The sequence below is a fragment of the Myotis daubentonii genome, chromosome 5, assembly GCF_963259705.1.
Source record: "Myotis daubentonii chromosome 5, mMyoDau2.1, whole genome shotgun sequence".
NCBI lineage: Eukaryota > Metazoa > Chordata > Mammalia > Chiroptera > Vespertilionidae > Myotis > Myotis daubentonii.
This window is the reverse complement of record NC_081844.1, coordinates 14,457,638-14,529,726: the sequence shown is the minus strand read 5'-3', so window position 1 is coordinate 14,529,726 and position 72,089 is coordinate 14,457,638. Positions and strand designations below refer to the sequence as shown.

Sequence of the window (72,089 nt, the reverse complement as noted above, 5' to 3'; positions counted from 1 at the left end):
CCTGTGAAAAGTAAAACTTCCTTTCATCTATCTAACAGGAGTTAAATCACTAAATATCAGTACTAGTAAGTTTTTTTCTAGCTCTAAACATTTATGATCTGGGATCTATCTATATTTGTATATCTGTATACCTGTATACCTGTATGCCTATATACCTATATGTCTATATACCTATATACCTATATACCTATTTATCTATGTATCTATGTATCTATATATCTATATATCTATATATCTATATACCTATATACCTATATACCTATTTACCTATATACCTATGTATCTATATATCTATATATCTATATACCTACATACCTATATATCAATATACCTATATACCTATATACCTATATACCTATGTATCTATGTATCTATATATCTATATATCTATATATCTATATAGATATATATCTATATATCTATATATCTATATATCTATATATCTATGTATCTATGTATCTATGTATCTATGTATCTATATACCTATGTATCTATATATCTATATACCTATATACCCATATACCTATGTATCTATATATCTATATATCTATATATCTATATATCTATATACCTATATACCTATATACCTATATACCTATATACCTATATACCTATATACCTATATACCTATGTATCTATGTATCTATATATCTATGTATCTATATATCTATATATCTATATATCTATATATCTATATACCTATATACCTATATACCTATATACCTATATACCTATATACCTATGTATCTATGTATCTATATATCTATGTATCTATATATCTATATATCTATATATCTATATATCTATATATCTATACTAGAGGCCCGGTGCATGACATTTCTGTGGGGGGGGGCGGGGAGAAAGGGGGTGTCCCTCAGCCCAGCATGTGTCCTCTCACAATCTCAGGTAGGATCCCTAGGCCTGGCTGGCAATCAGGGCCTATCGAGGCTTTCCTTCACCCAGCTGCTGGCAGCTGGCCCTGCCCCTGCCGTTGCTACTGCTTGCCATCTGTGCAGCACTGCCCCCACCCCTGCCACCGGCCACCTCTCTCTGTGCAACTGGAGTGGGGTGCAATCGCTTGGCTGGCCTGGGCCTCCCTCTGCAGGGAGATTGCTGGCCAGTCCCACACACCTGCCACAGCATCGCTGGACAGTGGCTTGGGCCTCCCTCTGTGGGGCAATCGATTGCGGGGCCCCCAAATCAATTGCCCTGCAGAGGGAGGCCCCACCCACCCACTGCAGCATGGCAGGCCGGGAGGCCCTGCCTACCTGGTTGGGGCTCCGCGATTGATCACTGCACAGAGGGTGACCTGGGCCTCCCTCTTTGGGGAGATCACAGAGCCTCCTCCCTCCCTGATCGATCACTCTGCCCGCCAGTGGCCTGGGCCTCCCTCTGAGGGGCAATCGTGGGGTGATGGTGGGGCCCCTAACCAATTGCATCACACCCACCTTGGCTAGCCTGGCACCAGTGTCACAGGTAGTCATCTGGAAGATCATCCAGATGGTCGTTCTGCTATTTGGTCATTCGGTCAATTTGCATGTTACACTTTTATTATTATAGATATCTACATATCTATATATATGTAAATGTTATGTTTGTATACAGAGTATACAGAGAGTGATATCTAGAACTCTTATTGATGTCTATTAGTTTCATATAAGTTTCATATGTAAAAGTTATGTAGATATATCTCTATATGTAAATATATATTTTGGAAAAATATCTATGGGAAGAGAGAGGATGATGTCATTTACATGACTTAAGAAACAGATTTTTGCCAACAACCTTGTCAATTGTCTGTACCCAGCCTGCCTGATGGAGACTGTTCATTTATTTTTTCATTTGACAATATGACTATCTACTACATTGTCACCACAGCACTAGGCTCTAGAATAAAAGGTTAAATAAAATATGACCATTATTGAAGTCTTGCAACTAAGAGGCACAAAAGGATTTTATGCTTTTTCATTTCTAGGTAAGATGGGCCTCCTTAATCTACATATAATTAAAGCATCTGCTGATGTTACCAATGTTGTCAGGTGACCAGCAGTCCTTGTTGCCTAATCTTGGACCAGTCCCTTCAATGAGCCCAATAGATGCTTATTCCAGATAAGATTCATGTTTGGTTTATTGGGATTGATGATCTTTTCCTGCGTGGGAGCAATCCTCCCTTCCTAGTAAATGTGTCCTGGTTTCACCTAAAACTAGTCCCAGCTTGTTCTCTCTTTGTGGCTGGAAGCTCCCAGCATGCCATGTGGTTTTAACAAAGCTGTATTAAGAGAAAAGTGATTAAATTTTATTTCTAGGATATAAAAAAGAGGACAAACATGTCATGTTATAATTAAATTCATGTTCATTTCTATACATGATTTTTCCCTTTCTTGGTATTTGATTATTATCTTCCTCCTTTTGGACTAAAGAGTAAGACATGATGTATTAGTTATGACTCATTCAGAGAAGCAGAACAATGAGTGATAAAGGGTAGGAGTTTTATGATAAGGTTTAGGTTTTATGCCATGGTGGGAACTGGAGGGGGAACCTCTGCAATGCTGATGTCTCTAACTCTGGGTCGATCTTGAAACCATTATGTGTCAACCAGATTGAGGGGTGGGAAAAGGAGTCAGACATGCATAGCGGTAAGAAACTGAAATGAGAAAGGATGAACCCATTAGATTTTTGGAACCTATGAATGTCTCCCATCACTTGGACATTTATCCATGGATGACCTGGAGTAGGAGCTAGCACCTGTCTCCATGTCTGTGCATGTTCTTATTGCAGGACTCAGAGCAATAGAAGGAGAAGATCTGGCAGGATCAAGAATTGCTGTGGGTTCAGGTGCTGCCTATACCAATAATGTGATCAATGACAATGTACATATATCATTGATAATATATATGAGCTATGGCAGCACCTGATCTCTCAATGACCTTCAGAGAGTAACAAAAGAACTGTCTCCACTTCCACTTGTTAAACCTCATGCAAATATTGGCCAAAGAGACATATAAGGAGAGAATAAGAAGGGAAATATTAGTCTAATTTAGCTAAATTGACAACAATGCAAGGCCATTGCAGTCTACTGCTTGTCAAATTGGTGCCTGTATGCACTTAACCATATTGAACTTTGAAATAAAGACAATACAAAATTATACTTTCAGCTAACATGATGCAGCTGTCTCATGTATAACTGAAAATATACTAACCCTGCCCCCAAGAGAGGACACAAAATTCTTTTATCCATCTTTGATATTCATTTATTTTCTGAGTTTTACTCCCCTTTTGAATATTCTATAGTTTTCATCCTGATATGTAAATTAATTAATATTTACACATCTTATGTTAGATGATAGGGAAATGGGGAAGAGGAAGAAAAATAAACACTTGACTGGAAGCTCCCAGTATGCCACACAGACATAAACATTTATATTAACGTCAAAATAAGAACACATGTCATAATTATTATAGTCCTCATGTCTGCAATGGGTCATGCACTGATAGCTGGTATTCATAACTTTCTTTTTCCACTAGCTATTTTGCCCTCAGCAGTCAACTCAGTTGATTATAGTTCCTTTCTAGTAGGGTGGCCCTAGCCTTTATTATTGAAGTGTTCTGTGATCAGTCTTGCTTCTGTTAGATTGTTATAGTTTCCATTGATTTTAATCATAACATATGAAAGTACTATCAAGTCACCCCTAGAGGATCTCCTGCTTAACAGACATACCTCTCAATATTTGTGTTATGTTATAGCAACTTAATTTTCTCTTGAGTTAAAATTAACAATCCCAGCCAAATACTAATCTCCTCCTCACTGGTTTACTCACTGGCATGATGAGCCCAATGTATGTGACCAGGCGGTAGCTTCAACTTTCTGATTAATAGAACTATTGCTGTGTATCCTGATGGAGGAAGAAAGAGGTTCTCCTTCTTCAGTAATGAAGACCTCTAGTCCAGAGAAACTGAAAGTCATCAGGATTGGAAGCAAATATTTCAGTCATTACTAGATCTTTAGAGGTAAATGTTTAAGAAGCCATGCTCTTTCTACCTTTTGATTTCCACATCCATGAATATTGGCGACAGGCGAAATAGCACCATATGTTGGCCACTGATTTAGAGCATAGATCACATTCTAGTGATATTATCCCAGCCCTACAAGGGCTGGCATCATGAACGAGTCTCCAAAAGGCCATTCTACTATTCTATCAGACTTTTAGGGTGACGGAAACATTGTAAGTCCAGTGAATTCTATGTCTATGTGCCCATTGCCACACTTCACTGACTATAAAATAATTTCTTTGGTCAGAAGCTATGCTATATAGATTATTGTGACTGTGAATAAAGTGTTTTATAAGTTCATGGATGGTGGTTTTGGCAGAAGTGTTACAGGCAAGAAGGCAAAATTATCTCCAGAATAAGTGTCTACTTTCTAGTGAGAACAAAGTGCTGCTCTTCTATGATGGCAGTGGTCCAATATAATCAGCCTGGCAGGTGGCTGCCAGGTAGTTGGGTAAACCTGTCCGGGAATGCAATACTGAAGGATATTGTTGGTCTCTGCTGTTGGCATGTTGGGCACTGTCACTAGGTCAGCCGTGGTGAGTGTATTAGAGTTCTCCAGAGAAACAGAACCAATAAGATATCTATTTAGGAAGATATTTCTTTTTAAGAAATTGGTCATGCAATTTTGGAGGCTAAGAAGTCCCACTATCTACCATCCGCAAGTTGGGGGTTAAGAAAAACAATTGTTTATCTTTATAAACTTAATTAAAATAAATTGCCAAGAGCAAAGAGGACAGGAGAAAATTGATGTCCCAGCTATTACAATTAGGCAAGAGGGTCTGAATTCTGCCTTCCTTTACTTCTTTGTTCTAATCATGCCTCAAAGAATTGAATAATGCCCACTCAAACTGGTTCACCAAATTAAATGCTAATTTAATTCAGAAAAATTCTCACAAACAAACCCAGAAATAATGTTTAGCCCAATATCTGGACACCTCGTGATTTAGTTAAGTTGACACATAAAATGAACCATCACAGTGAGTGGAAATCCGTGTTGCTAAGTACAAGCATAATCTACGTTATGCTGCCACAGTCACTTTAACAGTTCATTGGGAAAGGAACATGATGGTTAGGAAAAGAGGCTGATTGATGTCCATAAAAGGATAGTTTTAGACATCTGCCTAATAAGTCCTCTTCTGCTTGAGAGCATTTTTTGGCGAGCATTTATATGGAACACAAATATCTCTACATTCTGCCCATTTCGGGTGTTCTTTCCACATACCTCTTTCCAAGGTCTCCAAATGAAGAACTTTCTAACTGTGTTCCTTCAAAATGCCCAATGGTCCAGCCAAACCATTAGTCCCTGTCCATGAATCGGATACTTCTGGCTATCTCTCCTTATAATGTCAGGATCTGCTTAGATATATCACTTCCATTTGATTATGGAATGGTACTGTGCAGACCTTACTTTTTGGTTTTGTAGCTTAAACAATCCCAATAAATGATGGGCAGCTCAAGTCACAAGATAACTTAATGGCCCATGATTAAGCACTCTGTCTCTGCCAGGGCCCAGTATTGAGCCAGCATCTGTATCCTTAAAAAAACAAAATTGTCCTGGCTGGAAGTGTGGACCAATGCACAAAAGGGTCTCAGGTTTGATTCTCTGTCAAGGGCACTTACTATCCTGGCTGTGTGCAGGAGGCAATCAATCGATGTGTTTCTCTCACATCAATGTTTCTCCTCTCTTCCCCCCTCCCTTCCTCTCTTATACTCTCTCTAAAATCAATGGAAAAAATATCCTCAAGTGAGGATTAACAAAACAAAAACAAGTGTAATTTTGCTCTAAAATCAAAGACCTGCATTCTCCCAGAGATTCTTGCTGAAGCTCCTTGCAGTGTGCCTGTCTGCCTCTGATGTCTCAAGCACTATCATAAGTGGATCATACAGCCTGATGGACGGGGCAGCTGGCTGACAGCCTTGCACATGTTGCAGCCTCTTCTTAACTGTGCCCCACTCAGTATGCTGAAAAATAAAACGTTTTTCTGAGCTGAGGCTAATGGACAAAACTGGAGTTTTAAAAATTCAGCAAGTTATATAGAAACGTACGAAGCCTTTAGAAAAATAGCTAGTCAGCTTTTTCCTGGCCAATAACATGCTCACATTGCTTTTTCTGATCACTTTGAGAGTTATTTTATCTTTTTTCTTTCCTTTCCTTTCCTTTCCTTTCCTTTCCTTTCCTTTCCTTTCCTTTCCTTTCCTTTCCTTTCCTTTCCTTTCCTTTCCTTTCCTTTCCTTTCTTTTCCTTTCCTTTCCTTTCCTTTCCTTTCCTTTCCTTTCCTTTCCTTTCCTTTCCTTTTCTTTCTTTTCCTTTCCTTTTCTTTTTTTTTAGTTTTCTATCAACCAAAAACCTTAGGGCATTTTTAAAGATTTCAGATAAACTTTATTTTTAGAACAAATATTTATTTTTACAGAAAAGATGTTACGATAGTAATAGAGAGTTCCCATATACCCCACATGCAGTTTCCCTATTATTAATATGTTTTACTAGTATAGTCTATTTGTCACAATTAGTGAACCAATGTTGATATATTATTATTAACTAATGTCCTTTCTATAATTTTATAATATTTCCTTAGTTTTTAACCTAATGTCCTTTTTTGTTTGTTTGTAATCAAGATCCCATCCAGGAAACCACAGTACATTTAGTTGTCCTGTGCACTTGGGCTCCTCTTGTCCTAGAAATTTGTTTTTGATAACCTTGAAAGTCTTAAAGTTATTGCTCAGGTATTTGGTAGAATGTCCTTCAAAGGGAATTTGTCTGATATCTTTCTTAGGCATCAATTTGGGTTATGTGTTCTTGGGAGAAAGACCATAGAAGTAAAATGCCATTATCATCTCATCTTCTCAAGGGCACATATTATCAACATGACATCACTCTAAAGCTTAACCCTGATCACCTGGCTGAGGCAGTGCTTCTCAGGTTTCTCCACCATAGAGTTACTCTTTTACCCCCTTCCCAGTCTGTACCCCTGGGATGGAAGTCACCATGCAGAGCCCACACTTAAGGTGTGGAGAGTTTTACTTCCCACTCGGGTGGAGTGTCTACACGAATTATTTGGAATTCTTCTAAATGAGAAACGTATCTTTCCCCTAATTGTGATTTATTCAGTATTTTATTGAAAAAGTATGTGTTTATGATTATTTATTTTGTACTTTGTTATATGATACTACTAGAGGCCAGGTGCACGAAATTCGTACACGGGGAGGGGGGGTGGGTCCCTCAGCCCAGCCTGCACCATCTCCAATCTGGGACCCCTTGAGGGATGTCTGACTGCCGGTTTAGGCCCGATCCTGCAGGGATCGCACCTAACCACCATCTCCTGCCAACCTGATCACTCCTAACTGCCTCTGCCTTGTCCTCTACCACCTTGGCTTTGTCCGGAAGGAGGCCTGGACGACTGGAAGATGTCTGGTCGACCGGTCTAATTAGCATATTACCCTTTTATTAGTATAGATATTTTATTGTTTATAGTGTTCCATCTTTGACAATTTTAGTTGGCCTCTGGGTTCCTTTGGCATAGCACAATTATTGTGGGGTGTTTTTTTTTAAAGAGTATTTCCTTACTTTCTGTCACTACAAGAGATTCCAGGATCATCTTGTATATTCCATGAAACAAACAGTCCAAGTATTAGCTATTTCTCCAAAGGATCCTTGGTTCCTGTTATTAGAGAATAGTATTAGAAAGCAAGATCTGGGTGCTAGGTGTGCTCAATGCTTCTGTGGTGTCATTGTTTCTAGGCCTTCACAGCTGACAGAGAAAGAAAATATATTTCTGTAAACTAAACTGTATATGTACATATCAACACTAATAAAAGAGAAAAATGGTAATTGGCGTATGAGCTACCCTTTTCATTGGCTAATCAGGCCTATATGCAAATTAACTGCCAACAAGATGGTGGTTAATTTACATATGTAGGCACAATGCAGGGAGGCGAAAGGGAAAGCAGGAAGAAGCCCCCTGCCACTGACAGTGATTGGAAACCCAGGGGGGAGCTAAGAGCTGGGGGGCAGGGCAAAGGCAGCCCTGGGGCCGCCTTTGCCCTGCCCCCCAGCCATGATCGGAGAATCAGGTGCCTTTTCTGCCCTGGCCAGTGATAGCAGGAAGTAGGGGTGGAGCCAGCGATGGGAGCTGGGCACGGTCAAAGCTGGCAGTCCCGGGAGCTAGGGGTCCCTTGCTTGGGTCTAAAGCGAAGCCCACGATCGTGGGGCCGCTGCAGCTGTGGGTCCCCACTGCCCAGGCCGGACGCCTCAGCCAGAGGCATCCTGTAGGGGCAGGGGCAGAGCCCGCACAATCGCGGCACCCCCCGCTGCCACTGCAGGTCCCAGCTGCCCGGGCCGGACGCCTAGGCCAGAGGCGTCAGGCCTGGGCAAGGGGCCGATCCTGCAATTGGAGGGTGATGGGGGTCAACGCCTGAGGGCTCCCAGTATGTGAGAGGGGGAAGGCTGGGCTGAGGGACACTCCCCCCCACACACACACACACACCCAGTGCACGAATTTCGTGCACCGGGCCCCTAGTATCTATATAAGTAACCATCTACAGCTATATTAAGGTAAATATGAGTTTACACTAATGAACTCTAATCCATTACCACATGGATCATTACCCTTCTTCCCTTGCTTTTCTGCAAACTCCCACTCTAAATATGAGAAACCTGACTTCTATTATCTGTCATACATTTCCCTAATTTATTCTATTCTAGCCTATATGTGTTATGGACTGAATGATTTTGTCCCCTCAAAATTTATATGTGGGAACCCCAACCCCTAATGTGACTGTATTTGAGAATAAGGACCTTAAGGAGATAGTTAAGGTTAAATGAAATCATAAGGTTGGATCCTAATCCAAGGGTTGACTCTTTTTATAAGAAGAGGGAGAGATCCCCCCCCCCCCCGCATCTCTCTCGCTCTCTTTCTCTCTATGCACACACCCAGAGAAGAAGCCATGTGAGGACACAAGGAGATGGTGGCCAGACAGACCTCACCAGGAACCAGCCCTGAGGACATCTTGATCTTTGACTTCTAGTGTGAAAAAACAGCTTGCTGTTTTGTAAGCCACAAAGTCTGTGGTATTTTGTTACGGCAGCCTGAGCAGACTAATACACATATAGTGGTTTCAGAATTGTTCACCACACATGTATTTCCTCAGGACACTTTATCAACTAAAGTGCTGTGCTTAGGTATGCCAGACTTGTTTTAGTCTTCTAGTTACGTAGGTCAACACTTTTCCTCCCTACTCTCTTCAATGAAGTTGTTTTATACATTTATAATACACTTAGATTCTCTTGTCATAGCCCACATTCTATCCTAGGATTCCTCAACATCCAACACTTGTGCACGTATTAAGGTTTACTCTTTATGTTGTAAAATATAACAGATTTTGACACAGGCATAGTGTCAGATAGCCACCGTTATGGTATCAGACAGATAGTTTCATTGCCTTGAAAATCGCCCCGTGCTTTACCCAGGCATGAACTTCTGGCAGCCTTGGATCTGTTAACTGTCTATGGTTTGCCTCTTCCAGAATGTCATAAATCGAATCCTGCAGTTGTCAGTCTACTTTATTTCACTTAGCAACATGAATTTAAGAATCGTCTGTGACTTTGCAGGCTTCGTAGTGTGATAACCACATTTTCTAGTTTCTGTATTTGATGCTTTGACATCTTGAGGCCTTGCTGATTCTTGCCAGATTGTCTCTCCCAGGGTTAGGTAATTCCTGGCAGATCTGAGTTTGCTGAACTTATACCACACCTTTCATATGCAAAGTGACAAAGGCAGAATTGGTACTCCTAGCTGCCTACTGTGATGAACTCTTATATTTTAGGCCACTACCTCTTGCCCCAATCACTCAGGGTCAGGCACCAGATAAATAGAGACAGCCTGACACCCCAGAATGAGCTGAAATTATTCAAACTAGCTAACCCTACACCTAGATAGCCTGCTTACCTTGCCTTGCCATTCCTTCCTTCAATTCCTTCCTTTGAAAACCACAATAAAGGCTCTTGTCCACATTTTCTCCTCACTCTCTGCCTCCTGATGACCCTGGTGCTTCCCCATGTGCCACCTACCCCCATGCTGTGCCATGGCCCTCCCCATGGGATCTGTATAACAAGTTATCTAGCCAAAACAGGTTTGGCTCAGTGGATGGAGCGTCGGCCTGTGGACTGAAAGGTCCCAGGTTCGATTCCGGTCAAGGGCATGTACCTGGGTTGCGGGCATATCCCCAGTGGGAGATGTGCAGGAGGCAGCTGATCGATGTTTCTCTCTCATCGATGTTTCTAGCTCTCTATCTCTCTCCCTTCCTCTCTGTAAAAAATCAATAAAATATATTTTAAAAACACACACATACACACACACAAAAAAAACAAGTTATCTAGTCCATGGCAGTTGTCGTCTAATCTGTTGGTCTTGCCAAACCTGAATAATAATGAAACCTACCCTTTAAAACACATAGTTTATTGTTTTTTAACACACTGAATAGTATTCCATTATATGGGATTCCTACAGTTTGTTTATCCATTCACCTACCGAATTACCCATTAGTTGCTTTAGTTTGGGGCAATTATGAATAAAGCGGCTGTAGATATTCATGTGGAAGTTTTTGTGTGGAGGTTTTTTTGTTTTGTTTTGTTTTTAAATCTGTTGGGTAACTGTCTTTGAGTGCAGTTACTGAATTATATGGTAAGACTATGTTTTGCTTTGTAAAAAACTTCCAAATTGTCTGTACCATTTTGCATGCACACCAGCAGTGCTGAGAGTTCCTGTTGCTCCTCATTTTGCCAGAAATTGGTATTTTTATTATCTGACAACTTTAGCCATTCTAATAGGTGTGTTCATTTAATTTGCAGTTCCTAGTGAAAAATGAGTCACCATCTTTAATACATGTATTTGTCATCTGTATATTTTTTTTGATGAAATGACTGCTCAGATCTTTTGCCCATCTTTTAATAGTTTTTAAAATTTTCTTATGGTTGATTTTTTTGCATATTTTAGCTACAAGTACTTTATCAAATATATGTTTTGAAAATATTTTTCTCCCAGTTGTTGGTTTGTATTTTCATTCTGTTGGCATTGTATTTCATAGAGCAGATCATACTAATTTTAATAAAGTCCAACTTATTACTTTTTCTTTCATGGATCCTGCTTTCTTGTTTTGTGCCTTAAAAAATCACAAAACTTGGGGCCACTATGATTGTCTGCTGTGTTTCCTTCTAAAAGATTTATAGTTTTGAATTTCACATTTAGGTCTGTGACCCTTTTGAGTTAACTTATATAAAAAGTATGAAGTCTTTGTCAATATATTTTTAAAATTTTGCATATGGATGTCCAGTCATCCCAGCAGCCTTTGTTGAAAGGCCATGTTTCCTCTAATTGAAAAAAAGAAACTTTATGCACATAGTAGGCACTTAGGCATAGCATATTCAAAATACAGAAGATCAAAGACACAGGAAAAAATCTTGAAAGAAGCCAGCAGGGGAAAGAAGCCTTACTTATAGAGGGACAAGAAGAAGAATTACATTGGATTTCTGTTAAGAAGCCACACAGGCAAAAAGCTAGTGGAATGAAATATTTATTGGGTTGAAAGAAAAAACAACACACCAACCTAGAAAAATGTATTCTGCAAAATTACCTTTCAAAAAAGACATGGAAACAAATAGTTTCTCAGACAAACAAAATCTGAGAAAATTGCACATAAGGAGACTTGATTTTCAAGAATGTTTAAAAGTTTTCTTTAAAACTTTTAAATAAAGGAAGGACTATGATACAGGATAGAATCCTATATCTACATGAAAAAGGAAGAGTGTTAAAGAAGGAATAAGTGATGGTCAAATAAAATAATTTATTTTACTTATTCTTAATTGATCCAACAGATAATAATAATAGCAACAATGTATTGTGTGATTATAGCTTATGGATAAGTTATATGAGCGAGAGCAGTGTTCTAAGAGATGGAAAGGGTGAGTTGGGAGTACTAGGGGCCCAGTGCATGAATTCATGCACCTTGAAAGGAACTGTGGGCTGTGAGGCTGGTGGGCACGGGGGTAAGTCTCAGCCCATCCTCTGCACCCCCACCAGGCCCCTCCTGTCATGGCCCCTGGTCCCCATCTGCCAGCAGCCCTGCTCCCACCGCCGCTGCTCCCACGCGCTGATGACGCTGACCCCACTCACACCCTCTGATGGTGCAGAGTTATTAGGGTTGGCATCAGCAGCAGGTGCAAGCGGGGTGGCGCTGTCAAAAATTGCAAGCCGCAGCTGCTGCCCCAATTGCCCCTCAGGAGCAGGGGAAGGTGGAGAAGCCCTCAGGGTCAATCGGGCCCAGCAGCCACCACTCACACCCACTGATGGCGTTGTGAGATTGGGACCGGTGTCGGGTGCCAGCAGCAGGTGCAAGCAGCGGCTCTGATGCCAGCAGCCGGACAAGACCATGTAAAAAGCAAAGAATTTTCAGTAACCACCAGAGGCTCACCCTGAGGACAGCGACCAGCACCCCACCTTTGTCTGGCACCTCCGTTCACCTGCTCCACTATATTGCTGCGGCTGATGCCTGCTATGTATCGCGCTCTGCTGCCTGCTGCCCACACCCGCCATGTTCCATGCACACCCCCTAGTGGTCACCGACTTCATAGCAACCGGTTGTTCGGTCGTTCCGCCATTCGGTCTATTTGCATAGTAGCCTTTTATCATATAGGATTTGTACAACCCATTAAGTAATATGATGTAATTTGAAAGTAGACCTGAATCAGTTGTGAATATATATTGCAAGCTCAATGGTAACTTTTCAAAATTTTAAAAAGAAATATAACTGGTACACTAAGAGAGAAGACAAAATAGAACCATATAAAATGTTCAACTAAAGCCAGAGAATACAAAAGAGAAAGCCAAAAAAGAAAATAAAAGATAATGAAGAAAAAAACAATAACAAACAATATAAATATTACCAAATATATCAAAAATCACTTTAAATGTTAAAGGTCTAAATGCATAAATTAAAGGACAGAGATTGTCATAAGAAATAAAAAAATAACAACACTCAGTGTATGTTGTGTACAACAAACCTATTTTAAAGACATAATTATTTGACTATTGTAAATAACACTGGAATGAACATAGGGAGGCATATTTTCTTTTGAATTAGAGTTTCAAGTTTCTTTGGATCAATTCTGAGAAATGAAATTGCTGGGCATAGGCAGTACCATTTCTAATCTTTTGAGGTAACGTCATACTACTTTCCTCAGTGGTTGCACCAATCTGCATTCCCACCAACAGTGTACAAGGATTCCCTTTTCTCTACATCTTCACCAACACATTTTCGTTGATTTATTGATGATAACCATTCTGACAGATGTAAACTGATATCTCATTGTGATTTTAATTTTCATTTCTCTGATTATTAGTAACATTGAGCATCTTTACATATGTCTATTGGCCATCTGTATGTACTCTTTGGAGAAGTGTCTATTCAGGTCCTTTACCTACTTTTTAATTGGATTGGGGGGGGATTGGTGTTGAGTTTTATGTACAGATGATGTGTTGTAGTACCTGAAACCAGTGTCACATCAATAAATTCAATAGAAAGGGAAAAAATAAAAAGATTGTGTAGATAAAACAAAGAAACAAAAAACAAAAAGACATAATTATTTGAAAAGTAAAAGGATGAAGAAAGTTATACCCTGCTAACAATAGTCAAAAGACAGAAAGAATAATTATATTAATATCAGATAAAGCAGCCTTCAGAACAAGGAAAGCCATCAATGGTTTCCAGAGGTTTAAGAGGAAAGAGGGAGGGAATGAGTCGATGGGGCACAGGGGATTCTAGGGGTTGTAACACTATTCTGTATGACAATGTGATATGGATACATGACATTATGCATTTGTCAAAGCTCACAGAGCTATGAAACACAAAGGGTGAACCCGAATGTAGACTATGGGCTTTTGTTGATAATGATGTGACAATATTGGTTCATCAATTGTAACAAGTGCACCCTATTAATGCAAGGTATTAGTAGTAAGGGACACTTTATGGGCGAGTCAAAGGCGTATATGTGAACTCTGTACTCCAGACTGCAATCGGCCTCTCCACCTGCCCCAGTGCCTGTAGACATGAGGTCACTTTCTGTTTCAGAGCAGCTAAGGAAACTGTTTTCTAGAACCCTTGTCCTCCCCTCCCCCAGCCCAACTGGTCTTCCTGGGTTGCTGGGTATCTGTTTACCTTAGTGACAGAACACTTGGAGGGTTCTAAGTGGCCAATTGTGGCCCACAGGACACTGGCACTTGGAGGCAGAGCTGTGAGCCCGACCAGCCACGGAAACCTGCTGTCCACCACCACATCCACCTTCCAGCGGGTCCTGGAGCACCTATGCAATGCTGAGAGCTTGAGACACGTCCCAGGTCTCCGTGCCTTTCCCTGGGAGATCCTGGTCTGTGCTGTGTGTGGGTGTCTTTGATAGTAAGAAGATGGTACACTTTAGGGATGTGAGGGCACTAGGCTAAAGGTGTTCTGCCCCAATGAAGTCTGTGGGAGATGTCGTAAGAATATTGAACCAGTGACACGTGCCCAGGACTCCCTCAGGCTGCCTGTGGTGGAGGGCAGGCCTTGTGCTTGTTAGCACTGAACACAGACCTGAGCAGGTTGTCATTCAGGACAAGGTCGACCCTCTGCAAATGTATGGAGGAGCCAGTCTCCTAAACTTGCCCAGCTGACATGAAAACCCATCTTTAAAGTGTCTGAGATCCATGAACGCTTCAGAAGAAAATAATGAATGATTTAATGAAACACTCATTTTTCAGAAAGTACACAACTACTCCACCAATATGAGGTGGAGTTAGTGAGTCCAGGCAAAGGAGCAGAAGAAAGACAGGCTGGAGTGGCCGAACACACAAACGGAGCAGGTTCTGAAGGATAAAATCAACCAATTAATATCGGAGGCTGAAAAACTGCTACAGACCATCCCTTCTCCTCACTTCCTTAGAGGTCATTTAAGTCACATCAAGCAGAAAACTGTGATTACCCTGTCCTTCGGTCGCAATTTGACCTGAAGGGTGTCCCTGATAATGCCGTCTTCAATGTGTCCCCTCAAAGTCCCGAAGAAGAACATCATGAAATAGCCAGGCAATTGTGGGAAGAAAAGCAAGTGAAGGAAGAGCTCTCAGGACAGATAACCAATCTCCAATTTGAAGAAGCATCTTTGCAGCATGAAAGTTCAAACCTAGAAAGTGAGACTCAGCAGCAGAAGCTGAAGCTCCAAATTCTGCCCGAGTCATATGAAGATCACTTAACACAACTTCAGAAAAAAAAATGAGGAGGAAACGAGCTGCTTAGAGATGGAGAAGAAACTTCTCAACGTGTCTGTAGATACGTGCACTCCGTATATTAGATTTGCAACCTACAGGAAGATGGCGGAAGACCTGGGCAAGGAACTGGAGAGAAGCACTTCCTACCAAGGCAAAGGAGACTGTCTTCCATGCGAAAGGGCTTAAGAAAGCTGGAACACAGCCATTGGGTGGAGACAAAGCTCATGGGGGTGAGGAAAGAAAATGATGGCAACAGGTGAATGCTGGCCAAGGTCGAGTCCAAGGTCCAGCCTGTCCCAAGTAGCCCTGTTGCTCCACCCACAGCCCACAGAGACCCAGAGGAGTCAGGGGATCCCATGGGTCATTAGGCCCCGCAGGAAGGAGGAGGGAATTACGGTAAGAGCTCAAGAATCCAGGGTCACCTGAGGTTTGCCTCAGTTTCCACAGCAGCTGGGTCCTGGACATCCACAATAATGGCAGTGTATGTGCATTGTTTTCTCTTAAAATAATAGTAATTTTGATTACTCTCTTTTTAGTTTAGCTACAGTTATTTAATTGGTGCTACAGTTCCTCCTATTTAAGCAGATATAATATTATAATTTTAAGTTAGTATTTAAAAATAAATATTCATTAAAAAAAAGGCCACCTCTCCTCCATTGCACCTTTGTCAGACTACTTACCTCTATTTGTGTGAGCCTATATCTGCTCTCTTTATTCTGTTTTATTGATCTACTAGAGGCCCGATGCACAAAATTCATGCAAGAGTAGGCCTTCCTTCCCCTGGCTACCGGCACCGGCTTCCCTCTGGCACCAGGGACCCGGGCTTTGTCCAGAAGGCCATCTGGAAGGCTGTCCAGTCTAATTAGCATATTATGCTTTTATCATATAGGATGTGTCTAGTCTCTTGCCAATACCACACTGTCTTTATTATTTTAAAAAATACTTATTTTTTATTTTCCAATTATGGTTAATATATAATATTATATTAGTTTCTGGTGTATCATATTGTATTATTGTAGCTTCTTGGTAACTTTTGAAATAGGATAGTTTGTGTACTTAAACTTTATTCTTTTTCAGAATTGTGTTTTATTCTATGCATTTTGCTTTTCTACATGACTTTAAAATTAATGTTAATATCTATAGTATAGTTTGCTAGGTTTGAGATTGTGTTGAATCTATAGCTCAAGTTAAGAAGAATTGACATCTTACTACTGTCCAGCCTATCAGTCCACAAGCATGAAATAGCTCTCCGTTTAGTTAGATCTTTCTTCTTGGATATTCTAATTTTTTAAAAAATTCTTTACTTTTTTTTCCCTCACACTTCAGGTGAGGAAGTTTATGCTGACCTATCTTTAGCTCACTAATTCTTTCCTATCAGTGAGCCTGTCAGAGATGCTCTTCACTTAGGTGGAGGTTTGGTGATACTTAGTATTTCCTTTAGTTCTTTCTTACAGCTTCCATTTCTTTTGTTGCCTATCAGTTCCTGCATGTTGTCTATATTTATTACAATTACTTTAAATTCTCTTTCTGATAATTCCAGAAGCTGAGTCCTATCTGAATCTGATTATGATTATGATGCATGTACTTTCTCTTCAGCCTGTGTTTTTCCCTTACCTTTTACCATGGTTTCTAATTTTTTTTTATAAGCTAGACAATTTTTTTGAGTAATAGAAACTGAGGTAAATAGGCCTCTTGTGTGAACTTTTATGCTAATCTGGGTAGATGTGTTTAATATTTTCTCCAGCTATTGGTGCTGGGGGCTTCAAATTCCTATTGTGTCTCATGTCTCTCTGTTTTCTTTTGGTTTCCCTAAGAACACTATCCTACTTAATAAAAGGCTAATATGCAAATAGACTGAACAACAGAACAACCAGAACAATCGACACAACTGAAATAACGGGTCGCTATGACTTTCAATGACCACCGGGGAGGTGGGGGGAGGTGTGGAACATGATGGGCATTGGCCACGGCAGGATGGTGGAGCAGGTGAGTGGGGATGCCAGACCAAGGTAGGGCACCAGTTGCTGTCATCGGGACAAGCCTCTGGTGGTTACTGAAAATTCTTTGCTCCTACATGCCACGGTCCTGCCTGGCACTTGCACCTACTGCCGGCGCCAGCCCTGCTTGCACCCACTGCCAGTGCTGGAACTGCTGCTCACACCTACTGCCAACACTGGGCCTGCCTGCACTGGACTCGATCACTTGGTGCCATCACCTGTTCCCTGAGGGCTTCTCTACCTCCCCCTGCTCCTGAGGGCTGATCAGTGTAGCAGCCACCACTCGCACCTGCTGATGGTGCTAGCTTTGCTCTCACCCGCCACTGGCGCCTGCCCCAGTCACTCCATGCCATCAGTGAGTGCGAGCGGGGCTGGCACTGTCAGCATGTGGGAGTGGTGGCAGCGGAAGCAGGGCTGCCAGCAGGCAGGGGACCTGAGGCTGTGGCAGTAGGGGCCAGGCAGGGGTGCAGAGGATAGGCCAAGACCTGCCCCTGTGCCTACCACAGCCTCGCAGCCCACAGTTCCTTTCAAGGTGCACGAATTCATGCACTGGGCCCCTAGTCTTAGATAAAGCCTATGTCCTATTGCTCTTTAAGCTGTACTATGCTCTTATACCACCATTATTATACTAGAGACTCATTGGTGTTATATAGGTATGGGGGAGGAGAAGCATTCTATAATCATATGATTAAATTCTAGTCTTTTAGTTGGATTGTCTCTTTGGACTGTGACCTTCACAAGTGTTCCTTAGTTTCCTCCTCTTCAGGTTAGATAGGAAGTCTAGAGGGGGCTTGATTCAGAGAATGACCTTACTCTACATGGGATAAGGCTCTGGTAAACCTTTTATTCTGGAGAGTGGGTCCTGGGTATATTTCACAATATAATTCCTTCCTGGCCCGTGACAGAGCCACATTTTTTGGATGTTCACAATGAGAACCTTGTGTGTTTCATGAAAATAAAGCCCAGGGAAGTTTGGCTTCCAAGAGTTTCTATCTTGCATGCTTGTCTACATTCAGGTTCCAGGAATTCATCAAAGTTGTCATTTAAGTGTTCTTATCAGTTTATGCCCCCAGAGGCTTCTGCGTAGGGTAAGTGGATATCAGATATAAGTGCCTGCAAGTCTCCTGTCTCTTCAGATTTTATGGTGAGAGCTTGCCACAAAACTTGCCTTATGCACCAAAGAAAAGACATTGGTTAGCAATTTGTTCACCTTTTAATTTTATGAGGATAGGAGTGACAACCTCGAAGCTCTTTACAGGCCAGAGGTAAAAATGGAAGTTGTGGTCATATAGGTTTAATTGCTCACATTTTAATTGTTTTTGATATTAAATTGTAGTGTTGAGTAAATGTGCTTTTACTCCTTAAGGACTATATCATCTACCCTAAGAAATTAGAGTCACTGTATAGTATTATTTTTTACTAGATGTTTTATTTGATTTTATGATTTTTAGTAAAAAAAAAGTTACTGCTTCCCTCCTGCAGCCCCCCAAATGGTATACTTAGCCATTACCTTTCTTTGAACTGAGGTACTTATTTCCAAGATGTTTTCCAAGTTGTTAGAAATCTTGATCCTACAATTGACATGCTTGTCTAGTTTGGATATAACTCTGGGACGTGGCTTCAAATTTTGGTAACTAAGTAAAGTGGTTTCCCATAAAGTTTATTTTTTATCTTATAAAAGTTAAATTTGCTGAGGAATAAAGGAAAAATAGGCCAGAAGAACTAAAATCTAAGAACTGATAAAAGTTATGATGGGAACACTTGCAACTTTTTATCTCTGTGGCAAATCATACATAAGTGTCTTTATTAAATGAAATTACTGCCTACCAGATCATAACATTACATGATATAATTTCCCTTTACTACAGAACTTCCTATGACTCACAGATATGAACTACCTTGTGTTTAACTTCTTTTTCTAATACAAGCCAAGAGCCAAATTAGTTATTAAGCTTTCAGGAAAATAAACCACATTGTCTTTGCTTTCATTATCTTTAAAACCACTAATTTAACTTGATGTTATTTCTTTCTTTCCAAATAAGAATTTCTTGCCAATTTTGATAAAAATCCAAAGCAATTGGCAGGCACTGATATTTCCTCCCTCCTCTGCATGTCTCATGAAAATGACCTACCAATATGGCTCTGTGTAATTTCCTTCTCCATCTTTGGAATGGTTAATAACATTAGTACTGTTTTAAAAAGAAGTTTCACCTGCTTATCAGCTAGCTTGGCAACAGTTGACCAGACAATATTTAATACTCAAACATCCTGGTTACAGAAACTTTACTTCAATTGTACCCTTGGTTGTAGAATACCAGACTTTTATCTGTATTTTTGATAGTATAATAATGATGGTTCTAATTTATTAAGCAACCCTACTCTTCTAGAAATTTTCTTATATAATTTGCTCATTTAAATTTTGTTCTAATTTTATTAATTAGAACATTAACAGGGCTAAGATTCATCATGTTCACCCTCATATGACTAGATGAATTGAGCATCACTATCCCTTTTTAAAGATGAAAAAAGTAACTGTCTAGAGATTAATTACCTTACTCAAGATAGTCCAGCTAGCAGTCAACAGAACTGAACTCTAAACCAGGTTGCTATGCTGTGCAAAGTGATGTCAAATCACTCCACTTTGCAGGAGGCCAGCAGATTCCAGTGGAGAGTGAGCATTTCATTTGGAATAGCAAGCATAGAAGCAATTTTTTGTTACAGAGACTGCAAAAAAAAAATTAGATTCTTCTACCAGGGTATCAAAAGAAGTGCAACTAGTGGTCAAAACAGAACAAGTTCCCATGACCAAAATTATGACTTTATGTTTCTTGGATAAGGAAAGATGTGAGCAAATTTCTTGGTCTCTGGAATTTTTTTTCTTCCCTTTCCTTCCCCTCCCTCTCCCCTCCTCCTCCCCTTTCCCCTTTCTTTCCCTTCCCTTCCCTTCCCTTCCCTTCCCTTCCCTTCCCTTCCCTTCCCTTCCCCTCCACTTCTGCTCTTCTACTTCCTCTCTCTCCCTCCCTCCCTCCCTCCCTCCCTCCCTCCCTCCCTCTTCCCTCCTTCCCTCCCTCCCTTCCTTCTTTCCTTTTCCTCTGTTCCTCTCTTTCCTTTCTTTCTTTTTCTTTCTTTCTTTCTTTCTTTCTTTCTTTCTTTCTTTCTTTCTTTCTTTCTTTCTTTCTTTCTTTCTTTCTTTCTCTCTCTCCCCTTCCTTCCTTCCTTCCTTCCTTCCTTCCTTCCTTCCTTCCTTCCTTCCTTCCTTCTTTCTTTCTTTCTTTCTTCTTTCTTTCTTTCTTTCTTTCTTTCTTTCTTTCTTTCTTTCTCTCTCTCCCCTTCCTTCCTTCCTTCCTTCCTTCCTTCCTTCCTTCCTTCCTTCCTTCCTTCCTTCCTTCCTTCCTTCCTTCCTTCCTTCCCTTCCTTCCTTCCTTCCTTCCTTCCTTCCTTCCTTCCTTCCTTTCCTTCCTTCCTTCCTTCCTTCCTTCCTTCCTTCCTTCCTTCCTTCCTTCCTTCCTTCCTCCCTCCTCCCTCCCTCCCTCCCTCCCTCCCTCCCTCCCTCCTTTCTTTCTTTCTTTCTTTCTTTCTTTCTTTCTTTCTTTCTTTCTCTCTCTCCCCTTCCTTCCTTCCTTCCTTCCTTCCTTCCTTCCTTCCTTCCTTCCTTCCTTCCTTCCTTCCTCCCTCCCTCCCTCCCTCCCTTCTTTCTTTCTTTCTTTCTTTCTTTCTTTCTTTCTTTCTCTCTTTCTTTCTTTCTCTCTCTCCCTTCCTTCCTTCCTTCCTTCCTTCCTTCCTTCCTTCCTTCCTTCCTTCCTTCCTTCCTTCCTCCCTCCTTCCTTCCTTCCCTTCCTCCCTCCTTTCTTCCTTTCTTTCTTTCTTTCTTTCTTTCTTTCTTTCTTTCTTTCTTTTCTTTCTTTCTTTCTTTCTTTCTTTCTCTCTCTCCCCCTTCCTTCCTTCCTTCCTTCCTTCCTTCCTTCCTTCCTTCCTTCCTTCCTTCCTTCCTCCCTCCCTCCCTCCCTCCCTCCCTCCCTCCCTCCCCTCCTTTCTATCTTTCTTTCTTTCTTTCTTTCTTTCTTTCTTTCTTTCTTTCTTTCTTTCTTTCTTTTCTTTCTTTCTTTCTTCTTTCTCTTCTTCTTCCATCACCCCCCCCTCCTTTTATTTTACGTGTACTGAAAAATTATATGGGAAATCGCATTTGGCCAAGTGAGTTTGCAGTTGTCAATGTGATAAATTTTGAGTAAGAACATGAATCAGCATATTATGGTCCATTGTCAAATTCTGCCTGCCACCTGTTTATGTATGGCCACATAAGAATAATTTTTATATTTTTAAATGGTTTTAAAATGAAACAAATATATTGTGACACATAAATATTATGTGAAATTTAAATTCACATGACCAATAATTTTATGAACCAATGTCACCCCAATAAATTTAAATAAGTAAATAAATTCATTGTCCACAAATATAGTTTACTGAAACACAATAATACTCATTTATTTACACATTGTTTCTGGCTTCATTCCCATGACAATGAAGAACAGAGTAGTTTCAATGTAGACCACATAGTTTATAAAGCCTGAATTATTTACTATCTGGCCCTTTAGGAAAAACTTTGCCAACGCTCTCTTTTAAAATAATTTCAATTTTCAATTACAGTTGGTTTACAATATTAAATTAGTTTCAGAGGTATAACATACTGATTAGACATTTAAATATCTTTTTAAAAAATATTTTTATTGATTTCAGAGGAGGGAAGGAGAAGGAGAGACAGATAGAAACATCAATGATGAGAGAGAATCATTGATGGGCTGCCTCCTGCATGTCTCTCACTGGGGTTGGAGCCTGTAATTGGAGCATGTGCCCTGACTGGGAATTGAACCATGACCTCCTGGCTCAGAGGTCAGCAACTCAGCCACTGAACCACACCTGCTGGGCATACATTTATATATCTTACAATGTGATTACCCCAATAAATCTAGTACCCATTTGACACCATATATAATCTTATCTAATAAAGAGGGGATATGCAAATTGACCATCATGCCATAACAGTCAAGATGGCTGCACCCACAGCAGAGGCAGGGATTCTGTAAACAAGATGGCTGTGCCCAGAGAGGAGGCCGAGTTCCTGTAAAGAGCCTTAACCAGCAATCAGCAGGGACTTGAGGCTGTGTGGCACTGGGCCGGGGCAAGGTACCTCAGGCTGTGCCCCCTGCCCAGCGGGGCTTGATGGGGGACCTTAGGCTGCACCCCCCTGCCCCAGCACCAGGCTGGGGGACCTCAGGCTGCGCCCCATGCCCCAGTGCCGGGCCGTGGGACCTGAGGCCGCATCCCCAGCCCAGTGGGGCTTGACAAGGGACCTCAGGGCACACCCTATACCTGGCAGGGCTTGACAGGGTACCTCAGGTCATGCCTTCCGCCCCAGAGCCAGGCCAGGGGACCTGAGGCCGCGCCCCCTGTCTGTCAGGGCTTGATGGGGACCTAAAGGCATTCCCCTTCCCCAGCCCAGGCCGGGGTACCTCAGGCCATGTATCCTGTCCCAGGCTGGAAAACCTGAGGCTGCAGCCCCCTGCTGGTGGGGCTTGTTGGGGGACCTGAGGCCATGCCCCCTGGTCCAGGCCAGGGGACCTCAAGGTGCACCCCCCCGGCACAGGCCGGGGGACCTGAGGCCACACCCCCAACCTGACAGGGTTTGATGGGGGTGGGCCCAGCCAGGTGTGGATCTAGCCCAATGGGGTTGGGGCTGGCCGTGTCTGGGTCTTGTGCTATTTCGAGGTGTACGTGGGTGGGCGGGGACTTGACTCTGGTTCCCATGGCACACCCTAGACTCTGACAGGAGGAAGATTTTCATATACATTTTACTAATTTTCTTTCATTTCTGACACTTCTATTATAGAGAAAGGGCAAATAGCAATATCAAAATATTTCCTCTAATTAATTCCCTTTTAATGTGCACAAATTTCGTGCACTGGGTCATTAGTTATTATAATATTATTGACTTTATTTCTTAGGCTATACTTTACATCTCAGGGCTATTTTGTAACTACCAGTTTGTAGTTCTTCATCTCTTTTCTTTTTTAGCCTATTCCCACAACCTCACTGTCATCTGGCATCTATCAAAATGTTCTCTATATCTATGAGTTTGGTTTTGGTTTGCTTGTTTATTTTGATTTTTAGATTCCACATATAAGTGAAATCATATGGAATGCAGACCTGTTTTTTTAGATAGCTAATTTTCCTCCAAATTTTCACAAATCCTTGGAATTTCAACATTAGAACTTCTTATTTTGGATGGAGGGATTATTGTTTATTAAAATGATATTTATCTACATGACAAATACTAATTTAGAATTAGCAAGATTTTATTGATTAGATCCTAACTTGCATCTAATGAATAACTAGGATTAATAGTTGAAAGATTTGGGAGAGAATAAGGTTTTCTCTAGCCCATTGTAACAACATGGGACAGACAGGCTCTGAGTGGGTTGGTGAACATAGACTGAGACATACAAAACAAAGACATTTACTTGACATTCAACCCATGTCTATCATGGGCACAATCACAGATAACTTTCTTTTCCTGCTGTACATTTTTTAAAGAACTGAATCTAATTACATTATTATACTATTAGCCTTATTCCTATATTATCAAATTGCCACTTGTAATAATTAACTTCCTATCAGGTTTTTTGTTTTTGTTTTTTCAGGAGGTGATAGGGTGTTGACCCAGCCCAAATAGCTTTGACATAGTTCCCTTCAGGCGGCAATAGGAAGTGATGGCCTAAAAAAACATAGTAATCCAACTTTCACCTCTTCTATCCCAACTTACTAGGTTGAATCTTATGGAATTATCATTGAAAAAAATATTTCAAAGTTCAATAACAATCATAAGATGCAACCTAGTGTTTTAATTATGGAAGGTCCTGTGGAATGGGGAAGGGCTGAGTAATTCTCTATCTTTGTATATTGCTGGGGGAGTGGGTTGCAAATCAGATACTGGTCTCTCCTACTGCCAGTAGGTAGGTGGAAACACTTGCTTTGCTACTGTCTATTTGTATCTTGAGTCACAGGTCCCTGCAACATCTATCAAGTATACCTATTTTCTAAAAACCTAGTAGACCAGAATAAATGCTTTTATTAATTTGGCAGGAGATGTTCTATTATGATGGCAGTCATATGATCAAATGTGTGTGTGATGGTGTCCAGATCTTTAATCATTTCCTAAATTAGGTATAGAACATGTCCAGATTAATTGGACATTTATTAATTTATGAACAAAATTTCATGGATCTCATATTGACTACTTATCTAAAATTAGAGGCAACTGAAATTAATTCTTAGGTGTTTCATTAGATTCTTTTTTAGTAGTCCTACCTCTGTATTCCTCACAACATCCTTCTTCTTTCATCCCTAGTCTGCGTGGAGTCATTTGTCACTGCAGATTTTCTCATATTCTAATTTTTTTCTTTAGTTTTTCATTAATTCTGGGCTGCTGCTACTGGTTTAAATTGTGTTCTTACTTTTTACAGATGACTCATTGTTTACAGATCTTTGGATGGAGAAAGAAAGTACCTGGCTGGTTGGCTCAGAAAAGAGGGTTGGGGCAGTATGAACCTTGAAAGAGGAAGAAAGAATTTCTAAATTCTTTCATGCAATGGGCTTCTAGAGAGAACCACTAAGGTTAAATTTACACAAAACCCGTCTCTCTAGCTTTGCTGCTCACAACCCAGACACATGGCTTATGAGAAGTACACCCCTCAGCCAAGCCAGAGGAAGGAGCAGCAGAGAGTGTTAAGTTAACCTACGGGTGATTTTTGCTTCTTCTATTAGACCCAAGTGATGGTTGCCTTCTCTATGCTCAAGGGTAGATAACAACTACAGATATTTATGCTTATGATTAAAATTCACAGATGAGATCATTCGTCAGTTTACCTAAAATGCTGTTTTTACTGTTTAACTGTAAAGCAAGTCTATTGACCCCTGTTGTTACCCTAACATCATTATTTAAAACACTAGAGGCCTGGCGCACGAAATTCATGTACTCAGGGGGGTTCCCTCAGCCTGGCCTGCACCCTCTCACAGTTGGGGAGCCCTCAGGGGATGTCCAACTGCTGGCTTAGGCCCACTCCCCATGGAGCCCAGCTTCTGGCTGAGCAGTGCTTCCTCTGTGGGAGCCCAAAGACCACCAGGAGGCAGCTCTTGCATTGAGTGTCTGCCCCTGGTGGTCAGTGTGCGTCATAGCTACCAGTCGTTCCGCCATTCGGTCAATTTGCATATTAGGGTTTTATTATATAGGATTCGTTAGCAATTGTATGAAAAAAATGTAATTTTACTGAGGACATCAGTAAAGATTTGAAAAACAATGGGTTGGAGATTTCTCTTGTCATCTTAGAAAGGAAGATTCAAATTGTAAAGATGTCCAGTCTGTTCTTATTAATATATTCATCTAATTTAATTCTCATAAAAATTCCATAAGATTTTTGTTGAAATTTGATAAAATGTTTCTTATCCTCATTAAGAAGCTTAACAAGTATGAAAGTAGGGGCTTAGATTTTGATAAAGAATGAAGTATAGAAAGTAGTGCCTAGGAGGTGTTAAAACCTATCAACCTACAATAGTTATTTCAACAGATATATCAGTGGAGCTAAAGTAAAAAATTGAGAAACAGACAGAATTTAATATTTTCAAAAAGTGATATTGCAAATGAACCTTGTTGGTATTGGCCTTTGGGATGTCCCTATTCCTTATACATTTGGATAAGGTTCAAATGGAAGGATTAAAGACATATATGTAGAAAAATTCCCATAAACCACAACCAGAATAAAAATTGTGCCTATGCATATACATGTGTGAATGTATTTTTGATGTCCTTTAGGATTATTAAAAGCATGATAAAGGCAGAAAGCATAAAAGAGAAAATGAATTTGCTTATACAAAAACAAGTTATACATGTTTAAAACAACCATGAAGAAATAAAAATGCAAATAAGGTCTTGTAGGAAATATTTGTCATGTTTTTAGACAAACAATTAACATGATATATAGATGTAGTTTAACATATTATATACATATACATATATGCCTTAAGATTTATATATTTATATGTGTTTTAAAAATATAGATATAGCCCTAGCTGGTTTGGCTCAGCGGATAGAACGTTGGCCTGTAGACTGAAAGGTCCCAGGTTGGATTCTAGTCAAGGGCACATGCCCAGGTTGCAGGCTTGATGCCCAGTAGGGGGCATGCAGGAGGCAGATGATCAATGATTCTCTCTCATCGTTGGTACTTCTACCTCTCTCTCCCTTCCTCTCTGAAATTAATAAAAATAAACAAATATATAGAGATATATATCTATATATAACATATCTATATATCATGTTAACCCTTACAAATCAATATTAATAATCAATATGATAAATACTTCAGTGGTATAATGTAAAAAGGTTAAGACAAAATTCAGAAGAAAAATACAAATGGACAGTAAACATTCTAACATATGTCTAATCTCACTATATTTTCAAGAATTTAAGTTAAAAACATGATATACCATTTTTGTGCCTGTTGAAGTGAAAAATATTTTAAAATTATCTTATATTGAAATAATGATACTTGATCTAGAAAAGATATAGCAAAATGGGTATTCTCATATTATTCTTTCCAAATAAGCCTACCTGTTAACACAAATAATAATTTTATGAGAATTTTTATTAAGATAATAATTATGACTGTAAGAAAAAAAGTTGTCCCCTGACTTATTTTTACATTATTTTTAAATAATAAAAATTTTATATTGAAGTACAAAATAAATAACATAAAGTAAAAAATACAACTGTTTGATGTTTTAATCATTTCAGATAAATCTGGGTAATACAATATGATATAGACATTTTATAGTAAGTATTCAGTTAATATGATTGAATATTGAAAAGATAAATGTTATAAATTCATATTTGTTGTGCAAATAGGTTCACCATAATCTATTAAATAGAAAGAATATTTGAAGATAATATGTGCAGCATGAATTAAAGATACATTTTCATAGAAAAAGAATGGAAATGCCAAAATTTTGACAAGTCATCATTGAGTTATTATTGCTTGATATTTTTTCTTTTCTGTATTTTCTAAATTTTCTATAATAACTATGTATTTAATTTTTTTTTTCATTTGGAATAATTTTTTTAAAAATATATTTTATTGATTTTTTACAGAGAGGAAGGGAGGGGAATAGAAAGTCAGAAACATCGATGAGAGAGAAACATCGACCAGCCGCCTCCTGCACACCCGCCACTGGGGATGTGCCTGCAACCAAGGTACATGCCCCTGACCGGAATCGAACCCGGGACCCTTCAGTCCACAGGCCGATGCTCTATCCACTGAGCCAAACCGGTTACGGCTCATTTGGAATAATTTTAGATTTGCAGAAAAGCTGCAAAGATAGTAGCGTTCTCATATTCCCTTCACCCAGTTTCTCTTACTATACATTTGCTAAAATTAAAATTTAGTATTTGTACATGACTATTAACTAAACTATAGACTCTATTTGGATTTCATCAGTTTATCAAGTAATTTCCTCAGTCTGTTGCAGGATCTAAGCCAGGACCCCACATTGAATTTAGTGTCTTACTCTCTAAAGAGAAAAAGCCCCAGAACTCATTGAAAAATAGCAACAACAACATAAAGTCTCCTAGTAGCGGGAAATGACAGCATCTGAGCATAAAACTGGTTTTTCCTGGGCTTCCTATTGGCCAAGAAAAAAAGGCAAAGATGGTAGGAAACAAAACAATCAGTTGTCTGATGCTGTTTCTGCTGCATCTTCGAGGTAGGTAATACATGGTTATGGGGGTTTTGGGGGTGAATATTCACACCTCTTTTTCAAGGAGACCAATAGGAAAATCTTTATTTCCATGCATGAAGGCTTTCTTTCTATAGCAACAGAACTTAACTCTAGCCAAAACTAGAGTCATACCGTATTCACAGGAAGTTGAAAACTGGTTCTTAAATGCAACTTGATAGGCTTTTGAGTTTTATGAGGGAAATACAAAAAAAGAGATATTTGGTAGTAAAATGTTTAGGACTACCTGTGGCCTAAAGAAGGCATTTATTGCTGAGTCTTGTCTGAAGGGAATCAAACTGTGCTGGCTCATTCCATTTCTCTTGTATGGCCCCTGGGAGACAAAAGGCATATCTTTGTAAAGCAGCCAATATAGCACTCTAAGCAGAGCAAAGTTTCAAGGGCAGTTCAAGGATATTCAAGGAATTTACTGACTTCCTCTCCTGAAGCCTTTTGTTGAATTTATTCAATGAACAATAAGAAGTATTAGGTTATCCCTTGTTGCCAGACTGCAGTGCTGTATGTTTTGAGATAGTGCCCTGACCTATAGCTGAGGAATTATCTGGCCTCATGACAGAGATAGAGGACTCGCCTTAGAAATTCAACCTTAGAAAAGCCTTCATTCTACCAGGGTTCTTCCAATTAGTTGGACCATAGGGAAATATTATTGTGGAATCAGGGTAGGGGTCTGAATGTCATATATAGGGTGTCCCAAAATTCACGCAAGATTTGAGTTTTGCCTGAGCATTAACAACAACGACAAGAAAATAAAAGCCTAATTTTACTTGGTTTATTGAATCAGATTCTAGTATCTGTTGCCCTTTGATTTCAATCCCTTCAATTTGATAAGCATTACCAAGTACCAATCATGGCCCAGGAGCAGGGACAATGAAGACCAATGAAGACCACGGCTTTGCGTATGTACCAGCAGAGTTGTGGAGGCCATTTACCCAATGCGCTATTCCATACATAAACCTATACTGTATACTTTATGAATCAATACAACATTTACAATTTTTAATTATAAACCTGTATTTTCTATCAAAATTACTCCTTGTGTGAATTTTGGGACACCCTATATGTTTATTGGGCTCTCTGGTGCCTGAAACAGAGGGTTGACTGATCTTTTGTACAAATCCACTATGTTGATTTCCCTGGAACCCCACCCTTTGTGATTATATCCTGGTTCTTTTATACCTGGGCAGCATCATTATGGATAGAGCACAGGTAGTAAATAACATATTCTCACACCTATGTCTGAATAAGCACAGCTGAGCCCAGGCATATTTGAAAAACCCATCTTGGCTAGAAGACCTCACTGTGTGTTGGACCCAGCCAGGCTTTGGAGTGAGGCAGAGCTGGTTCAGTTCTGGCTGTCACTTTCTGTGGGATTTCAGGTTTGTTTCTTACCCCCATTGATCTTCCATTTCCTTCTTTAAAAAAATGGAGATCTTAATATTCTCTTTAAAGAGTTGTGAGGGTCAAATAAAATAATGTATATAAAATATTCTACACACAGTCATTTAAAACATGGGTGCTTTAATTATTCTCTTTCTTGGTCCTGTTTCTTCCCTGAAAATTATGCCATGTTGATCTTAAAGATAGAATTCTCATCTAGTCATTGTGTTTTGATGCAAGAAAAGGGCAAAAACAAAACCATAAACACCTCAGTATTTTCCCAACAGAGTCAAGTGAATCTTGAGTTTTGGATGTTAACATAAAGCCGTGCCCTTTTGAATCACAGGATCTCAGAAAGGTTGGGTGAGCCCTAGCCAGTTTGTCTTAGTGGGTAGATAGAGCATCAGCCCACAGACTGAAGGGTCCTGGGTTCAATTCTGGTCAAGGGCACCGTATCTTGGTTGCAGGCTCAATCTCTTGCCCTGGTTGGGATGCAACCAATTGATGGATCTCTCTCATATCCATGTTTCTCTCTCACTGTCTCTCCTCCTGCCTTCCATTCTCTAAAAATCAATGGGGAAAAAAATGTCAACAACAAGAAAGTTTGGGTGAAACTTCCCTCTGACTCAATGCTCCTATCAAACAGAAATTTCAGAACCAGTCACTCTGTAAATGCTTGGTGACGATTAAGTTTCTAGATTCATTTGATTTGTCAGAACTAAATGAATTTCAGATGATTTCTAGCTATTCTAGGACAAAAGTCATTTTTCATCATTACACCTCTTCCCCTGATTTGTAGCTCACATTTTTGCCTGCCAAACAATTACAAAATACAAAAATATGTTTATTTTCAAAATGATTTGAAACTACTTTAATTGAAAGAAGATAAAATATAAAAACATCAGATCTAAGGACACACACTAATATGATGTAGTTATGAAGCTCTAAAAGATTGTAAAAGTGAAAAGAGAATTTGTTTAATTGAATTTTACTTGAGGTAAGAGAATAACTGTGCTGCAAGTACACTTTTTAAAAAATATATTTTTTCATTGATTTCAGAGAGGGAGAGGGGGAGTGGGATAGAAACATAAATGATGAGAGAGAATCATTGATTGGCTGCCTTCTGCGTGCCCCTTGCTGGGGACGGAGCTGGCTGGGCTACAAGTACGATTTTTAAAAATGAATGCACTAGTCCTTAATCATTTCTATGTCTAAAAATTAGACAGGTTGCCTGGCTGATGTGGTTCAGTGGTTGAGCATCAACCTATGAACTGGGAGGTTGAAGTTTGATTCCTAGTTAGGGCACATGCTCAAGTTTCAGGCTCAATCCCCAGTGTGGGACATGCAGGAGGTAGCTAGTTGATGATCCTCTCTCAACAGTGATGTTTCTATCTCTCACTCTCCCCCTCTCCCTTCCTCTCTAAAATCAATAAAAAAATATCTTTTTTTTAAAAAAAAGTGAATTATTTTTTCAGAATCAGTGCTGCTATTTGCCTTTCAAATAAAAATGCAGGCATATTTTCTTCATACTAAATTCTGTGAAATAGGACAATTGAATTTGATTAGTGTAGGTCTGAGGAATTTAGTTCCATTTGCTTTTCACAAAATTGCCCTATTAGTTTGCAATTTTGAGTTTTCCAATCATCGTTTTTTTTCAATCTTCCACACTTCCCATATTCCAAGGTGTTCAAGATGCTCTAGATTTAAGAATGAGTCCAAAGTAATTTTAAAGTTCTAGAAATAGTATACATCCCAATTTCAGGTGTATGGAAATGTTTCAGTTATTTAAAAAAAAAAATAAAACTCAAAAAAACAACTATGTGAGAGGCTCCAGAACAAGTGGAATGAGTACAGGAGAGACACACATTACCTAGAGGTATAATGACACTACATCCTGCATATTGAGTCTAGTGGTCACTTAAGTTTTCACTGTAGAGGCCGGAGATACAAACCCGAGTTTCTCAAAGTGTGTTCTGTGAACCAATGCCCATCCTGAAACTGTTACCAACTGGTGGCAGAGTAAGTACAGAAATTAAGAATAAGATCTCAAAAACTTTAACAGCATTTTGAAAGAGTAATTTTATGTTTACTGTATCAAATAAGTAAAATCAATCAACTTGTATGTTGTATATCTTTTCTTTCCATTTAACTTTTCTAGTAATTCATTTTAATTGTATTTTACAAAGGTATTAGACTGTGATGACTTGGAAAATTTATTTAATTTTTAAATATGTTTTTATTGATTTTAGAGACAGGAAAAGAGAGGGAGAGAGAGAGAAACATCAACATCAATTCTCTGCCTCCTGCATGCCCCCTCCTGGGGACTGAGCTCACAGTCATGGCATGTGCTCTGACCGGGAATTGAACTGGTGACCTCTTGGTTCATTGGTCGATGCTCAACCACTGAACCACACTGGCCAGGCAGATTGGAAATTTTAAATAAAATTGTTCTTTCATCAGGGGTAGTTTAAGAAGCACTGGTCTAGGTCACCATGTTTATAGTTCCTCTCAATTTATAGCTGCCCTTGAGGTGGTCAATTAAGATTACTCAGAAACTGACCATTTCTCTCACCTCCCAACTCTTACCATCACTGCTGCTAAACCTGCTTATAACTATGCAGTGAGCATAAGTAGAGCTATCCTATCTAATAAAAGAGAAAAATGGTAATTGGCATACGACGATACCCTTTTCATTGGCTAATCAGGGCTATATGCAAATTAACTGCCAACTATGATTGGCAGTTAACTGCCAACAAGATGGCGGTTAATTTGCATATGTAGGCACAATGCAGGGAGGCTAAAGGGAAAGCAGGAAGAAGCCCCCTGCCACTGACAGTGATCAGAAACCCAGGGGGGAGCTAAGAGCTGGGGGGCAGAGCAAAGGCGGCCTTTGCCCTGCCCCCCAGGGCCGCCTTTGCCCTGCCCCCCAGCCATGATCGGAGAATCAGGTGCCTTTGCCGCTCTGGCCAGTGATAGCAGGAAGTAGGGGTGGAGCCAGCGATGGGAGCTGGGCATGGTCGAAGCTGGCAGTCCCGGGAGCTAGGGGTCCCTTGCCTGGGCCTAAAGCGAAGCCCACGATTGCGGGGCCACTGCAGCTGCGGGTCCCTGCTGCCCGGGCCGGACGCCTCAGCCAGAGGTGTTAGGCCTGGGCAGGGGTGGAGCCTGCAACCGTGGGGAGCTGGGGGTCCCCTGCCCAGGCCTGACACCTCTGCCAGAGGCCTCAGGCCTGGTCAAGGGGCCGATCTGGTGATTGGTGATCAGAGGGTGATGAGGGTCAACTCCTCTGGCCGAGGCATCAGGCCTGGGTGGGGGGCGGAGCCGGGGATTGGGGGGATATGATGGTCCCCTTGCCCAGGCCTGAAGCCTGGGTCAGAGGCGTCAGGCTTGGGCGGGGGTGGAGCAAGCGATCAGAGGGAGATGGGGGTCCCCTGCCCAGGCATGATTCCTGGGCCAGAGGCCTCAGGCCTGGGCGGGGGCCAGAGCCAGTGATCAGGGGGAGATGGGGGTCCCCTGTCCAAGCCTGACACCTCTGGCGGAGGCGTCAGGCCTGGGCAAGGGGCCGATCAGGCGATCGGAGGGTGATGGGGGTCTACGCCTCTGGCCGAGGCATCAGGCCTGGGATGGGGGCAGAACCAGTGATGGGGGGAAATGAGGGTCCCCTGCCCAGGCCTGTCGCCTCTGTCAGAGGCGTCAGGCCTGGGCAAGGGGCCGATCCTGCGATTGGAGGATGATGGGGGTCAATGCCTGAGGGCTCCGAGTATGTGAGAGGGGGCAGGCTGGGCTGAGGGACACTCCCCCCCCCACACACACACCCAGTGCACGAATTTCGTGCACCGGCCCCCTAGTTAATTATATATTTTCCTGTATATCCACTTGTTGGAGCTCTTGTTCCACTTCGGGCATCCACTTATGCCGGGGTTCATGTCCCAGCATCAAGAAGGGTTCAGGAATCTGGAAAAGGCTGTGCGCAGGTGCCATAGAAATCCAGAGACTACTAAAGAGTCCAGAGACGAGTTATAATTTTGAAAGGCATTGGGGGGTCAGAGGACCTTCAGCTAAAGGAACTGAAGACTCCCTCCCTGTCTAGGACCCTTGCTTTTATTAACACAATTTGTCCTAAGGCAAGGTGGAGATAATACACTTCAAAGGGTAAGGTTTCAAAGGGTACAGAAGCATTGTCAGTTTGGGGAATAGCCTACGGCTGTTCAGGTGTTTGGCCAGTAGGAGGCAATAACATGTAGATTAAGATGCCCTTTAACTGTCTGTCAGCCACAATCAGTTTCCTATTCAGGTTTGGGGAAATGCCTTTAGCCATTCCCAACAGGTAACTACATGTGTGACTCAACCCTGTTGAGTCCCCAAGTCTCATCAACCTTTTGATGGAACTCTTAAAATTATGACATGCTGGAATTGGTCTACGGCATCCACTTTGTTCCCAGAAAGAATCCAAGGAGGCTGGCTGAGGGGCAAAGAATGGGGAGATGGAGTGAGTGAATGCTCTCTAATTTTTTAACACATTTATGTTTTGAAAGGAAGCTTCTGATAGCCTCTGGATGGGGCTTCCTTCCCTTTCTCCCACCCTCCAATAGATGGTTACCAGATGGGGGTTGGTCTTGTCTATATAATCTGTGTCTCAGTTCTGTTTCTTGTTTTGACTATGTGTAAGGCCACCTGTCAGGTGGAACAGAGAAAATGCCACTCTAAAATTTAAGCATGAATCTTTTTGTGTATTATTTACTAGTTAATCTGGCCTATGTGCAAAATATAACTCCAAGGAGTTAAATCCAGAGAAGAGAAACCTAACCTATTAATACTGGTAACAAAGTACACACTTAATATATCTCTGGACCTCATTTCCCAACTAGGGATTATCCCGTGCAGGTGAAGTAGATGGTGGTAGGGATTCCAAGCCCAGAATTTGTTCCATTCTTCCTATTAACCTGCAATGGCTAGGCAGATCTAACTTCTAATTCTCCAATAGAGGTGTGATACCGAGTTCTCCACATAATACTGGAAATATTATAATTTCTATGGCCCTGTATTTGTTTTCATAAATTTACTGGCTTAAAACAAATATACTTATTTCTTACCTTTTTGAAGACCAGAAGTAATCTGAAATGAGACTTATGGGGCCAAAATCAAGGTGCCAGCAAAGCTGCTTCTTTCTCAAAGGCTCTAGGAGATAATCCTTTCTTTGCCTTTTCCAGCTTCTAGGGCTGTTGCCATCCCTTGACCTGTGGCTGCACCCTGCCAGTCTCTGCTTCCATCATCACATTGCCTTTCCCTTCTCTGTAGGAGAGTCTCCCACTACCTCTCTCTTTTAAAGATACATGTGATTACACTTAAGGCCCACCGGATAATATTTCCGCACCTTGACCCCTTAACTTAATCACATCTGCAAAGATGCTTTGGCTATATAATATAACAATTACAGGTGCCAGGGATTCAGACCCGGGCATTTAAAGGCTCCATTATTTAGCCTACCACAGGCCATAATAAAAATCCTTTAGTCCCCTTCTCCTAATCCCATAGCATTTTTTTATAGACAAAGCAGAGGCTTCTTTTGTGTGTGATGGATTTTATTGGCTACAAATTTAATATTGAGACAGAGAGGAGGGTTAAGACTAGACTCTAGAATTAGTGTATGTGGTTTAAAATCCTAACTCTTTCACTTACAGACTAACATCGAAAAGAACTTCTTCAGACCTTATTTACCTCATTTGTAAGATGAATAATGTTAGCACACACTTCGTGGGCTATAATAAAGATTCAGTAAGTTAGTTTAAATGAATAATTTTGAATAGTATCTGGAAACATAGTAAGTACTCAGTAAATATTAACTATACTATATTATTATTAAACAATGCTATAGTGGCTCACCCTGGGCCAGACCGTGTGTGAGCTCCTAGATATTTTTTTCATATGCATTATATTGTTTCATTCTCATTAAAGTTGTGGTGAATATCACGGGGTGGTTTACTCCACTTCACTCCACCTGCTTCTAACATGTCTGTAGTAGGTTCCTTTCCCCAAGAAGCAGATTCTGAGTGAGCACTTACTTGTAGGTAGGAAGCTTACATTGGAGAATGACCATGAGATCAATAGCTATGGGGAATAAAGAGCATAGAATTGAGTAGAGGAAGGAAGGATGAGGCAGTCACAATGGACTTAGTCAATTCCAAGAGGTCCTCTGAAGCTGAGATGGCTTTCGGAGATATTCTGCCTTGAGGCTAAGGGTGTGATTCTTTACACCCTCAGGGGAATCAGTAAATAGATGCAGTGTGCCCTGGGAGTGGGCCTGACCTGGGCCAGCTAGCAAAACCTCCCCAGCTGGAGTAATGTGGCTCCGTTCCTGAAGGGGCTTATGGCCAATGCCCCAGAGAGCATTGTCAGCGGTGTCCTCCTAAACTAGACTGGCTGTAAGTCCCAAATCCCAGGATCCCACACTCCCTTGTAGTGAGAGAGCTGTGTGTGATGTTGGTTCTAGCAGCCAGAGGTACTCCTGGGAGATTTTCATTCAGTACTGAGTGAAGTAGGGGAACGAGCAGAGAGCAGGCACTCTTTCTGCAGAACGGCGCTGAGAGGCAGGCATGGAGGATGTTGTTGGTGGCTGTGTAACCTGGCGCCCTCTTCCACTGGCGGTGGCAGCTCCCCTGTCTCAGGGCAGAGGCATTGTGAGTCTGGGGCCTGGGAAGTGTTCCAGAAAGTCAGACTCGGGCTGGCTCTTCCAGCTTTTCTCTGTTTTTGTAAGCCACTTAATACCTGATAATAAATCATTGTACTTAATTTAGCCAGAGGCTAAACATTTTGCAAGGGTACCCTCACCAATTGTAATCATCTTGTTGTTTTCTGTTTCATATATAAAGACACTGGATGTCATGGAGATGCAGTGAAGTGCACAGGATATTAGAGTTTATGAGTGGCAGAGCCCAGATTCAAATCAAATCGTTTTGCTCAATGAATGTGTTTTAATTGGATAATCCGGCTCCTCATCCTGTGCTCTCACCTACAGCAAGGCTGCTAACTACACATTATGTGTTCCACCACTCCAGCTCTCCTCTTGTCCAGAAACAGGGTCACAGTCCTTGCACAGGGCTCCAGAAAGCCAGTCCGATTTGATAGACATTAGCATGTAGATAAAATCTATTTTGAATTTGTTTCCCTTTCACACAATATATAACTACACTGCAGTAGGAAGTCTTGTTTCTACTTCATTTAGCCAGAGGCTAAACATTTTGCAAGGGTACCCACACCAATTATAATAATCTCATTGTTTTTTCCCCTTTCTTTCCTCTTCAGTTTTAATGTGTTTCATGACTTCTTGCCAGTCTCATGTTCTCAGATGTCAGCAGTTCTCCTTTGTAACAATGTTGTCAACCTAACGTTTTATCCGCACACCAAGGATTTGGACACTTAAAGGGGGACCTTCAAAAGGAAGAAGGGCAGTGCTTAACCCTAAAGAAGGAACCAATAATGGAGGAAGTCTAGAATACTTTAAGAGGGATGTTTCAATAACTGCTGGGGACTGGCGCTTTCCCTAATATAACATTTTGCATCATTTTGCTCAATAAATATTTTTTGACTGGATGCTTTTCTAATTTGAATGCTAATGGCTATGTGGGCAAAAGCAGAAGACTTGGATTCCAAACAAAGAGCAGTACTAGGGTTAAAAGGATTTCTTCCAGGGATAGCTCCCAGGGCAATATTCTAGAGCATAAATTTAGCTTGGCTGGTTTTTTGTGAAGGAAGTAGAGGAGTCTTTATTTATTTTGAAATGCAATAGCCAAGGATTTCAGCCTTTGATTTCTTTCCAGAAATGGTTGGAAGTCCTGAAAAGGTCTTCTGGGTGCCTTGGTGTTGCTGCCCCAATGTGAATCTTCTTGGTGTCTCTCCTGGGTAGCGATGATCTGCCTTTGATCTCTCTCCCTATTTCTGGGTGTGTGTTGATATTTATGGTTGTAGATTTGCTTGCTTCCTTCCATTTGCCCAATTGATCCATTCTCAGCTGGGGGCCAGTAACTAAAAGCTATGACATTTGGTGGCAGTGCTACCAACCTCATTCTTAAAGTGAACACATGTGTTTATTATATAAACAGGGTGGCATTACAATCCCTGGAGCATTTATACCAAAGCTGTGTGTTTTTGTAAATGTATTAAATAAAGTATTCTTTAACTACATTGGTGGTTTAACAATGGATTTAACCTACAAGCAACCATATTTAGGCCTCACCTAGTAGGAAATGGGTAAAAGAGATAAAATTTATTGAGCCTTACTTATGCATTTGAAATACACACATTTCATTTAATCTGCATAATGTTTTGTGAGGTCGGTGTTATCTCTCTGAGGGGTAAAGTAACCCAAGCAAGGGCAAAGAGATTTGCATCTACTTGTAATTACTTCTCAGAATATCCTTTTGCCTCCTGGTGGTCTGGGTAGTTCCCGATAGACATGCTGGAGGTGAACCATAAAGACCTGCTGACCAGGCATGGCATTAGGTTATACTTTCACTCTATTCTTTCATTGATGTCCATGTAAGACCAGGAAAAGGTGAAGCAGGCATGAAAAACCATAAATTCCTACGCTCACATTGTTATGAACTTGCTGTACATATAATATTGGGAATAATAACACTTCACTATTTGGACCTCTTTTCCTCATCTGTAAAATCACTGATTTAGGCTCAGTGATTATCATTTCTATTGTATAGCTCTCCTAGCTATCTGGAAGGTGATGGAAAATGCTTTAAAAAGGATATTCCACATAATCTGAGATTTTAAGTATGCAGAAGAGTTTACCAACAAAGAAGGAGAATAATGTCTCTACTGAAAGAGAAAACAGAATGTTCACCTCTATGTATGTGGTGTGAATGAAGACTGTTCAACTCTGATGCATAGTGTGCTTGAAAGATTTACCTCTATGTGTAGGTGTGAATGAAAAATGTTTACCTCTGTTTGTGTGTTGCAAACTGAGAATGTTCACTTCCAAATGTGTTGTGTGAATGGAGAATGTTTGCCTCCATATGTATGATGTGCTTAGAGAATGGAGAGAAGCTAAGTATGTGGGTAAAGTACACGTGAGATGTGAGGAGAGATAAAGCTACAAAGATAGTAGTTGGACTGATGTAAAGTGCCTTGGATGCTCACTTAAGGAGTTTAAATTTAATCCTGTAGGTAGGAAATCAATCAGTCTAAGTTGTGAAAGTCATTGACATAGAAAGAATACTCTGACAGTAATACTGAGGATGGACTGAGGGAGGAGAAACGAGATGGGAAAAGCAATAGGTTTTCCATATTAATAGACCAGGCAAAAGATGATGAAGGCTTAATTAGGATTTTAGCAGAAGGAATAGAAAGAAAAAATGAATATCTAAAGATATATCTGGATCCTCACTTGGGGAAGCAACCTTTCTCGGAGAGGTGACCTTGGTATAGCGCTAAGAAGGGGAGCAAACATATTAAGAACAGTATGCCATGCCCTGACCGGTTTGGCTCAGTGGATAGAGCATCAGCCTGTGGACCAAAGGGTCCCCGATTCGATTCCAGTCAAGGGCATGTACCTTGGTTGCGGGCACATCCCCAGTGGGAGGTGTGCAGGAGGCAGCTGATCGATGTTTCTCGCTCATCGATGTTTCTAACTCTCTATCCCTCTCCCTTCCTCTCTGTAAAAAATCAATAAAAAATATATTTAAAAAGGAACAGTGTGCCATATACGCCAGGTCCCTTGAAACGTATGCTGTGCAGATGTTTCTTCCCTGCAGCGACTGTGTCAGGCGGCGGGGGGTGGACCGGCTTCCGGCAAATTCCCCCCATTTTTATTTTTTATTTATTTTATTTTTTTTTTTTTGCATGTAAAATGTAAGTGAATTTTTTTTTTATTGCTTAAAGTATTACAAAGGGTATTACATATGTATCCATTTTATCCCCCCGCCCTAGACAGTCCCCTAGCCTCCCCTATCACCCAGTGTCTTATGTCCATTGGTTATGCTTATATGCATGCATACAAGTCCTTTAGTTGATCTCTTACCCCCCTACCTCCTGCCCCCCAACCCTCCCCGGCCTTCCCGTTGCAGTTTGACAATCTGTTTGAGGCAGCTCTGCCTCTGTATCTATTATTGTTCAAAAGTTTATAATGGTCTCTATTGTCCATGAATGAGTGAGATCATGTGGTGTTTTTCCTTTATTGACTGGCTTATTTCACTTAGCATAATGCTCTCCAGTTCCATCCATGACGTTGCAAATGGTAAGAGTTCCTTCCTTTTTACAGCAGCATAGTATTCCATCGTGTAGATGTACCACAGTTTTCTAATCCATTCATCTACTGATGGGCACTTAGGCTGTTTCCAGATCTTAGCTATGGTGAATTGTGCTGCTATGAACATAGGGGTGCATATATCCTTTCTGATTGGTGTTTCTGGTTTCTTGGGATATATTCCTAGAAGTGGGATCACAGGGTCAAATGGGAGTTCCATTTTCAGTTTTTTAAGGAAACTCCATACTGTCTTCCATAGTGGCTGCACCAGTCTGCATTCCCACCAGCAGTGCACAAGTGTTCCTTTTTCTCCACATCCTCTCCAGCACTTGTCGTTTGTTGATTTGTTGATGATAGCCAGTCTGACAGGTGTGAGATGGTACCTCATTGCTGTTTTGATTTGCATCTCTCGGATGATTAGTGACTTTGAGCATGTTTTCATATGTCTCTTGGCTTTCTGGATGTCCTCTTTTGAAAGGTGTCTATTTAGGTCCTTTGCCCATTTTTTGATTGGATTGTTTATCTTTCTTTTGTTAAGTTGTATGAGTTCCCTATAAATTTTGGAGATTAGGCCCTTATCAGATATGTCATTGGCAAATATGTTTTTTAAATGACAGCGCGTGTAAATCAGCGGCCACCTCTTGGATTGGGTTGTTTAAGACTCGGAAGAAGACTGACAAGCAATGACAGCAAGCATAGCAATAAGCATAGTGGATGGAGTGCACACAGAGCCTTGTAGAAGGTTGCTGGCCTCTTCAGTCGATTTCAGCTGTCCTCAAGTTGCTGGTTTGGTTGTCCTTGTTGATCTGTCTAGCGGGCGGCGTCACTGGCGATGGGCTTCCCGAAGTGTCAGCACGTTAAAGGGCTGGATCATGGGTCCATCAGGGCCGTGCTTGATGGTGGTGTCGATGTCTGGGGAGGAGTCAGCTGTGCCCTCTGGGTCAGCTGATATGGATGATACCGGGGAGGAGGAGGAGGAGGCAGAGATGGAGGGTAGTAGAGAGAAAAAGAAGAGAAAGCAAAAGAACTACAAGGCATGGAAGTGTTTAGAAAAAAGAGGGAGAAGAAAGGGAAGAAGGCAGCAGCCTGACACAGCCCTTTCCTTCAGCTGCCCCTTTCCCTGTGGTCCAAGGTAGAAATCGGAAACAAGTCCTGTTGCAGTGAGAGGGCAGCTGCTGTCAGCCAGTCTCTGTCTTTACCTGGGTCCCGATCTGAGCTGGGCGTGGGAAGCGAAGCAGCCATGGGGGCAGGAGACCTCCCTCAGAAGGGGTGAGGGTTCAGGCCTCTGATTTACATGCGCTGTCATTTAAAAAATAAAGAGGGGAATTTGCTGGAGGCCGGTCCATACTTGCTGCTTGCCGCGGTCGCTGTAGGGAGGAGGCATCTGCACGGATTGTGTTTCAAGGGACCTGGTGTATGGCATACTGTTCTTAATATGTTTGCTCCCCTTAGTGCTATGTGTTTTAACCAAGGTCACCTCTCCGAGAAGGTTTGTTTCCCCAGGTGGGGCTTTTTATCAGTAAAACCTCTTAACTAAGTGCCAGGCAGGTAGTTAATCACTTTAACTACTAACAATCACACTTAAGCTACTTAATCTTTACTCCCTGGAATGGAGATAACAAATGCCCTAACCATTGGAATAGAATGAATAGGATTAAGACCAACTGGTATAAATACTGATGTAGCAGGAGAAGTAGAGACAGAACCTGGCTGGAGATCCTGGCTAAATCCTGGCTAGAGAACCTGGTTCGGCTGCTGATCAACTGAACACTGTGTCCGTATCATTCCTTCTTCGCCGACTCTGTCCACACCTTTGGGAACCCCTGTACCTGCTGGGGTTGGACCCCAACATCGCGACGGTGGCAGTGGCAGTGGCTATCCCACTAGCAGATGGGCTAGAGGGGAGTCCGGGCGGCATCCGGCGTGGGAGCTGGGGGATCACCATGGGAAAGAAGCGGAAAGGCCGAGTGGCGATCAACTCGGACATGGAGGACAGCGGCAGCGACGAGAACCTGGATCAGGAGCTCTTGTCCCTGGCAAAGCGGAAGCGCAGTGACTCTGAGGAGAAGGAGCCACCTGTGAGTCGGCCTGCAGCCTCCTCAGACTCTGAGACGTCGGACAGTGATGGTGAGTACACGTTCGGGAGCAATAAAAATAAGAAGAAAGGAAAGGCCAGAAAAATAGAGAAGAAAGGAACCATGAAGAAACAGGTCAATAAAACTGCTTCATCAGGCAGTTCAGACAAAGACAGTTCAGCTGAGAGCTCAGCCCCTGAGGAAGGTGAAGTGTCCGACTCTGACAGCAACAGCTCTTCCTCCAGTTCAGACTCTGACTCCTCTTCTGAAGATGAAGAGTTCCATGATGGCTATGGGGAAGACCTCATGGGGGATGAGGAGGACAGGGCTCGTCTGGAGCAGATGACAGAGAAGGAAAGAGAGCAAGAACTCTTCAACCGCATTGAGAAGAGGGAGGTGTTGAAAAGAAGATTTGAAATTAAGAAAAAACTAAAAACAGCCAAAAAGAAAGAAAAAAAGGAAAAGCAAGAAGAGCAAGAAAAGAAAAAGCTGACACAGATTCAAGAATCTCAGGTAACATCCCACAACAAGGAACGGCGTTCCAAACGGGATGAGAAACTAGATAAAAATTCGCAAGCCATGGAGGAGCTAAAAGCAGAGAGAGAAAAATGGAAGAACAGAACAGCTGAGCTCCTCGCCAAAAAACAGCCATTAAAAACCAGTGAGGTATACTCTGACGAGGAGGAGGAGGAAGATGACAAATCCAGTGAAAAGACAGACAGCTCCTCCCGAACACCATCCTCTGATGAAGAGAAAGAAGAGATCCCTCCGAAATCACAACCAGTGTCCTTACCCGAAGAACTGAATCGGGTTCGATTATCACGGCATAAGCTGGAATGTTGGTGTCATATGCCCTTCTTTGCTAAAACTGTCACAGGATGTTTTGTACGGATTGGCATTGGAAACCACAACAGCAAACCAGTTTACCGGGTTGCTGAGATCACGGGCGTTGTGGAAACCGCCAAGGTTTACCAGCTTGGTGGCACCAGAACAAACAAAGGGCTACAGCTACGGCATGGCGATGCCCGACGGGTATTTCGCCTAGAGTTTGTCTCAAACCAAGCATTCACTGAAAGCGAATTCATGAAGTGGAAAGAAGCAATGTTTTCTGCTGGCATGCAGTTGCCCACTCTAGATGAAATCAATAAGAAGGAATTATCTATTAAACAAGCTCTTAATTATAGATTCAATGATCAAGACATTGAAGAGATTGTAAAAGAGAAAGAAAGGTTCAGGAAAGCTCCGCTTAACTATGCCAAGAAGAAGACTCAGCTGCTAAAGGAAAAGTCCATGGCGGAGGACCTGGGGGATCAGGACAAGGCCAAACAAATCCAAGACCAGCTGAATGAGCTGGAGAAGCGGGCAGAGGCCCTGCACCGCCAGTGGACCAAGAACATGTCTGCTATTAGTTACATCAACCAGCGGAACCGGAAATGGAATATTGTGAAGTCTGAGAAGGCCCTTGTGGCTGAAAGTCACAACATGGAAAACCAACAGATGGATCCCTTTACCAGGCGGAAATGCACACCTATCATCATTTCTAATTCCAGAAGCCCAGCTGTTCAAGCTGCCATCTTGGCCCAGCTGAATGCAAAGTATGGTTCTGGAGTGTTACCGGATGCCCCAAAGGAAATGAGCAAGGGTCAGGAAAAGGATAAAGATTGGAATTCTAAGTCAGCCAGTGACCTCTCAGAAGACTTGTTCAAAGTACATGATTTCGATGTGAAGATTGATTTACAAGTTCCCAGCTCAGAGTCAAAGGCTTTGGCCATCACCTCCAAGGCTCCACCAGCCAAGGATGGGGCTCCAAGGAGATCTCTGAACTTGGAAGACTACAAAAGACGACGGGGGCTTATTTGAGCTCACCCAGCCTGCTGCTTCTGACCCTGCATGCCCATCAGTGTCCCGCCTTTCCTCTTCCTTTGATGTGCCCTCTTTGGGTGGGAGCAGCAGTAGAAACTGGGAAGAGAGACTCTAAATAGAGTGCACAAGTATTCATTTCATTATTATGCTTTGTTATATAGGGTGGGGTTTTTTGTAATATCAGTGCACAACTTAAACATAAATAAACATTAAGATCAGCCTAAATAAAAGAAAGATATATCTGAGGGATAATAATTTCCTTATCATGGGGATCTAAATTTTCTTGTATATTTCATAAATTCTAAATGCACATTTAGATTTAAAAAACACCTTTGAATTGGGATTTATCTTATCATTGATTTGTCCTTATTTAATTGGCACAGTAATTTTTTCTTTCTAAATGCACTCATTAAAAAATAATGAGTGAAATGCACTATGTTTACCTATAATAAAATAAGATGAACAATTGTCTTATTATTCGGTGTACAAAAGCCCCCAAGGTCTTCTAGTCCAGTTGCGATTTCTTTTTTTAAAAATTGCTTTTCCTTTGTTAAATGATGCAAAGTGAAAATAAAATAAAAATCAATTTGGTTCTCCTTAGTACAAAAAGAATCAGGTTATTGATTTGTTTGTTTAACATACAAACTCTCTCTCTATGGCAGCTGTTTAGTTTCTGGGTGAAGTCAATTCTTCTCTAAATGAAACAGCCACGTAGCCAGATTCCTGGTGAATAGAAGCACCATGAAATAATACAAAAATATTTGTCAAAAGCTCTAATTTTGAGTTCTGCAACTGGGGGACTAGTTGTGAGACACGAGGTGAGTCATTTCAACCTCTTTATCTATCTCATCAGTAAAATGGAGCTACTGGATCAGTCTCATAAAATGGCTGGGAGGCTCAAATCAGATAATCTATTCACTTAGATAAAATAAGAGCACTTTCTCTGTTAATCCACCATCCTATGTTAGTTATTTTGCAATCTTCAAATTACTATGCAAAACTTAGGTGTTAATTGCTGGCCATGACTGAATGGTGTGTTCATAACCTATCTACCACCTCGTATCTCAGGCCTCCAGAAAGCTGTCTTGTCTAACCTAGTTTGTGATTTGGCTCCGAAAGCACATTTTGGTGGCGGATGTGGTATTATGAATGTTCTAGAGAGGAGGGTGGTTTGCCAGGATGCTCTGCCAATTGAAAGCAAAGTGAAAATTCAGAATTACGGAGGTTTAATTTCCTGCTGAATAATTCTCCACAAGCTGTGTAAACTTCTCTTCACTGAACAAATATTCAGAATAAAATACCTTAGATGCTCTTTTCCTTTTTAATAAGAAAATGTTCATATTATTTAAGAGTGGGGCCAAGGGAAGAAGGAGGTCTGGCGCTCCCAAGCTGAGTTTGTATAAATCATCAAGAATCCTGCTGTGCCCCTGATCTGTGGAGTTTGGAAGGTTGGGTGAGAAGAGAATTTTTTCCCCCTGCAAAAGCCACACAGATTGTCCATGGGCTAGTTCCTTGTAGTCTATTTAACTTTATAATTCTTTTAAAAAATGTTTTTATTGATTTCAGAGAAGAAGGGAGAGGGAGATAGAAACATCAATGATGAGAGAGAATCACTGATTGGCTGCCTCCTGCATGCCCCTTACTAGGGATTGAGCCCGCAACCCAGGCATATGCTCTGCAAACCATGACCTTCTGGTTCATAGGTCCACACTCAACACACTCAACCACTGAGCCACACTGGCCAGGCTAACTTGATAATTCTTTAATGAGTTAACCTTTTATAAAAGATGCTTAAAAATAGTGCCAGACCTCTGAGATAAGTTAAATAGCAAAACAGACATGGATTCTGACTTCCCAAAACATAGCTTATAAGAGGAGTCAATCAACAAAGCAACAAAGGCTCACACAAATCAATACAAAGGTAAAGACTGTGATAAATGTTAGTTTATATTAGTGCATTAGAGGAAGGCACGTTAAGAAAGACATTTGAACTGAAACATAAAGAGTAAGTGGGAGTTGACTAGCTGTCAACTCAATGTGTAGATGAGTGTTTCCGCCGACTGTAGTGTCACTTTCACAGTCCCTGAAGTGGGAAAGAGCTGATGCATTTGAGAAGCTAAAATAAGGCCAGTGTGGCAGGACGTAGTGGCTATGAGAGAGAATGGTGCGAGATGAAGAGAAATAGTCAGTTCTCAGATGCCCAAGCCCTCGTGGACCTAAGCACAGTGGGAACCCACTGAGGGGTTTAATCAAGGGAATACCTCCCTGATCAGATTATGTTTACAAAGACCACTTTGCCTGCTATGTGGAAACCTGCTGGAGAGCAAACCATATATGCGCAAGGAGGCTGGTTAGGATGTTTTTGTAATTGAGGTGACTTAACTTGGTGACAAAGGTGATAGAGAGCAGTGTATAATTTTGAGATGCATTTGAAGTCAGGACCCACATGACTTGTTTTTTAACTGGATGTGAGAAAGGAGGGAGAGGGAGTGGTCAAATTTGAGTCTCAGGCTTCCAGCTTGAACCCTGGCTGGGTTATAGGAGAGCCATTTACTGACTCAGTTACGCCGAAGGAGGCAGGTTTGAGGGAATAGCTACAGCTCAACTCCAGTCACATTGAGTGTGAGCTTCCACAACTTCTAAGTGAAGTTATAGATTGTATGCCTGGAGCTTTCAGCCGAGCTCAAGGTTGGAGTTTTCAACTAGGCAGTGCATCAGCTTAGTCTGGAAAGCCATGGAATGATGCGATTCCAGAGCACTGTCACTGAAAGAAGTTGGGCAGGTGCTTCTTTCTGAGTTAATGAGTTCAGGTCAGTTGATGGGATCTAGCTACTGGGACACGGGCCATGATTTAGAAGGTCACATTGATCATTAAACAACGAGAGCAGTTAGGAGTCAGGCACAGTCTCATGCTTTTGTCGTGGCGCTCCTCTTCAGGGCAGTCATGTTTGGGAACGAGAAAGACTAAAACCAGAGAGAGATCTGTTGCTGTGAAGTAATCATGAGGGTGATAACCACACAGATGACGGCATATATGCGTAACAATAAGGCAAGAATTAGAAGACATATATTTCCCTCATTAAAAGATTAATGTTCTGAAAACTATTTAATATATGATGATTTCTAAAAAAGCAGGGCAGTATAGCAGGCATGCCATTGGAAAACAGTTAGCAACTGGAAGTAGTGTTGAGAGCACCGATTCCCTTCAATGTAGATATTGCCTTTATGAAAAATGCAAAAGCGGCTTTTTATCGATTTAAACATAAACTGTCTAATCCAGCATCCTTTGTGAGAACATAATGCCTGTAAATGTACTAAAATGTCACAGAAGGTTAAGTTGCAACTTACTACCATGACTACTAGAAGATGAATTGTAGAAGAAATCAACCCTCCCTGCCTGATTCTTAATGGATTTGACACGCTTTCAAATGGCAGCCCACACGCTGGGTCACATAGACATACTGATGCTCTACATAATCCCAAGTAAATGCTAGCTCACTTTGTTCTCTGTGACGTGCTTAGCTCTTGCTGATGAATGCATTACTTATCTTTGTAATGTTATATGATTACTTAAAATGAATCCTTCCTCCTAAATAGGAGTACTTCCCTATGTGCTCCACACTCTCCCCAAGTGAAAATTGGATTTGGTGGAAAGTTGCTTTAAGAAGGTGAAGGGATTTAAATAATATATGTATAAAACACATAGACACAGACAATGATCAATAGCTAGAGGGAAAGAGGGGTGAGGTGGACAAAAGAGGTAGAAAATGGGGTCAGAAGGAGACTTTGCTTGGGGTGATGGGCAGTGCAAGATGATTTGTTGAGTTGTACACTTGAAACCTGTATGGTTTTGTGAACCAATGTCATCCCAATAAATTCGATTTTTTTTAAAAGTCTGAATAAAAAGAATAATCTAAAAGCTTGGAGCGATCCAGGAATTAAATATTTTATTACTCTCTATTGTTTTAAAGATGACTTTTTATCTATGTTGAATTAAAAGAGTCATGTTTTTTTGATAAGCACTTTATACCCTAAGAAAAAGCTGATATAAAAATGTGCATCTCCTTCCTCCTTACATTAGAAATTATTTATAAACACTTGTCAGCAGCCATCTGGTCAAGGATATCCTCTATGGGGCTTGGTCCCACCTTGTGTGTCCCTTTTCCAGCTGAACCCAAGCCTTCTCAAGGTTTCTGTGTCACAGTAATTAGCTTGCAGTGGAGTACGTAGCAGATAGAATGACAGCACCACGCTGAGTGAAATGGACTCAGAGAACTGTCCAAAGAGGACCAGTCATCGGGCTCCTTGGGCCTGGACTCATGACATCCAAACCAAAACCAGGGGACAGGTTCGATTTCTCTGTCACTGGATTAGTGAGCATAGTGTATTGGCCATAGAACAGTAGACAGGGTCTTCTGTTTATGTTCACAACTGAACAATCCAGGGGGTGTTTCTCATATGAAAATCTTGAATGACAGAATTAGGTGCCTGGGATACCTCCCTGGGCCCAAGGAAGAATAATGATTAAGGCCACTGACACTCAGTAGCACCACTTTCATCCAGGGTGCCCTTTGTTGCACAGGCTCTCTCCCCAGTTAAAAAGCCTTCCTCCCTTTGTTGTGGTTTTTACAATCATGGCAGAAGTCAACTGGCTGAAGAGAATTAAAGTGTGATTTCTTTCTCAACAGGCTCTTCCAGTCCACCATTTGTCCAGCCAGTGCTATTTTCAGGGTGACATGTGTTTGTGCTTTTTTTGGGTTTAATATCCACAGTCTGGCCTATTTCCCTGGCTACTAGCCCCTTCCTTTTTGCTCTTCCAGCAGAAACAGAGCTGCTTTTCACTCTTGTGACTTCCTAGGGACAAGTGCCCAGCCACACTCTCATCGTCTATATTGCCCCACTTATAGAAAAATTAAGATTTTACACACACATCTAATTCCTTGTTGCCTAGTGTTGCAGGTCAGGATTCAAGTTCAATGTTTTAATTATTTTTATGCAACTCTCTTAGAAGGGATAATTTTCTTGATCAGTCACATATGACAACGTGCCTGTGTGTGTGTGTGTGTGTGTGTGTGTGTGTGTGTGTGTGAGTGTTTAAATCTAATAAGCACACATATGTAATACCCTTTGTAATACTTTAAGCAATAAAAATAAATAAATAAATAAATCTAATAAGCAATAATCTAGTCTTCCTACCAAGGATGCCTTTGCACACCCTCCTCCTTTCCCTAATGCAACTCCTCCCCACTTACCCCAAGGAGATCTTCCTGCCCCTTGCTCCATACAGACATGGGCACACACTACTCAATATGGATTTAACAGTGTAGATGCTGCAGACTATGGCTTATTTCACATCAATTACAACATTACAATGAACTATTTACAGGGAGTCTTAAAATCAGTTAAGAATGGCAGGAGACCTGAACAAATATGAACACATTAGCATCTATGGTAGGACTATGTTCTGTGGAATATAGGCACACCTGAATGATTTGAGAATGTTCAATATTTGAACTTTGTCTTGTAAGAGTGGGCTTTGTCTTAAAAGCCCACAGGGAAGTTGAAGGAAGAAATAAAATAAAAACTGACAATCTTACCCAGAGGCTGAAGTTTAAGTAGTGGTATATCAGACCAATTGTTTCTTTAAAAATGCAAGTTATTTTTATTTATGATTGACCCTTTTTTAAAATATATCTCCTCTTGATTTAAATAGTGATTCACATTTACTTTAGAAAATTTGAAAAATACAGTAAAACATTCAAAAAATTATTTGCTACCCAAATTTGAGAAATAATTACTGTTAACATTTTGATATGTGTAGTTGTGATATATATATATATATATATATATATATATATATATATATCCCCTATATGAAGCAATGTTTATATGCTTAAGTATATCTTATTATACTATAGTATATATATGTAGTGTACACAGTGCACATATGTATATTTTAGTTTTGTTGTAATTTAAGCACATTTGATGTGTCACAAAACATAGTTATTTTCTTCATTCAATTTCTGTGATATAAAAAAATGCTACCCCCCACCCTAACGGGTTTGGCTCAGTGGATAGAGCATCAGCCTGTGGACTGAAAGGTCCCAGGTTCTATTCTGGTCAAGGGCATGTTGGTTGCGGGCACATCCCCAGTAGGGAGTATGCAGGAGGCAGCTGAATCGATGTTTCTCTCTCATCGATGTTTCTAACTATCTCTCTCCCTTCCTTTCTGTAAAAAATCAATAAAATATATTTTTTTAAAAATGCTACCCCAGAAAATGCCAACCAGCAAGAAAAAGTGCGATTTCCCCCTAAAACAGACGTACTTATACACCCCTTTTATCCTCCCTATGGTCCTACTTTCAGACAATTAAAGTCAACCATTATTCTTGAAACTAATCAACCCACAGCAACCTACTCCTTTTTGAAGATGGGGATGAGATGGGGCTGAGGCAGGGAAGACACCCATTAGATTCTTTTACCAAAAGGAATCCACTGTTTTTTATTATTTTAAGGCATATTATCTTTCCTAATAATTACATAAACCAAATCATATAAGCATGTAGGTAGTTGGTATGGGAGAGTAGTTAAGTTTTGAAGGAGTCTGCTTAGATTTTAACCCTGGCTTTGTCACTTATAAAAATAATAATGAGATCAACCTTATAAGGATATTATGAATATTACATGAATTAATCCATGAAAAGCACCTAAAAGAGCTCCATAATGCACAGTATTATGTGTTATTTTTGTAACTATAACCATCTTCCAAATGAAAACAAAACAAAATGAAATCTCAAGCTCAGAAAGATCGAGTGATTTTTTAAAGTCACACAGCAAGTAGGTGGGAGCACCAAGACTCAGACCAAATTTGTCTCTTTAGATTCCCTATCTTTCTTGTGCAATTTACTATTTTTCAAAATAAATATCACCAATCTACACATGTATTATAACTGTGTGGACTGAAGAATTTCAAGGAGGCAATGATCAATGTATTCTTCCAAATGGTCATTTCTTAATAATAAAAAAAAAATGACAAATGATCATGCATTTAACAGAACTACTGGTATTAAGTAAATATATACAGACTTCCTCTGGAATGTGGTTTTTGCTAACTTGCCCCTTCATTATTTTGCCTGTCACCTATTGGCGCTGCCATTGTTGCAAGGACTGCCACTCCTGGTGGCAGTTGGAATCTCCTTCACCTTTTCAGCTCAATGGATAATCTGAGGCATAACTACAGTAGATGGATTTTTCTATCCCACGATTCTATGTTCCCAGTCTGAGTAATTCATTAAATCCTTTTCAAATTAATTGTGCCCCACAGAACCTCCCTGTCTATCACCCCTTATAGATATTGTAAAGCAAATGTAATTGCTGTGGGGATGTAAAAAACTTGTTTCCCCATCCTATAGGCTCTCTCAGTGGCTGATGGAGCCATCTCTCTAACCTCCTGACTTACCAGGCAGAAGTTTGAGATAGCCAAAGACTCTGGGGAAACTAAAACCATGGTACTGACCACTCAATAACTATGTGACCTGAGGCAAATGACTTAATATCTCTGACTCACAATTTCATCATCTTAAAAATAACAGAATAGTGTCTGTAACAGAATAGTTGCAAGGATTTCATGGGGTAATACATATAAAGCACCCACCTCTGTGTCTGTATATTAAATGTACTTTTCTATTTATGTACCCATTATGACTCTCAGTGTCACTCGTGTGCCAAGCATGTCCTCACAATGTCTCATGAGATGAAATTGCAGCCTTTCAAAAGGATTTAATAAAGAAAACAGAATCAAGGAAAGAATTAATAGGAGGTGTTATTTCAGGCTACAAAACTCTAATGTAAATGATGGGACTGAGGCATTTTCCCTGACTGACCATTGTTTCTGACCTTGGTTTCCTAACGTAGGGAAGTTCCTCTGTTGTTCTGGGAAAATCATTATAATGCAGATGTGCTATTTCTACACTTATGTGTTTTAGGCTGATATTAACTAGATCTATGCATATATATAGGATAACACATTAGTGATCACTTTAGCCACCTCAATGAAAATAAGTTAGATCAGTTTTTAGTGCCATATAAACAGTTTATATTTGAAAAAATAATAATTCTTACAGCTTATTTTGGAAACAGGAATATGATCCCAAAATTAAATAACTGGGTAAAAATATAAGCATCCTTCAAGGTAATGTCCTAAATTGGTGGTGTGCAAACAAATCACCTGTAGAAATTTAAACATATATTCATGCCTGACATTAGGCTCAGAGGTTCTTATTTGATAGGTGTGGGTAAGGCCTCTATATCTGTATTTTTTAAAAAATTAAATCTTTATTGTTCAGATTATTACATTTGTTCCTCTTTTATCCTTCCATAACTCCCCTCCACCCAGTTCTCACCCCACCCTCCGCCCTCCCTCACTACCCACTGTCCTCATCCATAGGTGCATGATTATTGTCCAATCTCTTCCCGCATCCCCTACACCCCTTTCCCCCATCCAAGAATAGTCAGTCCATTCCCTTTCTATGTCCCTGATTCTATTACAATCACCAGTTCATACTGTTCATCAGATTATTTATTCACTTGATTTTTAGATTCACTTGTTGATAGATGTGTATTTGTTGTTCATAATGTATATCTTTACCTTTTTCTTCTTCCTCCTCTTCTTAAAGGATACCTTTCAGAATTTCATATAATACTGGTTTGGTGGTGATGAACTCCTTTAGCTTGTTCTTATCTGTGAAGCTCTTTATCTGACCTTCACTTCTGAATGATAGCTTTGCTGGATAAAGTAATCTTGGTTGTAGGTTCTTGGTATTCATCACTTTGAATATTTCTTGCCACTCCCTTCTGGCCTGCAAAGTTTCTGTTGAGAAATCAGCTGACAGTCATATGGGTACTCCCTTGCAGGTAACTGACTTTATTTCTCTTGCTACTTTTAGGATACTCTTTTTGTCTTTTGCTCTTGGCATTTTAATTATGATGTGTCTTGGTGTGGTCCTCTTTGGATTCCTTTTGTTTGGGATTCTCTGTGCTTCCTGGACTTGTAAGTCTATTTCTTTCACCAGGAAGGGGAAGTTTTCTGTCATTATTTCTTCAAATAGGTTTTTAATACCTTGCTCTCTCTCTTCTTCTAGCACGTTAATAATTCTGATGTTGGTACACTTGAAGCTGTCCCAGAGGCTCCTTACAATATCTTCATATTTTTGGATTCTTTTTTCATTTTGCTTTTCCAGTTGGGTGTTTTTTGCTTCTTCGTATTTCAAATCGTTGACTTGATTCTTGCTATCCTCTGGTCTGCTGTTGGGAGTCTGTATAATATTCTTTATTTCAGTCAGTGTATGCTTAATTTCTAGTTGGTCCTTTATCACAACATCGAAGGTCTCACTAGATTTCTTGAGGATCTCACTACATTTATCAGCGGTCTCACCAGTCTTTTCAAGGGTCTTACTAAATTTATTGGCAGCTTCTAGACAGTTCTTTAAAGACCTTAAAAGTGTGGTTTTGAACTCTATATCCAGCAGTCTGCTTTTCTCCATTTCTGTCATTTGTGTCCTGTTTCTTTGTCTCGGCATTTTTCATGCTTGGCTGTGTCGATAGAGTGCCTTTCTGTGCTAAGTGTCCCAATTACCTGAGGTAGACACTCTTGGTGCACCTCCTTGTGGGCTTTGTGCATGGTCTTGTTGTAGTTAAGCCTTGATTGTTGTAGGTATCACTGGGAGGAATTGACCTCCAGGCCAATTGGCTGTGAGAATCAGCTGTGTCTGCAGTGGGAGAACTTCTGTGCTGGAGACACCCCTCTGGGGCAAGACTTGCTTCAATGGGGCTTCGGTGCTCACTGAGTCTGCCCCCTGAGTGAGTCCTTTATGGTTCCACGGAGCTGCAAACTGGATGGTCCCACTCTGACCTCTGGATTTCTTGGCTCCTGGATCTCTAGGGAGGTGCTAATCTAGCCTTTGCCTGAGGCTATCCAGCAAAAGCTTCCCTGCAGGGCTTGGGCGGGGCAGGTCCCAAGGGATCAACAGGGTGGGGCTAGCAGTTATGGCTGCTCTCAGTCTTGCCCTCAGAGGCTCTGCTTCTCAGTGTCCCAGTAATCGCTGCAAGCCCCTCGGAGAGAAAACTGCCCTCGGGTTCTGACAGATGCCAGACAATCCCGCTTCTCCCGTATGAGTCTGGGTCCCTAGAGACTTGCCCGGAACAGGAGCTCAGAGCCTGAGACTCCCTGCCGATTGAAAACGCCAACCGTGCCCTCAGCCGCCAGCCCGCTCCGCATGCACCTATGCACCTTAGTATTTTACTTCCGTACTGCGCCTCCTCTGATTCTCGGTATGCTTTTCTCTTTCCTTCTAGTTGTAGAATTTCCACTCAGCCAGCCTTCGTGTGGTTCTGGATGATGTCTGTTCCATCTTTTAGTTGTATTTTTGAAGTGGTTGTTCGAGGCAGCAAACTCTGGTGTTTACCTATGCTGCCATCTTGGTTTCCTCTCTATATCTGTATTTTTTTATAGCACTTATATTAATACAATCCACAGACCATAAAAGCTACCAAGTGAATTCTAGTATGCATGTATGGCTATAGCTTTAGCCATGATTTCATAACTCTAAATAGAGGTCTGGTGCACAAAATTCGTGCACTGGGGTGTGGGTGTCCCTCACCCAGTCTGCACCCTCTCCAATCTGGGGCCCCTTGGGGAATGTCCAACTGTCAGTTTAGGCCCAATTCCTATCGGGACTACTGGCTCCTAACCGCTCACCTGCCTGTCTGCCTGATTGCCCCTAACTTCTTCTGCCTGCCAGACTAATCACCCCCTAACCACTCCCCTGCTGGCCTGATTAACACCTAACTGCTCTCCTGCCAGCCTGATCGCCCACCCCTGCAAGCCTGGATGCCTCCAACTGCCCTCCCCTGCTGGCCTGATCTCGCCCCCAACTGCCCTCCCCTGAAGGCCAATTTGGTTCTGATTGGTCGGTTTCTATGCCAGTCAGCATCAAAAGCTCCGCCTCCTAGGCAGCCATTGGCTTCTCACAGTTCTCCTGGATTTGGTTCTGATTGGTCAGTTCCTATGCCAGTCAGTGTCAAAAGCTCCACCTCCTAGGCAGCAATCGGCTCTTCACAGTTGACCCAGATTTGGTTCTGATTGGTCAGTTCCTATGCCAGTCAGTGTCAAAAGCTCCACCTCCTAGGCAGCCATTTGCTCCTCACAGTTGACCCAGATCTGGTTCTGATTGGTTGATTTCTATGCCAGTTATCCATCCCTGGGGCTATCAACGGGGCCTGATTAGAAAGGCTGGGCTGATCAGCAGCCCCAGTGGAGGCCTGGACAGAAATGGAGGCCTGGCTGCTGGAGAGAAAGAGAAGCAAGTGCTGATCAACAGCTGCCACAGAGGCTATGGATCAGACTCTCCTTCTCTCTTCAGGCCTCTCTCTGAGCCTGATTCACAGCCCCCTCAGCAGTCAGTGCTGGGTCACTGACTGACTGCAGGACTGACTTCCGGTTGGTTGAGCATCCAGTCATGAAGGACCCAGGGTTTTTATATATTAGGATTCTTTTCCCTGATTTTAAATGTAATGCTATACTGGATTTTTTTGTCTCATCCATGATTTTGTTTGTTTGTTTGTTTTGTTTGTTTGTTAATCCTCACTGGAAGATTTTTTTCCCATTGATTTTTTAGAGGGAGTGGAAAAGAGAGGGATAGACAGAGAGAGAGAGAAAGATCCATGCAAGAGAGAAACATAGATTGGTTGCCTTCTGCAAGCAGCCTAATCTGGGGCCAGGGATTGAGTCTGCAACTGAGGCATGTGCCCTTGACTGGAATCGGATCTGCTCTAACCACTGAGGAAAACCAGATAGGGCTCATACATATTTTATATCTACTTTTTTCCCATTCTGACCTAAAATTAGGAAACAGATCTCTAGGGCATTTATTCCATTGCTTCCTCCCTGCCAAAGGTTTCAGTCCTTGGGCAATCTCTGTACTCTCTGAGATGTGTTAATGACTCTCTCTCCAAGTGTAGGGGTTGTACTGGCTCTTGGCTATTGCTAGCCCTGGAAGGGGATACTGTTTCTAGCCCTAGGCACTTGGTTTTCTTTGTCTTTTTTAAAAAAACAACAACAACACGTTTTTATTGATTTGAGAGAGAGAGGAAGGGATGGGGAGAGAGAAGCAGCAATGAGAGAGAGAAACATCAATCAGCTGACTCCCCACATCCCCTACTGGGGTTCGAGCCTGCAACCTGAGCATGTCCTCTGATCAAGAATCAAACCGGTGACCTTTTGGTGTACAGGAGGACTCTCCAACCAACTGAGCCACACTGGCCAGGGTAGTATTTGGTTTTCTTAAGCTCAGTCAACATCTGTGTGGTGGTTAAATTTAATGAGTCAACTTGACGGCCTATGGAGTACCCAGAAATTTAGTCAAACATTCTGGTGTGTCTGTGAGGATGTTTCTGGATGAGATTGACATTTGAATCAGTAAACAAAATAAAGCAGATTGCTCTTCCTAATGTAGGTGGGCCTCAGCCAATCAGTTGAAAGTCTAAATAGAACCAAAAAGCTGAGTAACAGGGAACTCCTCCTGCCTGACTACTTGAGCTGAGACAGTAGCCCTTTGTGGCCTTTAGGCTGGTACTGAAATATCAGCTTTTCTTGGGTTACTTTTTACTTTTAGACTGGAATTTATACTATTGGCCCTCCTGATTCTCAGGACTTTGAACTAGAACTTAACTATACATTGGCAATCCTGGGTCTCCAGCTTACGGACTACAGATCTTTAGAATTGTCAGCCTCCATAATCACATGGGAATTCCATATACATTTCGGTTTCTTTCTATGTACACACACATCATACTGGATCTAATTATTTTACTATATAACCCTACTGTAGGTTGTAAATTGCCCCTTTATTAAATTGTCCTCAATTATCAGTTTTGGTGAGGCAGGCTCCTGATATATATATATATATATATATATATATATATATATATATATATATTCATATAAATATTGACTATTATGACTATTAGTTATTCCACAACTTTTATGTCCTTTTGACTACATTTTATAAACATTTTTTCAATAAACCTATATGAATTGTTATTGTGGACATTATAAAATTATTGTGTTTCTATGCCAAAAAGTGACAGAGGAGTTTTATAGGCCTTTTTTAGAATAATAGATTTCCTCTAAGAGAGAAGTACGACTTTTAAAAGTGAAAATTAGCTTCTTTCTAAAAGTATTTTGCCTGTTTTATAAGTTCCAAATGTAAGAGTGGATTTGCTGTGTCATCTTTCATTTCAATTTGCTGTCAGCTCTTGACTGGTATGTGTGGGTCATAGTGAAAATAGTTTAATTCCCAATAGAAGGAGTGTCCAATGGCTTTAATTCCCTTTATCACAGCTGCTCAGCAGCTCTTTCATCTTGCAGTGGATCAACTTTTGTTGCATTTGAAATCCTTCAGATGAAATATATTCAATTCATGCAGAGACTATTGACCTTGGAACACATGGGTGCTGATTAAATGTGCAGGGTCGTGTAGGGAGAGAGGCTAGGCACTCTAGCGAAGGCTCCAATGACTAATTTTATTGATTGATCTACTTGGAAAAGACATTGACAGTCATCTGTGTATTTTATTGAATAATAAATTCATTACTCTGGTTGAATTCTAGCTGGGTAAATTCGGTCCAATATTAATTCCCATTTATTTTTCTCCCAGAAGTTTCAGAATGAAGGTGAAATTGATTGTCTAATAAGCCTGAGAGAGACCTACCACTAGAAGTGGTCCCCACTGATTCATGGGATTAAACAGAACTATTTTGTCTGTGTGTTTATTTTCTCCAATATAAAATATAATTTCTCTACTTCAAAAAGTATATGCAAAGATAGGTATAAACTCCAGATATTAGAAAAGGAAGGAATTTAATTACTATCTAATTAAAAAATTCACATCCTGGGAGCCATGAATGAACATAAGGGGTTTGTGAACCTATGACATTAAGTGTAAAATTTTGTAAATGTGTACTATTTGGGGAGGAGTTAGAAAGGCTATAAAAGGCAACTGGTTGGTTAGTTGGTTTGTCTCATGTGTAGCTCTCTTTGAATCTCCACCTTCCACACAGGAATTTAGGGATCTCTTCAAATGTAATAGGGCAGATGGGCAGATTCAGGACACACACACACATACACACACACATACACACACACACACACACACACACACACACACACACCACTCTTTGGGTAATAAGAATTCTTGCAGTAAAGACTATTTGGCTAAGGCAAATTGGAAGCTTATTGTGATACCTTACTTATATGTATCAGTGTACAAGACATGTGCAGAATGTCACCAGATACTACTCCCACGTATGTGGTTGAATATAGCTGGTGAATAAGCAAGAGGTGCAGGCTGGTGTCACTAAGCAAGCTTATTCTGAGAAGACCTACATGGTCTACAGTCAAACTTCTTGATCTTTCCAATTGTCTCCAGAAATTACACAACCATCACAGTGTACCACAACTATTCAGGTCAGAGTGGACAATCAGAACATGAGCTAGGTATGATTCACAGAATGACTGAAATGTGATAGTCACTTACACACTTCATATGCCTATACCTCTTTACCTATACATATTTCTGTATTCTCCCTAACATGGGGAGAAAGGCTTAGGTCATGGCCTACTTACTGTAGTAGGAGGGCTCAGGGCTAGTGGCTTGGGAGAACACCATTGCTGTTCAGAGTATTGTTAGATGATACCTTGGGCTCCAGGGCTATTTCCTGATTTCCCAAGACCTCTACAGACACTTTTTAGTGCATCCTCTAGAGCAGTGGTTCTCAACCTTCCTTTAATACAGTTCCTCATGTTGTGGTGACCCCCAATTTCATTGTTACAAATTGAACATAATTAAAGCATAGTGATTAATCACCAAAACAATATGTAATTATATATGTATTTTCTGATGGTCTTAGGCGACCCCTGTGAAAGGGTCGTTTGACCCCCAAAGGGGTCGCGGCCCACAGGTTGAGAACTGCTGCTCTAGAGATTATAGTATATATCCTAACTTATTAATGACTAACTTGAGTTAATATAACATCATTTCACTTATAATGTAAGAGTTTTACAGCAATGGTCCTGTTGGAAGCCGATCCACCCTGGCTGCTTGAGGCAGTCCCTGCAGGGATGTTTCAAGGAACCTTGAAATAGAGATGAGAAACGCCCTAGCCTTTGGAATGGAATGGATGGGGTTAAGATCAAATAGGATAAATGCAGATCTAAGAGGACAATAGGGGGAGGAAAATGGCTAGGAGAAGGAAGGTTGTTTCCCCAGGTGAGGACCAAATAGTATAAATACAGATGTTAGATGACAATTAAAAAGAGAATCTGGCTATGATGATCACCTAAAAACTGACTCTGTGTCCTTCATTCTTCGCCGACTCAGTCCACACCTTTGGGAAACCCTGGACCCGCTGGGGCTGGACCCCAGCATGTTCCCTCCCATCTTGTTGTGCCTTAATTGTCATATATTTGGCTATTATCTGTAATAAACCCTATAGCAGTGATGGCGAACCTATGACACGCGTGTCAGAGGTGACATGCGAACTCATTTTTTTGGTTGATTTTTCTTTGTTAAATGGCATTTAAATATATAAAATAAATATCAAAAAATATAAATCTTTGTTTTACTATGGTTGCAAAGATCAAAAAATTTCTATATGTGACATGGCACCAGAGTTAAGTTAGGGTTTTTCAAAATGCTGACACGCTGAGCTCAAAAGGTTCGCCATCGCTGCTCTATAGTTTATTATTATTATTATTATTATTATTATTATTATTATTATCATTTTGCTCTGAAGTTGATTGACTTTTAAAGAATATAATAAAAGAAAAAAGCTGGTCTTTTATGTTTTTTCACATATTTAGCATTTCTACTGCCCTTTATTTCTTCCTACAGATTTAAATTTTCATAAGCTATGATTTCACCTTTGTCTGAAAATCTTCCTTTAGCATTTTTTATAAAGTTGTAGAAGACAAATTCTCTCAGCTTTTGTTTATCTGAAAATGACTTTATTTTGCCTTCGTTTTTTTAAAAAAATATTTTTATTGCTGACAGATGTTTCCATTTCCCCCCCTCTTTGCCTACCTCCTTCCAACCCTGCCCCCCTGCCCCTGGCCTTCACCACACAGTTGTCTGTTTTCAGTTCACTGCGCTTCTCTACTGTTGTGTTGAATTTGCTGTTACTACCGTCCAACATGTATTTCATTTTAGTTATTGTACTTTTTAGGTTTAGGATTTGCACTGGTTCTTATTTATAGTTTCAATATATAAAATATACTTTTGATACATGAATTTGCCAATAAGTCCATTTTTTTCTAAATATTTTTTAACATATTATCATTTTTACATGGAGGGGGTCAATGGGGGGAAAAGGGGACATCAATAATACTTTCAACAATAAAGATAAAAGTTTTCAAAACACCATAGGATCCTTGTTTAATAATTCAATCTGGAACATTTGTAGTCTTGTTATTGTTAACATTTCTTTTCTTCATTATAGGCCATATTTTAAAGCTTCTTTGCAAATCTAAAAATACTTAGATTATTGTAGAGAATTTTGATTCTGTTATCATCCTCCAAGGGATGTTGAGCTTGCCTGTACTAGGCTCCCTGAAGTCTCATGCATATATTTTTCAGAGATCAACAAAGAACTTGACAGAACTTAATTCACAAATTTTGTGGCTCCCCTTTTGTGACTCCTCTCTTTCTGGAACTTTCTCCATTAATTTCCAACCTGTCTGGGATCTCCACATTTTATCCACTGACCTCAGAGGCCAATAATGTTTTGACTTTCTGTCTGAATTCTATCCTTGGGGCCAGTGTGGGCAATGGAATGCCTTCAGCAGAGTCAGGACTAGGGTAAGGCAAGCAGAAGCATTCAGTATCAGAGTCATAAATGCAAGGTCCATACTTGGGAGCAAGTGCCTACTTATATTTTCTACCCCAGGCACTTCACTTTTCAATCCATTCCCTGACTTGTCTAACCTTCAGGGGAAAAGCTATATAAATTCAAAAAGAGAAGAAAATGGAAGGAAATATACTACTGCTTCTATCAGTACAAAATAAGGGAGGGAAAAATATCAAAGAAACATCTCCATTCCCTAATAAAAACCTACTTTAAAAAAACATTGTATATACATTCTTATGAATATAAATATATTATGAAAATATAAAAAGTTCCACAAAGTAAAAGAGAGACTGTGGACCTGAGATGTCAGCAGATTTAGAACAAAGGGAAGCAGCTGGGTGAGTGGGTCCTGTTTAGCATTTTGGGGAAAGCTAAGGCCTAAGGGCTTTTAGAAGAAATGCAAATGAGAAGCAAGGTCATTTGGGTCCCAGAACTCTGGAAAGACAATAGGTTACCTGGGCAGGAAGGAGCAAGGGACATAAATAAAATCAGGGGGGTGTATGTCCGTGTTATGATTAATGAAACCCTAGCACTCCATCCTGCTGCCTCCAAAAAATATTTGCCCACTTTCCCCAACACTTCCGAGGACGGGAGGTTATTTCTGTGTATCTGTTAGAATACTGTGTCTTCGGCAGAGGCAAAGCATTGTAACAAGCAGTTGAGAAGAGTGTATTTCAAGAGAAAATACATAGCTAGTGGGGATATTCTTGGCTCTCTTTTGATGCTCTTCAGTTAGCATGTTGGCAGCCGGCCTTATATCTCTCTTGGCAAAGGATCGGAATATTCTTCTCTGGAGAAATTGGCCCAAGAGAAATGCCTACAGATACTAACATTTGGGAGTCCACTGACAGAATGGCCGTGACCTGGCCAGATTTATAACAACAATGTGAGACTTAAAGCCACTAGTCTCAGAAGCTAATGAACCAAATAGAACTAAAAAAAGACTTGAATTATGTAAGAAGCAACTTTGATACAGGACAATGTTGTATCTAATAAACTAGCAAAAATGGACTATTAATAACACGTGTGTTTTAGGACCCAAAGGGGAAAAAAAAATCTCCATAAATTTCCACAAACAGAATATTTATGGAGAACATTTTCTAGCTCTAAAGTAAGAAATCATAAATTACTAATAAAAGCACTTCTAGGTTGTAAGCACTAGAGCTTACTATGGCTCTTTTAAGCAGTGAATAAATTTATTGGAAGGATAATAGGGAGCCCACAGAGTTGACTAGAGGCAGGAGAACTAGGCAAGATGCAAGAAGGCCAGGCACAGACAACCAGACATCATGGCCAAGGTCTAGTTCGGGTGTTATCTTGTGCACTGGTATCATTTGACACTTGCTGTCACTGCAATCTTGCTGCTGCCCTCAACTTTGGAGTCTCCGCTAAGACTCACCCAACAGAGACTTCAAAATGAGAGGGGTGGCTAAATGCTTGCTAGGTAGCACAAAAGAATGAACACCCACTATTAGAAATAATAATAATAACAAAATCAAGACAATACAAAGAAATGCCTACTCACTACTCACTTGAATATTTTTCTAAAAAATTTTCTTAAATAGCATCTTCAAAGGAGAAATCAATGTTGAAATTACAATGGCAAAAAATTCAAATGTAAGCAAAACATCAAAACTGCCAAAGTAAGAATGATGTTTTTAAAAAATGTATATGTTAGGAAAATGTATAAACTAGAAAAAATAACCACTGTTTCAATAACACAGAAAATCTAAAAATATTAATAATAAAGGGAAAACAAATCATAATCACAGATCTGTTACCTAAATAAAGCAATAGGCCCATATTATTAAAACAAATTTTACCCAATCTTGAAGGGACAGGTAATTCTATCTGAACTGTCCAAACAGAAAAAAGATGAGAAGTTGTCTAATTCTATGTGATTACAGAATTCTTATGAAAATAACTGGACAAGGAAAGCATGAAGAAAACTAGAGATCAGTTTCACTTATGAGCATTAATGCAAAAAATATGAGTATGGTATTTTCAAATTAAAGATAGTAACAGAATAAGAGAGTAACCTCATTCCAAGCATTATTTATCTCAGAATTGCAAGAATGATTCAACAATTGGAAACTGTTACTCTAAATCAATATTCATTGGGAAAAAACACACAACCACATTATATTATCTTCTCAATAGATGTCCCACTAGTTTTGATAACATTTAACTATTTTTTTTCCTAATTTTAAAAGGCCTCCTCATGCCCAGAGTAGAAATAATTTCTTCAGGCTGATAAACTATCAGCAAATTACAGCACACATCCTAATAATCTCTGAAATATTAAATATATCCCCTAGAAAGTCAGTGTGGCAGACACTTTCTGTTTATCTACCCATTATCCATTCCTCCTTTTTTATTGCTAACAAAATATCAACATCCTTTCTGGGACCAAGATGCCCAGTTAAATGCTTGTTTTCTCATCCTTTCTTGTTGTAGGTGGTCATAGGATCAAGTTCAGTCCACTTAGTTGTGTTTGGAAGTCCCCTGAGCACTCTAAGAAAGCCTCTTTTACTTTCTTTTTTTTTTAAAAAAAAATATGTTTTTTATTGATTTCAGAGAGAGGAAGGGAGAGGGAGAGAGGGATAGAAACATCAATGATGAGAGAAAATTATTGATTGCCTGCCTCCTACACACCCCCTGCTGGGGATCGAGCAGCAACCTAGGCATGTGTTCTGACTGGGAATCCAACCATGACCTTTTGGTTCATGGGTTGACATTCAACCACTGAGCAACACTGCCTGGGTCTCTTTTGCTTTCTTGATAAAAGGAGGCATCAGACTGTCCCCATTCGCTCTTTATATTTTTGTCTTGATTCTGGGAAGAGTGATTTTGCAACCCATAAATAGTGAACTTAATGAAAACCCAACATATTAAGGAAGATGCAGAGAAAGACATAAAGAGCCTGACTTACTGTTGGCACTTTTCTTAGGCAGTTGTAGTGTCCCAACAACCATGAACTCCTAATTCTGAGGGGCAGAGAAACTTTAGTTGAATTATTAATGATTGAACACATTTCTAACTGAAACAGCCAGAAAAAAGACAAGAATGTTTACTATAGCCAATATTATGTAGGGGTGTATTGGAGCTTATAGGCAATGTAGTGAGATGAGAAGAGTTAATAAAAAACTATGGGCAATGGCAATAAGACCATTCTTCACCATTTGACAGACAATATATCTGCTGAGAAAATTACAGAAAGTCCAATTTCAGAGGGAGGGCAGGGATGAGTAGGTAGGTGGGGAGAGATTAACCAAAGAATTTATATGCATATATGCATAGCCCATGGACACAGACAATAGTGTGATGAAGGCCTAGGAGGGACGGGTGAATGGTGGAAGGGGTTCAATGGGAAAAAACAAAGGGTACATCTATAATACTTTAAACAATAAAGGTAAATAAATAAGTAACTACTAAGATAAAAGAATATAATAAAGTGGTTGGTCATAATATCAACATAAATGATCAACAGTTTTCCTAATCAATTAGAAAATATAATGGGGTAAGCAGTCTCATTCATAATAGTAACAAAACCAGCAAATAGTTAATGGGACATGGACAAGATCTGTATGAAGACAACAGTGAAACTGTACTAAAGGTCAAGATAAAGGCAGAGTGCCAGCCCATGCTCTCAGGCAGAATGATTCAATATTGTAAAGATGCCAATTATTACAAAACTATTCAAAAAATCTAATGAAACATCAAGTTAAAAATTATTCATAGGATAACTTATTAATCTCTACGAGCAGTTTTTAAGGTTCTATCCAAAGATAAAATGGACAAAAAAGGCAAGTATATTTGAAAATGACATGAAAATATGAGTGAATATGCCCTATATTAGTGAATTACAAAGCTATAATAATGAAAGCAAGGTGGGATTGTAACAGTAATAAATTAATCAACAGAACTAAATAAGGTTGAGAAATAGACTGATGCTTATGCTGAAAGCATGTGTGTGTCTGGCATGTGTATGTATGTACGTATGTGTACTAAACTATTCTATGTTTGAGGTTAAGGACAACATGACACTTGGGAGAATATTTTTTAAAGGAAACATCATTTAGGTGGGAGAATATTTTTTAAAGGAAACATCTTTTAGGTGGACTACATTACTTATGCAAATGTGAGTGACCCATTACCCTGGTAGAAGGGTATGAAAGGTGCTGGTGAGAATCCTGTTAAATTAATAAATATATGGGCTGAAAGGCCAGACCTCTGACCCCTTCCTTTTTGTGATCCAGTGTTGCTATAACCTGTCTGATTACTTGAAATTATCCCATTTGCATCTGTTGAAATAAAAAAACACCAAGAACCTTAGAGGGTGCTCACAGAGAAGGAGGTGACGTGTGTGTGTGTGTGTGTGTGTGTGTGTCCTCTGCATTGGCCATAGAGCTCCATGGCATAGCCTGGGTTGCCAAAAGGGGTGGGGAGCTCTTTTTCTCACCAAACATGTCTGAGCCAGGAACCCACTTCAAGCTCTGCCATTCTGGCTACTAGTAAGTGTTGTGGTTTGGGGGTGAGAGCTGAGCATGTGAGTGGGCGCTAACAGATTCACAATTTTTGAGGACAAGGTAACTTCTACTGTAGCCTTGGCAATACCTCAACCAGGGAGGGCACACATACAGCAGTGGACAAGTGATTATCAGTCTGGGGGGTGGGGGTGGGGCAGTCATTGTGTAAGAACAATGCCTGTGGCAGGGATAAAAGTGATGGGACCAGTGAATTGACCAGCCTTTCCATCACTCTTACCTGCTGGGTATTGGGTGTGGGTGTGAGGGAGATCACCCAGATTTGTTACAGAATTTAAAGTTAGGAAGGTGAGAAGCCTTGCAGGAAGATGCTGAATTTTCTATTGGTAAGACATTTATGGTTTGGTGACAGGAACAATAAATTAATTATAACTAAACTAGGGGCCCAGTGCATGAATTCGTGCACCTTGAAAGGAACTGTGGGCTGCGAGGCTATGGTGGGCACCCCTGCATGGCCTCTCCTGCCACAGCCCGCTGTCCCCTCTCTGCCCTCTCTACCAGCAGCCTGCCAGAACGTCTCGGACCCGCTGACAGCATAGAGCAATTGGGGCCAGCGCCAGCAGCAGGTGCGAATGGCGGCTGCTGGCCTCGGTTGCCCCTCAGGAGCAGGGGGAGGTGGAGAAGCCCTGAGGTGCGATCAGGGCCAGCGCCGGGTGGTGTGAGCATGGAGTGGGACCACAGCAGGTGGGAGCAAAGAATTTTCAGTAACCACCAGAGGCTTGCCCCAATGACAGTGACTGGTGACCTGCCTTAGTCAAGTTTCCCCGCTCACCTGCTCCACCATACCACTGTGGCGGATGCCCGCCATGTTCTGCGCACACACCCTGATGGTCAGTGCATGTCATAGCAACTGGTTGTTCAATTGTTTGGTTGTTCCACCGTTTGGTCTATTTGCATATTAGGGTTTCATATAGGTAGATAGATATATTTCCCTAACTGAAGAATATATTCACAATGGTACAATAGATGAAATCTATATTTTGTCCTTAAAATTGCAAATAGAATTATAATAGAAATGTACTGTTTTAAAATTTAACTTTTTTACTCCATATATATCTTAGACTTTTTCCATATCAGTACACATAATTATAATCCATTTTTCTGAAGTGTTTTCTAAATCTTAATCCAGGGATATGCATCTATTTTGCCCCCTATTGACGAATATGTGGATTCCTTCTAGGTTTTTGCTCTTATAAAAACACAGCAAAGAATATCCTTGAAAATATATCTTTGCCCAATTTTGTATACAAATTTTATTTGTAGGATGAATTCCTAGAAGTAAAACTGCTGGATTGAAGTGCATGTAGAAAAAAATGTTGAAGTTACTGCCAAATTGCAAATTTTGTTTCCATTTATAGTCACCAAAACAATGTCTGAGTGGGCCTGTTCCCTACTGGCAAATATTGAATGTTCTCAACCACATCTTCACCAGTGTGATATATGAAAATTTGTATCTCTTTATCACTTTATTTTAAATTTCTTCAAACATGAGAGGCTGAGAATGTTTTCAAATTTGTAGGCCATTTGTAATTTTTTATACATGGGCTGCCTGAAGTATTATGTGAGCTGAATATTGAGCTAGTATTAATATCACCATTTTTATTGCTTTATATTTTATTTTACTGACATATGTTTTCCAGGTTTTATTTTTAACCTTTCTGTTTTATATATTTTCCATGGAAATAATAATGAGTTATCTTTTAACCTAATATAATCTTGATTTTTAATACAGAAATTGAACTTATTCATTATAACTTCTGATCTCTTTGGTCATTTTCAGGCATGTTATTTTATTTTACTTCTGTATATGGTGCTTTTAAATTTTAATTTCCTCTCTCACTATCCCTTTTCTTACTTAGTGAGTTAAGTACATTTTCTGTTTCTTCTTTGTTCCTCAAATGGTTTGTGAACTATACATTTCTTATATATTCTTGTATTAGTTGTGCTTAATAGGCCCTTTTGAATTACCTATCAAAATTAAGAATTATAGTATCAGCAGCCTTCCCTTTTTTTAACACAATAAGACCTTAGGCTGTTTTAACTTCCCTGCTTTTCTTGTCACCCACTTTTAAGAAAGTATATATTTTTCTGAAATAATCTGAAATTTTAGCTTCAGGTTGCTATTCTTCTTCTTCTTCTTCTTCTTCTTCTTCTTCTTCTTCTTCTTCTTCTTCTTCTTCTTATTATTATTATTATTATTAACTGGTTTTGTATTTCCCGTTTCTATTTGAATAGTTATTGGTCTAATACTTCCAGTTAATTTCACAGACGTCACTGGGAATTCAGATGTACTCTGTTTTACCTGTTTACAAAGTTGCGTTATTTTTGCTGCAGCATGTCTTTTACCTGCTTGAAATATTGCTCAGACTCCATTTTGCTTATTTGGTGAACTCCTTCAAGGATTTTATTCAGAAATGTGTATAGATAGTATTTTTTTTTTTTTAGTTTTACATATCTAAAAGTATTTTTATTTTCCCCTCACATGGCAAAAGAATAAAATTTTCCTGTTTATAGCTTTTAAATGTCACAGTCCTTGAACTGGGTCTTGAGGAACAAGTTTGAATTTTAGTCTCCAAGTCAGTGGAGAGAGAAGGGGACATTCCAGACAGAGGAACTATACTTGGAGAAATCTTAGGAATCTGGTTTTCATTATAGTTATCTTTGGATATGAAGAATGAAGAAAAGGGATATATTGAAAATAAGAATGTAGCTAACAAAGAAAACAAATGGAATGGTTTGGGAAGTAGAAGAAAACCATAAATATAATGCTTTATGGCGTTTTACAGTTGAGGAAATTGCTGGAAGTGATCAGATCCTATAATGATAAGCCATATTATGTAAGAGCCAAGATCAAAGAGAAGCACAGGGAGGAGTTCAAGAGATTTAAAAAAAGAGAGTAGGAAAGATTCAGACTTATAAAGAGGATAGATAGGAGATGATAGATAGATAGATAGATAGATAGATAGATAGATAGATAGATAGAATTGAATTTGACTAATAAGAATTATTTGATAGTAAGAATTATTAGAGGCCATGAATATGGATACTGTACAATATTTATTTGAGGAACTTGGTTTAAAGGAAAGAGAGGTCTAGACTAATTGAAAATTAGCCTTCATACAGAAATAGTGAAATGGCTATGATTGTCCTGTTTCTCTCAATGTGTAGGTGAGTCTAGAAATATAAGAAGATCTGATATTGAACTCCATCTACTCTTCCAAACAATTGTTCCCTCTCTGGACCTAAAATTTATATAAAATTTTCTTTTTATTTATCTGATGATTTCTCACATTTCCCAGAAAGTGGTATACATTCTACTATTTGGGAAATATCTGACTGGAGCACCAATTTTGGTCATATTCTAGCACTGACCACTGGCACAGGCCAGGCCTGCTCTCAGAAGCTATTTATTTATTTATTTTTTAATCCTCACCGGAGGATATTTTTCCATTGATTTTTAGAGAGAGTGGAAGAGCGAGGGAAAGACAGAGAGAAATACCAATGTGAGAGAAACACATCGATTGGTTGCCTCCTGCATGTGTCCTGACCAGGGCCCAGCGTGCCCTTGATTGGAATCGAACCCAGAACCCTTGGGTCCATAGGCTGACACTCTATCCACTGAGCCAAACCAGCTAGGGATCAGAGGACTTTTTATTATCTCTACTGATTGTATGCATTTATTTCTAGAATAAAATAATTACTGAAAATGGAAGACTCTTGTCAATAAATTTCCTATGACATTCTTTGAGTGACCTTGATTTACCTCAAAGCGAGAAATGTTCAAGTAAGAATTCCACAGAGACTGTTTTAACATAGCTCAGATGATCTGTCCTTGGTAGTGGAAAATATTCTCTCTATTTGGATTCTTGGATTCAGCCCCATGGGCTTTCTCTGAAGCAAGGACATCAGGCTTAGTTACAGCTGGGGTCTCCCCAGCTGCTGCCTTAGCTTATCTACAATTGCTCAGTGATAGAGTAAATGTCATTGAGTAACACTGTGAGTATTCTATTTGGTTTTAAGTATCAGGCATTACAAAACAATCAAGCCATCTTAAGTAAATTTTTTTTCTCTATTTTCAAAGAAAGTCCAGGTAATGCTAATGATGAAATATTAATTCTACAATAGGTATTCCAATTTTGAGGTTTACTTTATGAGGCAGAGTTTGATGTAACCTCCTTTTAGACTGCTCCCCTACTCTCCTGGCACAAATATCCTGTCACTGGCCAAACACGGGGGTCATTTGGGGAATATTTTCTTCTGTTCTAGGGTGATATTTCTCATTGGCCAGATATCCTTCCCTTTTCCCCATCACGCCCCCTTTTTAAAGCAGTATAAAAGCAAATGGTTGAGTGATTTACAGCCTCCCTCACTCGTAAAACTAGAGAAAATTGCTTTTATACAAAGCTGATTCTCAGTGCTCTTAGGTATTTTCTGATTTTTCCATAAGCAGGTTGTACTGACCAGGAAGAGAGGGAGGGCATGATCATTCATTAACTTGACAGCAGAAAATCACTTGATCATATCATAGCACTCCAACTCCAGGCATTGTGTGGGAGGTGACCCTGCTTCTTTATGGGGGAACAGGAAATAGAAGAAGGTGTCTTTTTCCCTGAATGAAAGCTGGAAGGAAAGGAAACGTTTATTTATCTCTTACCTTGCATCAGGAACTGTATTAAATGCTTTTATTTGCCATTAGTTATTACTTTGACACTCTGAGGTAGGCAGTAGCATTCTCAATTTTATAGATGAAGAAACTGAGGCTCAGGAAGTTTAAGATACTTGTTGAGGCCACATGGTAACACGCTTTGGCCTACAGCAACTGATCATCTAGCTGCTTTTGGAGGGAAGAAGTGCTGAACTAATTCAGACGGGGTGATAATGTTCAGTTGTTCCCAAAAAAGATTCAAGAAACATTTTAAAAGCTTATCCCACCTCACAATGCACACAGTAAACATTTCTCTAGGTCAATGAGCCTTAAACATTTTAAAAATGTTATTATTGATTTCAGAGAGAGGGAGGGAGAGGGAGTAAGAGATAGAAACATCAATGATGCGAGAGAATCTTCTATGCATGCCTCCTGCACAGCCCCTACTGGAGATCAAGCCTGCAATGCAACTGGGGCATGTGCCCTGACCAGGAATTGAACCTTGACCTCCTGGTTCATGGGTCAATGCTCAACTACTGAGCAACACTGGCTTGGCTTTAAACACTTTATAGAAACTAATTTTATATTGTGACCCATAACCACACATATGCACACCACTTTTCAAAGTTGTCCATTTCATTGGAAAAATGCTGGTTGGTGCACCACTAAACAGATTTCATGATCACTTCGATGGTGAGCTGCCATATAAAAACCACTTCCTAAACCACAAAAATGAAAAAAAAAGTTCAACTCCTACCCTCATCCAGTCTTTTAAATTATTTCTTCAACTTTCTCTGACCTCCCAGTAATACTCCTTATTTCAAGGTCTGTCTGCTCGGTCCACTTTTTCCTTCAGACTCTTCTGTTCACTGAAGACCTTTGACCACCATGGGTGAATTTGCTAGAAGCTACATCCTCAACTTCCTTAAAGAAAGATTAAAATTTGAACTTGACCTTTCAGAGCCACATTTTAAATCTTAATAAAAGATACAAGCATTTGGCTCATTTTCACTTTGTGAACTCCTTCTGTCAGGTTCTTAAACCACATAGTATACTCTGATCTTTTGCTCAAAGATGTCATGAAATTGAACCTTGAAGAGACCTGACGAATGTTCTGCATTGAAAGTGGAACAGAAACCTGTAACTTGTGTAGCTTGAGTGATGGCCTCTTGAAGCTATTTCATTATAGTTGCAGGGGTACCCACAGCACCTGGATACAAACTTAGAATTCATGGTTGTGCCATGAGGCTTATTGCGAGGCAGAAGGCTCAAGATGTCACCTCATTTCCTTTTTACAAAAATGGTTTATGAGCAGCCTTTGACACTGGCCTCACCATTCTGTTTCTTCTGTTTGCAAAGTGAGTATAACAGTTAAGAATAGAGGTGAACGGTAAGGTAGACATTGTCCTGGATAAGTGTGTGGTATTCTTTGCTCAACTTGTCCAGACCAAGTTTTAGAACAACAACAACAAAAGAATGAACAGTCCTGTTGTCACGGGTGGAACCAGGGGTCTCTAGGCCACTGATTTTGTACCATCTCTTTGGGAAGCAAGTAAACAGAAGCAGAGGTGCCGTATGCCTCAGTGGGGAGGGTCTTCAGTAGGAATCCTTTATGCTTGTTTCCATGGAATTCCATGAATCTTATGAGTTCAACAAATAAATATGTATATATAAATATTTAAGGAGTTAGTTTTAGAAGCAAATGAAAGAAAAGGTTTTTAATTTTAATCAATGTTTAATAGGATGAGAAAATTAAGGTGTGAGTTGAGAGGCACTTTCCTTCAATTTCTGCCTAAAATAGTTTTCAAAGAAAATCTCATTAATCTTTTGTTTTTATTCTCATGGGGCGCTCAAGAGTTCCTGAGCTGCCATATCCCCACTCTATTCAAATCCTTATGAATATTTTACTTATGTAATATTTTTGGATACCATATTTTATGTTAGGTGCTGCCTAGGAAAGGTGTTTCTAACACAGTCTCTTCACACAAGTAATGTAGAGAATGAAGGGACAAGAAAATCACTATATGCAAAGTGGTGTCGGAATGAGCAAAAACCTATAAGAAAGTCATGGGGAAAGGAGGACCCAGCAGAACCTGCCAGAGATATTGCTACCTTTATGGGGACAGAGCTTCAGCAGAGCTCACAAGCAGGTAACATATTCCTGCCTGCTAATTTCCTAGGAATAGGGCAG

The 72,089-nt window shown here is 40.4% G+C and overlaps 1 protein-coding gene across 1 annotated transcript; it reads left to right on the top strand.

Annotated features, from left to right (window-relative positions):
* Nucleotides 1-41,699: 41,699 nt before the first annotated feature.
* On the top strand, nucleotides 41,700-43,840 carry LOC132234709 (RNA polymerase-associated protein RTF1 homolog). Its single transcript, XM_059695959.1, has one exon. It carries the CDS (start codon nucleotides 41,750-41,752, stop codon nucleotides 43,739-43,741), a length of 1,992 nt encoding a protein of 663 aa, XP_059551942.1. The 5' UTR covers nucleotides 41,700-41,749; the 3' UTR covers nucleotides 43,742-43,840.
* Nucleotides 43,841-72,089: the final 28,249 nt, after the last annotated feature.

Coding starts and splice junctions, on each gene's coding strand:
- LOC132234709 (XM_059695959.1), top strand. CDS start 41,750: ATGGGAAAGAAGCGGAAAGGCCGAGTGGCGATCAACTCGGACATGGAG.